The 56,813-nt window shown below is 53.4% G+C and overlaps 1 protein-coding gene across 2 annotated transcripts; it reads left to right on the top strand.

The window, feature by feature from the left end:
* Positions 1 to 22,517: 22,517 nt before the first annotated feature.
* CDH22 (cadherin 22) lies at positions 22,518 to 56,451 on the top strand. 2 transcript variants are annotated; one of them, XM_042884908.1, is made up of 12 exons: positions 22,518 to 22,826; positions 26,979 to 27,273; positions 30,909 to 31,028; positions 37,021 to 37,188; positions 37,718 to 37,905; positions 38,367 to 38,620; positions 43,169 to 43,305; positions 48,682 to 48,803; positions 48,981 to 49,098; positions 54,834 to 55,085; positions 55,922 to 56,071; positions 56,135 to 56,451. In XM_042884908.1, the coding sequence occupies exons 1-12, from the start codon at positions 22,602 to 22,604 to the stop codon at positions 56,449 to 56,451; spliced, it is 2,346 nt and encodes a 781-aa protein (XP_042740842.1). In that variant the 5' UTR covers positions 22,518 to 22,601. The 2 variants fall into 2 exon arrangements, with proteins under 2 accessions (XP_042740842.1, XP_042740841.1); XM_042884907.1 differs by having other exon boundaries at positions 55,922 to 56,451.
* The last annotated feature ends 362 nt before the right edge of the window (positions 56,452 to 56,813 follow it).

Below are 56,813 nucleotides of genomic sequence, written 5' to 3'. Positions count from 1 at the left end.
CATTTCCTTCTCTACTGTTCTGTCTTACTCTTTCCAGGGTCAGACTCCAAGGTCCATTACTAGATAGAAATCACTGTGAAAACAGTGGAGACTGGAAAACATCCCTCTGGAGAAGTTTGCCTGAGTTGTGGCTAAACCCTGGCACATATAACCAAATTTATCAGTCCTAAAATGATACTGCAGCCTCACCAACCTTGATCATCATTTCTTCCCTGCTTCCACTTTTCCTATGTCCTAATAATGGCCACAGCCATCTGTAAACTTGTCACCCCATTGTGGATCCCACAGGCACACGGCTCTCCACCGCAAGCACGGAGCTGCACAGCTGTCCCTGTGACTGCAGGGCACTGCTGGACCCGGATGGTGCCTACTGTACAGCCCTGGAGGAGGCACCTGAGACTTGAGCTGGAAGCTGAGGATGCTCCATGCACATATGGTGGGGGGTCTGTCAGCCTGCAAAGTCTGCCCGTTTTGAAGCCTCTGCCAAGCTTCCACTGGGCCATGGGGATGTGGGAGGGCAGGCTGGGGTCATCCCTCCCCATGGGCGCTTTAGCCCCTCAGCCCGGCGCCATGCTGCCATGCTCTGTATTTGTGTGTTCTCAGCCATGGGTGACTCCAGCCATCATCGGTGCTCCGTGGGGCCGGGCAGCGAGATGTGCCCCGTGCCCCCAGCGCCGCGACTCGCTCCATAACTCCGGGATGGCCCCAGACTCTCTCAGCGAATCCTAGGCGGCTTGGTACTGGATGCTGAGGGAATAAGAGGCGAGGGGGCGGCTGATCCGTAGGGCCGGGCTCGGGCCGCCCCGAGGGCAGGCGTGGGGCAGATCCCCGCAGCCGGTACCCGGAACGAGGTGCGCGCCGGACCCCGGGGCGGGACCCCAGGGCCGGTCCCGGGCGGGGACCCCGCGCTGCATTCTCAGAGTCTCCAGCAGAGGCTGGGCTGGGCAGGGCTGGCGGGGAAGGAGGGAAGGAAGGGAGCGAAGGAAGCGAGGGGGAGGAAGGCGGCTCTCGCCGCACATGCATCCCCAGCCACACACCCCGCCGCCCGCGCCCCGCCTCGCGCCGTGCCCGCCCGGTGCCAGCAGCCGCCGCGCTCCGCTCCGCGCGGGGCCGCCGGGAGCCGTTCGGTACCGGGGAGCGGCGCAGGATGCCGCGGGAGGCCGGGAGCCCCGCGCGGGGGGACCGCCGCGGTCGCCGCCCCAGGTAAGAGGCGCTGCGGGCGGCGGGGCGGGCGGAGCACCGCGGGGGGGAGCCCAACTTCCCCGTCCATCGCCGCGCCGCAAACTTTGGAGCCGCTCGGAGAGGCTGCGGCGGGCGCTCCCCGTGGGGCTGTGATGGTTCGGCCATGCCCCAACCGGCCCGGGACCGCCGCGGCTCCGCGCCCCGCCGCCCCTTCGACGCGCCGCGGCCGTAGCGTTGGGCGCTTCAGCTCCGCAGGGCGGGTGAGGACTTGGATTTATGCGCCGTTGGGCATCGCTGGTGGTACCCAGGGCTCCGGCAGCTGCGTGGTTCGGCGTATCCTTCAGTAAAAGGCTCGGGTTCTCACGGAGCTGCGGCTCTTTTTAAACCTGTGCTATCTTCTGGCTCCTTCCTACCCAAGAACGATCTCATTTTTCTTAGTGAGACTGGAGCCCTCCATGCCAGCTGCATGCTTAGGGGCGTGTGTGAACGTGCGTCTGAGCCTTCCGAGGAGTGCTGCCCAAGTCCCTTCAGCAGGCAGGGGTGCATCTCTCTGCGTGGAGCCACGTTTGTGGTGTTTGTTGTTGTTGGTTGTTGTTTTTTGGTTTTTTTTTTCTTTCTCCTAACAACAAACTATAAATAACCACGCCAAAAAAAAAAATAACGGTGCTAAAACTGGCACTTTCCTAATTGAAAACGTGGTTCCCCAATGGCTGTGCAGGGCCCTGCTGAGGGCAAGGGCTGCAGCTGCGTCTGCCCCTCCTGCGTGCACAGCCACAGCACTCACACCAGCACCGTGTGCTGAGTGCCCTGGGAGCTCATCCCGTGGCAGCCAGGCTCCCACTGCTGCTTGCCGTGCCAGCAGGGCAAGGAGGGATGTGGTTGATGCCTCCATTCTTCTTTTGTCTGATTTCCGATCGTTGTAACATTCGGTTGTTCTGTATGGGGAGATCCGCGCTGCCTTTTCTCCTAACCTCATTTTATACATGAGCAAGAACAGTGACAGGCGTGATGGTGCAGGTAGCAGCAGGGAGAGGCAGGCGCAGAGTTCAGGGATAACTTCCCAAGACAGCACAGTGCATTTCAGAGAAAGCTTTGCACCTGAGAGGGGTAAGAAGGACACGCCGCCAGAGCTCTGCTTCTCCAGAGCTTCCAGAGAATCAGGGAGATGTGCCTCTCCCTGTCTGCTGCTGGCTTGGTGCTGTGCTGTTGCAGCAGCAGCCAGTCCTGTAATCTTTCATGCCACCAAGGAAATCCCAGGTAAGGAAATCCCGGGTGATGACGATTTCTTTGGGACCTGTTCAGAGGACTTACGTTTCTGCTGAAGCCTGCAGAACGTGCTCCTGCACACCTGGTGCCCAGCTCAGAGCCCCGGCTGCACTCTGTTTTTCCTTATGAGACCAGTGGATGCTCTCCACCTTTCTCATGAGCACCGGTTAAGGAGTATGTGCAGCAAACACTTATCAGGGTTGGAGATTGTGATCCTGGCACATCAGTTTTCAAACGCTGGAAATAAATTGCTTGTCTGGCTTTGGGTATCGCATAGCAGGGGAAAATGGAAACAAGAGTCTGAAATGGTTTTGCTGTACTGATACTCCGTTTATTTGTGTTCAAGGCCAAAAGGTGGTTTTGCTGCTTATTGATGAAATCCCTGGAAATGTTGACAGGACTCTGAGAGTTGCATAGGGGAGAGCCCACTGAAATGGGATAAGATGGCCCAGAGCCTGTACCGACCTCAGTACTGCGTACAGCTCTGCTCCAGCTAAGTGGGGGTTGGAGCAGGTGAAACTTGGTCTCTGTATGAAATGGCGATGACACGACATTGAAACTGATGGGCTTGTGGAAGAAAAAAGTGAGTGCTGTTTCATAGGTAAAAAAGCAGCAGCTTTTTTCCTTAAAATGATAAAAGTCCTTTGCTTTTTGGTGCATTGCCTGTGATGTGACACGGTGGTTTCATACCTAGGACAGACAAGTGGCGACTGAAACCAATCATCCTGAGAGCCCATGTTTGAAAACTGAAGTAAAGCACGTTGAAGAAGAAGTAGCGTGGCAGTAGTTGTTTTCTTTTGCCGTCAGCTCACCGAACTGCATTTGTACATAGGAACACAACCATGCATGGGTTTGTGTGGAGATCTTTCAACCACGCTGTTATGCAACTGTGTTTGAGTTTACAAGGAGTGACACTTCTCTGTGGATTGGTCCACATGTCCCAAGGCATGGCCCGTTTGGAAGGATCTGATTTTTGATGGATTGCATGTAGAAATTGGGTTTGGCCAGCAAAATGCTGCCCGTCAGCTTTCCCTGCTCTCCTGCAGACCAAAGGCATGGGGAGCTCATTTTAGGGCTATGGATCTGTAGTTGGGTGCCCACGGGACATCTGTGCCTGCAGCCACATCCAGTTTGAGCATTGGTTTCCACTTCAGAGAACTGTGGAGGGACAGTGGGAGTTGCTCTGACCCCACCAGTAGCCACTGCAGAGACCCTTCCCCCAGTTCTTTTTGCATTCATTGCTGACATTCCATTATTTGCAAAGCTTGTAAAAGGAACACAGCACACCCCAGTTATTTTCAGCTTGATCTCTTGCAATGACCGGAGGGAAGAGCTGGGGCTGTGCAGCCCAGAAGGGAAGAAGAGGGCTGTGGGGAGAGCTGAGAGTGGTCTGTCAGTGCCTGAAGGGGCTGTCAGGGAGAGGGGATGGGATCTTGAGCAGGGTCTGTGTGATGGGACAAGGGAAACGGTTTCAAACTGAAAGAGGGGAGATTTGGTTTGAATTAAAGGAAGAAGGTTTTACAGTAAGGGCGGTGAGGCAGTGGCACAGAGATGAGGTGGGTGCCCCATCCCTGCAGGCACTCAGGTCAGGCTGGGGGGCTGTGAGCACTGATGGAGCTGCGGGTGTCCCTGCGCACTGCAGGGCATTGGGCCAGATGGCCTTTAAGTGTCCCTTCCAACTCAAACCATCCTATGACTCCATAACACTTTACCTTATGTTAGCCCTATATCTCTTTCACTTCTGTTTCTTTTTCTTTTTTTTTTCAAGTTTTATTTTGTGTTTATTCTATGCTTCGATTGAGAGTAGACAGTTTTGTGCCGTGCTGTTGGGGAAGCACTGTTGGTTGAGGCTGTGCTGCTGGTTCTGTGGTGCAATGTCTGCATAGCAAAAGCAGATGTCTTTTTCAGCACTTGCTGCCTTTCCCAACACTCGAGGTTGGCTGGCATGCCTGCAAGGGGTGTGGGGTCCTTCTTTTTCTATGGAAGCTGTAAGATCCCAAAGGACCTCTTTGAACAAAACATGAAGGACACAGAGGTTGAGGCTGCGCAGAAAGCAGCCAGCCCATCCGCCTGCAGCCCAAGGGTGAGGTTCTGGCTGGATCATTCCCTGCTGCCCCGAGAGCTGTGCTGAAAATCAAGGTGCTTTCCCGTGCTTTGGTTCACACGCTGCAGGACTGGTGCCTATTAACACTGTTGTGTGCAGGGTCTGCTGCACAGAGAATTGCCTCACCTCTGTCCTGTGCTGATTTTGGCACTGAGTGGCTGACAATGGAGGGAAGCTGTGGGTACGATGGAGGTGATGCTGGGCCTGGTGTTTGTCTGCAACAGTCACAAGTCTGCGGTTGCAGCATTTGGTCAGGTGCTCACTGAGCAGAGCTGAGAACATCCTGGCCTTCCTTTGGGAAGCAGCGTGCCAGGGCCAGCTATTGTACAGGGTAAGCATCCCTTTGCTGCAAGGGTACAGCTGTGTGAGCCTTGCTGAATGGAAAAGCCTTCCCACACAGGGAATCATCACAGCAGAACTCTGTTCAGTCCCCTTTTGCAGATGCCTCTACCCCTTTCCTGCTCTGCCATGCTACAGTACTTCAGAGGACAATGAGGGAAAAAGGCTGCAGGACCACTCCTTTTTACATTGCTTTACTCACCATCACCACTTCAAGTCGATTTTGCTAATTTTTTTTCCTAATTAACTGTGGCTGATGGCAATAAGAAATGCTGGTGATTTGCAGCTTGAAGCCCTCAACCCACCTGAAGATGCTGATGGCCAGAAGCCTTTTGCAGCCAATGATGGGAGTCTCCATAGAAACATCCTGGGCAATAAATAGAGCCTCAAAAGCACTGTATTTCTTTTGGCAGAAGCCCATGCACAAGTAGGGGCACAGAGACACAGCACTGTGTGCAGGAACGGGGGAAGGTGTGGTCTGGTAGACTGTGACTGATATAGGGTGAGCTGTGGGGGGCTGTGGCTCATTGGGAGCAGCACAGTGAGTTCTGTATGCGCCTGAGGATGCTGCGCTCCCTTTCCTGGTCCCGCTTCCTTCCCTCTCTGTCACACTGGGATTATCTCCCTCTGCTCCTACTGCCGCTGCTTCCTGGAATTTGCAATCCTCAGAATGCTGTTTCTCTGGTAATCCTTGCTGCTAACAGTGGCTCATAAACTCTGAGCACCTCCTCTCAGCGTCCTTTCAAGAGAGATGCAGTTTGAGATGGCCATGTGTGAGAAATCAGAGATGGGACACTGCCACCCCTCAACACCAGAGACCCCACTCTGGTGTTACCCCTGGCCGTGGGCTCTTCTGGATTTTCACTGTTCTGTTTCTGAACAGTACAGAAATACTCTCCTGCCTGCCATCACAGCCATGGCCAGTGGGGCTGCCAGAAGCTGTGCTGTGTGTGGGGGGCAGCTGCCTTCCCCTGCTGCTGAGTCTGGAAGGTGAAGGACATGAAGAGAGCAGTTCCTTGTGGAGCTGGGGGCTGCAGCATTCAGAGCTTGGCCGGTGGTAACACGGCAGAGCCTTTGGATAGCAGATGAGCATCAGCACAGCCCTTAGGAAGTGATGCCCCAGCTCAAACTTGTAAAAGTCAGCTGAGCACCCATTTCCAATGCCCCCCTGGCCAGTTCCCCAAGGATGTGCTCTTCTCCCCCGCAGAGCTGCAGCAGCGTGCCCAGGGGCAGGGTGTTTGCTCGGGAAGCCTTCCCTGGGTGGGACTCGGGCTGCGCCCCCCGAGGTGCTGCGGGCAGAGCAGCATTGGGGTCCCACTGTTTTTGGGGAGGAGAGGGCGTGGGGCTCCTCGGGCCGCGTGCCGGCAGAGGGAGCCATGCATCCTCCGTTTCTATGCGCAGCCTGACACGCCAATTAACGAATTAATTTGAAAGGTGCTCTGAGAGATGAGATTAGAAGCAGGATCCTCTAGCGGGCAATGGCTGAGGTAGGCTTGGCGGAGGCTGAGAAGCGACCCCACCCTTCCCAAATGTCTCTGTGTTGCTGCCTGAGTTTGGATCAGGCAAAGCCTCAGGTGGGTTTGATCTGACCAGGCTTTGGGCAGCTGTGCTGGGCACAGAGAGCTCTGAGCAGCTGCAGCTGGTGTAGGTGCTGTAGGCAAAGCATCCAGCAAACAGGGCTGCAGTGGCTGCTGCTGACCCTCACCCAGGGCTTGGTGATGGCTTAGGTGGGGCAGGCAGGAGCTCGTGGGTCAGGGCTGTGGAGTCTGACACTGTGAGACCTGCCTTGTCCTGCGTGCTGTGCTGGCAGCTGGTGCTGCTTCCTTCCTTCCTTGGTACTGCCACGCAATGGAGGTATGAATTACAAGCTATCCCTGGGTGGAGAAGCAACCACAGGTGAGTATTTACAGGCTTTGGAAAAGTTGTTGGCGTTTTTATGCAATGGAGGATTTGTGTTTGGAAGCACTGGGTTAGGCTACACCTGGCTGCCCGTACACTTCTGTGAGTTACAGATGGACTGTTGGTGCTGCTCTGGGAGGTGACCCCATCTGGATGAGCTGGTGGTTCTGGGCTGCTTGGTGACAGACATGAGCTCACAGCACTGAGAGGCTCGAAGGACTGTGCAAGCACTGTGGTGGCTTCTCACTGTGCTGCTTTCTGGTTAATGGACTGGGAAAAGGATTGATTTGTCTTCCTCCGCTCTGGCTGTGCGTGCGGCCAGTGGTGATGCTGCCATGTGCTTTGGGACTCCTAAACACTTCTTACTGCATGCCTCTTTGGAGTGCCTGCGCTGTGGGAAGATGCTTGGTGCCTTTTGTCAGGGGGCCCTTGTTAACCTGGTTAGAACAGTGGGACACTTTGCCTATGCTCTGTGAGTTTGATGGCAGAAGCTTGTCTGGGACTGCCTGTTATGCTGCCAATCACATATCTGTTTTGATAAGACAGGGAGAAACTGAGTGCCAAAAAACAAGCCTCGGAGCAGGGCAGTGAGCTATCTCAGCTGTTGCAAATTAGCCTCGGTTTATTGCTGTGGTTGAGCTGGACAGACAGGATCTGACCTGTGACTGCTCAGTCTGCTGAATGTCCCTCTTTGGTTCCTGGGTACAGACTTCAGTCCAGCTTGACGCTGCTGGGAAGGCCTTTTCTGAGCCCTTTGCTGTCCAAGAACCTGAAAATCTGCAGCTGGGTCTGTATTGCTCCTGCCAAGCGCTGTCCTGGTTGTGAAAAGCTGCCTGCTGCAAAATAGCAATGAGAGGGAGGGGTTGTGAAGCAGCAGGCTGGAAGGCCCTTGCTTTGAAGCACAGCTGAGCTGGTCTGAAGGCTGGGAGCATGCTGCCTGGTCCTGGCTGCCATAAGGCAGCACGTGTGTTTCCCTTGTGAGCACTCAAAGGATGGCACTGAGACTCATCTCTATCTTTATTTTTTTCCTATCTGCTCCATCGCTGTGCTATCTGGTGCCTCCCAAGTATATTTAGAAATAATAATGCCAGCTTTTCTTTCTCCTTTTGTATCTGGTGGGTGAGCTGGTTTTGTGTGTGTGAGGTCTGTCTGTGCACCAAGACCGGCAGCTGTCTCCTGAGCATTTGGTGTACCTGCCATGGGCTGAGGCCTGGACAGACCCAGTGCCTGGTTCATCCTGAGCTTCTTGAAGGTTCACTCTCAGCACCGCTCAAGGCAGCTGGGACTTGTTATTCTGGTTTTGAATCACATCATGTATTCAGGTGTGAGTTTTGGTGTCAATTCACCATGAGGCCGTGATAGGTTTTGGGCAGGAGGTGGATGCAGCTCCATGTGCACCGTGGGGGAGAAGGGCTTTTTGACTGCACGCTGCTCTGCTTTGTGTTCCCAAACTCTGCTGAGGCTGCTGCTAACCCAGCAACCTGGGAAGGTGATTATATGGAGGGTAGGAAGCAAAGAAACACATCTGCCTGTGTGGTATTGCTCCTGGTTGGCTTCAGCCATGTTTACAGAGCTCAGTGTTCACCTTCCTCAGTGTTAGGATTGATGGGGGTTTGCAGATTCCCTGTTGGTGAAGGAGGCATGCACGGCTGGAGCGGGGCATATCACACTTTTGGCTGGGAGAGAGTTAATTCTCTTTGTAGAGTCTTCTCTAATGCTGTGCTTTGGATTTTTGATGAAAATGATGTCGATAACACTGATGTTTTCAGTTGTTGCAGATTGATGCTTATGCCGAGTCAAGGACTTTTCTGCTTCTTGCACTGTCCTGCTGGTGAGGGGCTGAGGGAGCATGTGGGGATTCCTTTGGCACTGGGATGCTGGGCTCTGGGTGTCCCTGTCCCTGTTTAGGCACACACGAAGGACTCTGGGCTTTGTGCATGAATTCTGACATGATCATCATGAAAAAAAGCTAGAGAACTGAGGAGAAGGAGGGGGGAGTGAAGCAGCCCAGGGAATAAGGGGAGAAGGAGCAAAGGTCCGCGATGCAATGATAAAGACAGCAGGAAGCAAAGATGCAGTGTGTGAAGATGACAAAGCTGGGGAGAGCTGTGTTTGCATGTGGGCAATGGGAAGTGTCTGTGTGCTGCCAGTTCTCCTCATTTCCAGCATGGAGCTCTGGGGGGAGGGGGTGGAGGTGGGCTGGGGTTCAGCTCTGGCTTGGTTGTGAGGATTGTCACTGCCATGGGATGGCTGTGGGGGTCTGCGCTGGATGGAGTGAAGTGGGTCACAGCATTCTATGTGTGCAAGGGGCAGTGCTGCAAACCCACAGAGGGTCTGAGGGGCTCAGGGCTGTGCAGGACTGCACCTGCCTGTGTGGGATTCCGTGCCCCCTCCTGTGTGCGTTACACTCACGTGTTCCAACACGATCCTGCTTGCTCACGTGTATGCATATCTCTCCTTGGCTCTATTCTTTCACATGCACTTTGTCCATTTGCTTTTCTGTCTTCCCCGTTGCTACTGTAATCTCTCTCTCTGTCTCCCTTTGTTGCTGGGCTGCTTTGTTGCCTTTCACCTCACCATGTCCCTCTTCATTTCTTTTGATAATAATAACATTAGAACGTACATGCAAGGCCTCAAGGTCCCTGCTTTGTGCAGATACATCAGGATAGACCCTTCAAAGCTCGTGTGTTGGAGAGAGCAGACTCCCACAGTCTCCCTGTTGCCAGGACTGGCGGAGGCAAAGGGCTCAGTAGTGACATGCGACCTGTGCAAAGCCCTGCATGTGTCCTGTGTCCATCCTGGGATGCTGGAAGGGAAAATGTGTCTCCTGTTTGCTGGAGTTCAGCACCAAAGCCCTGAACTCTTAGGCCTGATCAATGGATGGGTCAATTCATCTCCTTTCATTACTTGTATTGAGCCCAGTTGCTTGTTCCCAGAGCTCCCAGTCTGTCCCATACTCAGCGTGACATTGGATTGGTAGTAACGCAGAACTGAAGCTACCTGTGGATGCCATTCAAACGTGCTGGGCTTTCAGAAACGTTCTGCTTTCCAACTGCACTTTGCATGTGGGGCCTCTGTGGAGAGCTGATGAACTTCAGTGGAATGCTGAAGGAGAAAAGCAGAGCTCCCAGTGACACGCTGTGCTCGCAATGCCCCTGCTGTGCTGGCAGCCCTGTGTGACTGCTGGGTGCTGGGCCACAGCCTGTAAGAACAGCACTGGAGATAGGGGAGGAGGAATCCAGTTTTTGTTTTTCACCTGACAAAGTGGTCAGAGTTCCTCGTGGAGAGAAGGTGGGTACTGTCTCCAGCTTGCCAAATCATATCCAGCAAGCCAAGGTATTCTTTTTGATTTGTCAGAGATGTGGCTCTGCCGTGGCAGTCATCGTGATGTGTCAATGATTCAGGTTTGAACTAGGAAAGGATTCTGAAGTCAGAAAACAGTTTTACACTCTTTCAGCCATCTGAGAAATGTGTATTCTGTCTGCAGTGGTCTCTTCCAGCTTTGTTCAGCTGCGCTTCACAGTTTTCAGGTGCTTCCTTCCATTCTGGCTCTGACAGAGGAGCCTTTTGCTGTGCCTGTGTCAGTTCTCGTGTCCTGAACCTCTTTGCTGAAACCTGGATCTGGGGAAGAGCAAGCAATAGGCAGTAAAACCAAGATCCCTCACCTGGCCCTGGGGTTTATGGTTGTCTGCAAAGGTTGCTGAAGCTGCAGGTCGCCTTGGCAGATTTGCTTACCCTCCACTTTCTCTAGGAGAAATTCTGCTCTCAGAACAGGTGGCCGAGGTCCCTCTTGGTGAGGTCTCATCCTGGGCTCAGCAGCCCAGGAGCAGGGCACGGTGGTGATTTGCCTTCCTCCAGTTGCTGACATTAGATCTGCCCATGGCAATTGGAGCTCCCATCTGCTCTGGGCTGCTGTGCACCTGCCTGCAGCTGTCAGAACAATTCCTCATTGCCAGAGGTGGAGGGGGGAGAGCGTTCCCCTCCTGAACAAGGCATGCTAGTGAAAAATACTGAATCTGGCCAGGTGAAGCTTTTGAGAAGCACATATAAGTATCAGCAGGGCTGTTCTGGATGGCTGCCTCCCGTTGGTTCTGTGTACCCTTGGTCTTGGCCAGGAGCTGAATGCAAGGAGTGCAGTGATGGGCATCGCTCTGTCTGGGGGAGCATATGAGAAGCGTGGTGGGGCAGGGGAAAGCTTTATCTGTCCACCTGCACAAGGCATGCTCCCTGGGCAGGTGGTCTGGGAATGGAGTGGGCTCTTGTGACCTGTTGTGGGGATTGCCTGTGTGTAGTATCTGCCTTTGCTTATGGGGAGGTGAAGGTGAGCACTTCTCCCTTTGTGCACGCATGGGAAGGCAGTGGGGCTGGTGTACCTGCCTTCAAACCATCCTCTTGCTCCCGCTCTGCAAAGCCTCCTCCTATTGCTAGTTAATATTAGTATTCAGTTTGTGGAATGGGCTGTGCAATTAACACAAAGGTACAGTCATTCATTCCGACTGGAGGACTCATGGGATCAGATGTACTGGGGATAGGAAGCGGAGGCTTTCTGCTGGGAAAGAATGTCACAGCACAGCGGACACAGAAATGAAAAGCTATTAATAATGATCCCGGAACTTCACTTCCATCAGCTGTTTATTTAAAGGTGCTCCGTATTCAAAGCCTCCTGATTTATGTGGGCAATAACACTCACAGTCCTGGGATCACTTTTTTAAGCAAGGCTAATGGGGTGAAACCATCATACTGCGACAGTAGAGATCAAGCTGGGAAAATGATACTGGAGAGAAAAATAAACTATTGCCTAGATTATCCAGGAGCTACGCCGGGCTGGGAGTCGGTGTGAGCTCCCTGCTCTTCCAGCATTTATTAAGGCTTTTACTACTTCTTTTTTTCTTCTTGTTCTTTGTGAACAGAATTTATTGGGCATGGAAGGATATAAAAATTTGATTCTGTCAGACAAGATGCCAAAAGCTTCTGATTTTGCGTTAGTATGAATTTTTTTTTTTTTGGTCTGTGGTAGGGCTGTGTTGCTTCCCTGACTCAGCCCCATATCTGAGGGACCTGTCCCCTCCAAGGAAAGGGCTTTCTGCCCTTTCTGCTCATTGCTTGGCTTTTACATGGACAGCAGCGTTTCTGGGGCATCTCTGCCTTCAGCTGCGTGCCTGCAGGGTGGAGATGAGAGGTGCGGTGGTAGCTCAACCCTGCTGTGCTCTTTCTGGAGAAGCCAGCTTTCAGGTAGACTTCTGCAGTCCTGATGGCTGACAAGTTCTTCCCAAGGAGGTGACTCAGCCACCAGGGATTCCTGCCAATTCTGGATTTTTCTGAGCAATGCCGCATCGTAACAAAACATATTTTCTTCCCCTTTGAGGAGTGAGGCTGCACGATGTTCACCTCCAGGTCCCAGACTGGTGCGGTGCTGAGATTCCTTTCCCCTCTGTGGTTGCTCAGTGGTTTCTGGAGAACAGAAAGGTTTGGTCCGAGCCCCTTCCCCATACCAACATACCCTGTCCTGAGGTGGTACAGTGCAGGTTGCAATGTGAATGTGGTGGCACCAGTCTGGACATTCCAGGGGCAGCCTGGGAGGCTGAGCAGCTGCAAAGCAGTGGATTTTGGCAGGTTTATTGTTGCAGAAATAATGTTCTTATCTGTTATACTATCTTGCTTCTAATTCTTATTTAATGAGCTCCTCTGAAAATAAGAAAAGCATTGGAACAGTTTTCTTAAGTGTGAAAGATCAGGCTGAAATTGGCGTTAAAGAGACTAATTACTCTCATTCTTCCATCTTCCTGACAGCTGTTTACTGCTGCAGAGCTTGTCCTGAGGTGCTGAGGAAGTCACTTGCATCTTCACAGGCTGCTTTCGGCCTGAGGTGCCAGCAACAAAGTCAGTGCCTGCTTCTGATCTGGGCTGCGTGCAGCTGATCATCCTATTACATGGGCGGAAAGCACTGTCAAAGCTGCGGGCGTGAGCCCTGTGGTGCAACTCCCCCAAGTCTTGTCCTGCTTTTCGCTGCTCTCTTTTTCTCCCTTATGTCCTCCTGGCTTCAATCCGTGTGACCCTGTGCTGCCTTTGGACTCACCATCTCGAAACGGCACCGTTTTGGATTGAGGGGAGACTTCCCTGGTGCCGTGTGTGCTGGAAGGAGGTGACGTGCATCCTACCATAGGACAGAGAGGTTTCCAGGGACAAAATTGCTAAGAGCATCAAAGAGATTCAAGGAATGGTTTGAGTTGGAAGGGACCCTAAAAGGCCGTGTAATCTATCCCCAGGCAGTGCGCAGGGACACCCACAGCTCCTTCAGTGCTCAGAGCCCCCCAGCCTGACCTGAGTGCCTGCAGGGATGGGGGACCCCACTCATCTCTGTGCCACTGCCTCACTGCCCTTGTTGTGGGGGAAAAAAAGAAAAAAATGCATGGAAGAGTTGGCAGCAGCAAGACCTTCCCAAGGATGTCGTGTTTCTGCCATAGCATTTATTTAACCTGAGGACTAAATCTGCCCTTGAACCCTGGGCAATAAACAGAAGGAGTCCTTCTGGCTCAGTAATGCCCACGTGTTGTTTCTGTAGGAATTTGGGCAACTTGCAGGGGAGGTAGGGAGTCGCAGGTAAGAAAGCTGTGAACATCTTCTGTTTAACCACACGATATTGAGTGATAAATAATTCACACATCTGCCAAACATTTGATTAAAAGTACCCAATTCCCTCCACATTTGTCAAAGTCTAAGAATTCCGTTTTGTGTCTTTTATTTTAATCTGTCCTTTAATTCCTATCCAGGTGCCCACTTGTCGGGGCTGTCAGCCTTGATTCCTCTCACCCTGCACTGGGCAGCCCAGCGCTGGGGCTGTTCCTTTCTTCTCTCTGCTGGTTTGCAGGGCATGGAGGGGCAGTGGGCAGGGAGGTGCTGGGTTAGTGCCCAGTGCTACTGGTAGGAACAGCAATGTCACCCTGTTTGCCTTCCCATCTACAGACGAGCATCTCCTTCATGTACTCTCTTTCAGCTTCACCTCTGCATTAAGGCCAATTTGACACCGCTTTTCAGTCGCAGTTTGGCCGGTCCCTTGGCTCAGTCCAACCCTTCAGAAGTTCCTGAGTGGGATAATCTCCTCTCCTTTATGGATTTTGCTACCTACGTGGGCCCCCTTGGCACTTTCTGGCAGGTCATGATTGAATTCACTGCTTGTTTTTTTCCCTTTCTTTGTCAGATTTGTCAGATCTTTGTCAGATTTGGACTTGTGGCAATGGGATGTGTCTTTTTCGGGTTTTTTCTTTCATTGTTTTTGCCTCCCATCTGCTGCTGAGAGCTTATTCTTCTGCTCCACAGCCTTTGGGGACCTGCAATGGGAGAAGAGGGAACAGCCTCAAGTTGTGCCAGGGGAGCTGCGGGTTGGATGTCAGGAAGAGTTTCTTCTCAAAAGAGCAGTGATGCATTGGACGGGCTGCCCAGGGAGTGGTGGGATCACCATCCCTGGGGTATTTAAGGAAAAGGTGGATGTGGGACTGAGGGATATGGATAGTGGACAGCACTGGTGGTAGGTGGATGGTTGGACTTGGCGGCCTTAGAGGTCTTTTCTATCCTTAATGGTTCTGTGGTTCTCCCTCTGCCAAAGCAGTTGGTGGGTCCTAGGGATGGTTTGCCTATGTGAAGGGAAGACTAGCCATGCCCTGCCCTGAGTGCACCAGTGCCTCGTTCTGCTTTTTTGTTAGCACTTCAGGCAATTGGTCAGATCCACAGGAAGGAGCAACCAGGGGCTACCAGAGCTGCGTCCAACAGCGCAGGCGCTTGCAGGAGCTGTGCTGAATGGGGAGAACAAGTCTGGATACGCACAGCAATCCTCGCTGGAGCCGTGGTTTCTCCCGTCCGATCCTTGGCAGTCAGTGCAGGGATGTCTGTGCTCAGCTGGGACAGCAGTTTGTGCAGGAGGTGCGTTGTTTGCCCAGCTGGGCAGTGCTGCTGCTGACTGCTCGCCTGCAGGGCGCTGGGGGGGGCACAGTGCAGCCAGCTGTGCTGCAGGCACAGAGCCTCTCTCCATGCTTTCCTCTCCCTCTGGCTTGGAGTCTGTTCCTCTCAGACGTGGGCAGAGGTTGTGTATGTAGTCAGGGCCGCGGGATGCTGCCTTTGCTTTCACCTCCTCTGAGTTTGTTTTTAAAGGCAAATTAAAAGTATTGTATTCACGTAGACAAGGCATGAAAATTCCGTTTTGGAAAAGAATTGCTGCAGAGCGAAACCGTTATGGCTGTAAAACTCTCTTCCCTAAGGCGGACTTTGAGATTTTCTTTGCAATTAAAATTTCTTTGAAACTTGGACCAAAGATGATTTGGAGGAAAAGAAAAATAGAAAAAATAAATCCAGAACTTTGAAAGTACGTTCTTCCAAACACTGCTTGTGTTAGTGCTTTAAGAAATAACTGTTCCTCCCAGTGTGTCTGATAGCAGAAAGTGGCTGAGCATGAGAAGCCAAGAGGTTGTGAATAGCTCCTGCTCTGACAGTTGCTGCACTCTTTTATTGGAATTTCTCAAGGCAGCATCAAAGGGGACAATAATTAAACCGAACTTAAAAAGGAGGGAGAAAATGGATGCTTAGTCACCCGGTCCCAGCCATTGTTGAAGTAGAACCTCCTTTGGAAAAACAGCTTTACCTGTGTGCAGATTCACCCGAGAAGAAAAGCAGAGGCTTGGGGCAGAAGATGTGCAGAAAGGCTTCTTGTCATCCAGCGTTGCTTTGCACAGTCCTGCCTTTGGGATCAGTTCATCTGCTTTACAAAGGCCTTTCACTGCGTAAGTGAAAAGGCTTCTATGGTTTTGAATCCCTTGGCCACTTATCTCCGGCATTTTTACGCACATTTATGCTGTGTGCCACCCAGATCAATATCTCCAACCTTTTCTCTATTACTTGATTGGTAAAATGCATTGAGATTCTGGAAGGGGCACCAGATTAGAGTGTGCCTCATGCATGAATGTATTCCAGCGGAAGGATGCTATGGGGCATTCCTGAGCTTGCAGTGCTAGCAGCCTCTCTAGCCTGCGGTTGCTTTCAGTGACACCACATCATTTAGATATATAATCTCCAGCTTTGTTTCACTGGAATGCTGGACCTTGAATGGGATCTGATGTGGAATGGGGACTTGCAGTACAGTGGTTATGACCATGGCCACTCTCGGCGTGGTTTGGCATCCCCCACCTTTGCTCATACCGTGATGATGTTCCTCATGGACTTTGCAATGCCAGTAATATATTCCAGCCAAAGACACTTGCTCGTTGTGGCAGTGGTGCTGTAGTGGTATGGAGGGAATGGTGGTCGCCATTATGCTCAGCGTGCAGAGCACTCGCTCCACATAGGGCTGAAGCTGATGGGTGCCCTGGCTGTGCTGTTGTCCGGCCCACAGAGATGCTCTTAAAATGCCTCTTGGAATCCTAGAAGGAACCATAGGAAGATGTGGGCATGTCAATGGGTGCTTGGGCCTGGCACATTTGTTATGGTTGGTGTGGCACTGAGGTGGATTGTCAGAGGCAGTGTGTGAGATGCTGGTATATGGGAGGTTCTTGCCTTCTGGCCTGCTCTGGAGTTGGCAATATCTCATATATGGTGAGGTTGCCTCCTCCCTCTTCTCTGGATTTTGAGAAGTTCATAAAAGGAAAAAAAAAAAAACAAAAAAAAAAAAGCCAACCCAAACACTATTTGCCTCATTTTGTCTTACAATATCCAGTAGAGAAAGTGAGCTCCAGAGAGCCTAAGTTCATATCTTAGCCCTAGGCCTGGAGATTATGAACCTTCTTAAAGCTTTGCAGCAAGCTTACCGCACTTGTGTTGCCTCCATATTCCAGACAGCAGTGCTAGCTGGTTCTGTGTCCCAGGAAGGGCAGTGTTAAGGGGCTTTGTATCCTGTGTAACAGGAGGAGCTGTGGTTGGCATGTGCAGAGCTGCAGGCAGTATGAGACAAGAATTTGCTGGTAAATAACTGCAGACTTTTTGCTGCTCCATCTCCCAGAGAAGTCTGGCTGGACCAGCATGCTGCCTGCTTGTGCTCAGGGATGCTGCCTTGCTCTGAGCTGGCACAAGTGTGGTCCCCAGAGCTGCTGTGCTTCTGCTTGCACGTGGCCTCAGCTATTCCCTTGTGACTGAAGCAGCTGGTGAGTGTAGGTGGTGCTGGGCCCCGTGCTGGGCTCCCGTTCCCTGTTGTCATTTCTGCATGCAAGAGATGGCAGAGCTGTCCCACCCAGCTCCTGGGTAAGGGCACGTTTGGGCAGAGAGTGGAGAGCTCTGCATGTTGCTGGAGCTTTGCCTGTTGTTTGGAGAGGACCTCCAGCCGTGCTCTACTGCTGCTGGAGTGCTGCTGCATGTCTGGCTGTGCACTGGGAGCCCTGCAGGAGCCTTCGTCTCTGCTGTCCTGAGCTGTATCCAGGGGCTGCAGATCTGCCTGCCAGGAGCAGCACTGTGAGCTGTGTCTGAGCTTTGCATCCATATGCAGCCACCTCTTGGTGCACCTTCCAGTGCTCTTCTCTCCACCTTCTATGTGTGGCAGCTATGTGTTGCCAAAGTTAATAAAGCCCCAGGGGCTGGGGCTGAGCTGAGCTTGTTGACTGGCTGCCTCTTGCTGAAGCTGCTGCTGTCTCATGTCCTCTGGGCTGTGGAGAGACAAAGAATGCCCAGGCTGCAGAGAGCTCCTTCCCTGTGCCTGGCAGCTCTGCTTTCCAAGGGTGGCACGAGCAGTGTCTGCCCATGCAGTGGAGCTGCAGCCATGGGCACAGCAGGTGCAGTGCTGGTGCGGTGGGTGATGCTCTGCCACATGGGGTGAGGAGCAGAGTGCTGCTGGGTATGCATCGCTCTGGCAGTGAGCTGGAGGAAGGGAGGCTTTCCTGCCTTGTTGCATCCTTTGTAGCTGATGGTCAACTCCGCGTTTTCTGCTGATCATAAGGGCTCATCTCGGGAGCGGTTCTGGTGTGCAGTCCTTCTGACGTGGTTGTGGGCAAAGGCAGTGCTTGGAGCTCCCTGTGTGTTTACCTGGTGCTAGCCGGGTCAGCATGCTCTGCACTGGCGTGGCACTGCTCCCCGGCTGCAGGGCTGTGATGGAGCAAGCAGTGCTGCCTCCGCCTGTTATTGTCTGCCCATGCCTTCCCCCTCCCCTGCCTGCTTTCCCTTGCACCAGGCTGCATTTGTAAAATGAAATAAATATTGACACGGACGGGATGCTATTCAATTTGTCCTGATCACTGGGCTGCGGTGAGTCCTGACAGAGCAGAGTGTAAAACATAAGCTCAGGATGTAATTTCTACTGTCAACATGATGTACAGTACGGCTGTGCCAAATATACACCGACAAACGGTGCAAGCTCTTGCAGGGAGGAGAAGGGGAGCTGTGCTGATATTTGGGGATGATGGAGCAGCAGTAGGAGAGGGGGCACGTTGGGGTGGTGTGAGAGCTTGCCTGTCAGAGCAGGACCTGGGCACGCAGCCATGTGAGTGCATGCATGCTGTGCAGCTGCAGGCTGCTCGGGGTGCTGTGCTGGGACTGAGTGGTTGCAGAAAGTAGCAGCTCCCACTTTGCTGTTTGTGGCAGGAAGGAGTGGCACCTCCAGCTTTGTGGCTGGATGCTCATCAGTGATGCGGGGAAATAAATGCTGTGCTGGTCATGGTCCCTGTGCGTGGGACCTTCTGCGTTGCTGTGGGGTACCTCAAATTCTGCTGTGGTACAGACATGAGCATGGGACAAGGGATGGCACACCTTCCTTACAAGCACAGGCTGAGAGCTGGGGCTGTGCAGCCTGGAGGGAAGAGGGCTGTAGGGAGAGCTGAGGGCAGCCTGTAGGTATCTATAGAGGCTATGAGGGAGGGGACAGACTCTTGAGCAGGGCCTGTGTGATAGGACAAGAGGAAATGGTTTCAAACTGAAAGAGGTAACCTTTGGATATAAGGAAGAAGATTTTTACAATGAGGGCTGTGAGGCAGTGGTACAGGTCCAGAGATGAGATGGATGCCCTGTCCCTGCACGCACTCAGGCTGCAGGGGTGTCCCTGATAACTGCAGAGGTCGGACCAGATGCCCTTTAAGGGTTCTTTCCAACTCAACCCATTCTATAACTCTGTAATGTGGGGCTCTCAGATACTTTGCCCCTGGAAGAGCTCTGTGGTGTGATAGCCAGAAGGAAAAATGTGCACTGACACAATGCTGGCCCTAGGCATGGCCTGGAGCTGTGAGAGAAGAGGAACAGATGAAAATTTTTGGGTAGAACGCAAAAATCTTGTCTGTGGCAATGAACTTTACCAGAGATATGTCTCTGGGTATGTATTCTTAGGTGGCTCTGGGTACCAAGATCATAGGATCACAGAATGGCTTAGGTTGAATAGGACCTTGAAGATCACACAGTTTCAATCCCTGCCGTGAGCTGGTTGCCCCCCACCACATCAGGCTGCCCAGGACCCCATCCAACCTGGCCTTGAATGCTCCAGGGATGGGGCATTCCATCTAGGGCTTCTCTGGGAAGCTGTGCCAGCTCCTCCCTGCCCTAAGGTCTGGAGCTCGAAGTGGGATGAATAGAATCTGGGATCTGAGTGTCTGGGAGGTGCATTGGGACTGGGACGTGCTCTGCAACCACGCACAGCCTGCAGATCGCTCAGCCGAATGGAGCTGAACTTTGTCAGTGTGAGGTAGCCAGTAGCAAACCACGTTAGTTCAGGCATAGATGTAAGACGAGAATTCTGTTAAATGTAAAACACAGCATAATGGCCGGGACTCAGAGCACAGTGTTGTGGTTCCCACAGCAACGGCAGCCCAGCCCATGCGCGCCCAGCAGGACTCTCCCTGCCGTGCCAGAGCTGCTCTATGGAGTGCTCAGATGCAACAGGGCTGAGCAAGTTGCCTTGGGAACTGTGGGCCAGCTCTGCTGGAGCCATGCTGGCCCACTGCAGCATCTCCTACCCTTGCATAATTTGCCTTGCTACAGTACGTGCATTTAGCTTGTTCTTTTACTGCTTTGTGGATGCTGTTTTGGATTTAGTGGCTGAGGAGCTCTTCAGAACTGTTATGTCTGTAGTGCTGTTGCTGCCTAGTAAGGCTTCTGCAGGGCGTTATGAATCCAGTGCAGCCTGGATGGCCTCAGGGCGCAGGGGGAGATGGCTGCAGCTGGGGATGGCCTCTCCCTAATGCTCTGCTTATGTGGCAGTCCTTGAGATCACGTACATACACAGTTAGTTCTGCTTCTAGCAGCGATGTTGATCAGGTACAATCCAATAGTAGGAGGATTCTGAGCACATCTGGAGGCATTACCTGGGGAGTAGCAAGAGCAGAGATGCTGGATTGGGTGTTCTTCCCATGCATATTGCATGTACTGGGTGCTGACCCAAAGCTCTCACTCCAGCACAACTTCAGTCTGCTGACATCTCTCACTGTCGGGGGAACTCGCTCAAAAATAACTACAGATTTCCCAGATATGAGAAATTGGAGAGATGCTGTTTGTGGCAGTGAAGCTCTGTGTCTTGTTATTTGTATCTTCTCTGTATCCACGCAGGAATGATAAAAACAGATTTGTAGGCATCCTGTTACTTGGTGAATCTCTGCTCTTGAAGCCTGCTGCAGGTGAGGCAGCTCCTTCACATCTGTGTTTGGCCCACGAAGGGAGCAGTCGCTTTATGCTGCCAGACTCGTAACAGTGGGAGGGAACGAGTCAGCCCATCACCCATCCACAGATCATCCTACTCCTCTAGATGCAGTCTGCCTTGTAAAATGCTTCGTGGTGTTTGTTTATAGGGATTCCTGCCCTTTACGTTGGCAGGAATAACCTGTCCTCGTGGGGCAACGGCTGCGAGAGGGGGCTTTGCCATCACTGGCGACCTCACGGGGCCACTGTGAATATGTCTGAATAACAAGCAGCCTGGCAGGAATGTTAGCGCTTCTGCACCGTGGCTCCTAACAAAAAAATGCACTGGGGACTCTGTGCTTCTTGGAGCATGAAGTGCACAGGGCTTGCACGTGTGAGAGCTGATATGTGCATGTGTGCGTGGAATGTGGCATGTGTACGTTGAGGGGAACCTGGCACGTGTAGACCCAAATGAGGCACAGACATGGATAGAAAGGAGCGATGGCGTGAGGACTCTTAGCCGTGTGCATGAAATATGAGTGAGCCCTTGTATGCAAATGTGTTTGTATACATTGCCTGACATGCTGTGCACAAACCAGGAGTAGGCAGCTCTGAATGATGCTTGGCATTCCTCGGGTCAGCAGCCCTGTGCTTCTCAGTGTTTGTCTGGACAGGGAACTGCAGAACTGACAGTTCTTGGATGCTGTAGGGAACCGACTTGCATTGTAGGTGCAGTCACAGGAGGGAAATGGCAAGGGCAAGGAAGGGCTATGGGGATATTTGCTGGCTGCCCCTTCTCTGTGCTGCTGGGGCTGTTTGGTGTCCTGCAGGGGGCTGTGCAGGGCATGGTCCAGGCAGCTGCTCAATGCCCATCGCTGGGAAGCAGATAGCTATACCTGGTGCCTCACACGTGTGATCCAGGACTGACCCCCCCTTTCTGTCCATCTACTTTCCCTCTGCTATTCAGAGTAACAGATGGCAAGAGATTAACTCCTCCAACCAGTGAAGATGAGCATGTTTTGTGCCTGGTGGGTGTTGTGGAGCTCTGGTGGAAGCTCAGGGTGTTGGTGGAGGGAGGTATGGGTGCTGCATGCCTATCCCTCATCCTTATTGAATTCCCTCTCACCGAATGCTCTCTTGTTTTCATCCTCACCACCTTATGAGTGGCTTGAAGCTTACTCCAGAGGTCTTTCTATTAAAAAAAAAAAAAAAAAAAGTTTGCTTTAAAGTCATCCAGGTGATGAGCCCTTGAACAGCTGCTTTTCTCCAAGCTCATTGGCAGAGAAGTGAGGCACTGGGAACACGGGACTGGTGGCAGGGGCTGGAGAGCCAGCAGCTCCTGCTGACAGAGCTCTGCCAGCCTCCCTCCTGCAGGACCAGTGTGGCCGGGCACTGCAGTGGGGCACCCCAAGGCAGGGTGGGGGGGGAGGTACCGACTGAGGGCGCAGGGGCAACGGGAAGCATGGAGCCCCACTCTTGCATCAGCACTGACACTTGGCCTTTTCCAGGCTCCCAGGAATGCTGCTGGCTGCCCTACACCTCTCTGTGTGAGCCAGCAGAGGATGGAAGCGACTGGCATCAGCTGGGCCAAGGATCCTTCGTCAGGTGCTGGGATATCACCCCCCTGAAGACGGGATTTACAAATGGGCTCATGAGCAGAGCGTGCAACACGGGCCCCTGTGCTGCTGGACCCCTCGTGCAGTGCTGTAGGGCCACCGTGGGACAAACAGAGGCTGCCTGCAGCACCTGGTCCACTTAACTCATCTGTGAACCTTTCCATGGAGAAGCTGTGCTGTGCTCCCTGCGGATGCTGGCCTGGGGCAGCGGTGTTCTGTGTGTGGCCGTGGAGCTGTCTGCCTGTGGGGTGGGCACTGAGCTGTGTGTGACCTCACTCCCAGGCACCGCTGCTGCAGCTGATCCTGGAGCCCTGCAACCCTGTCCCCAAGAGCAAATGCCAGCTGCCAGACTCTTCTCAGGAGATGCAGAAGCAGCCTGCAAGGCACCAGCGCTGACTGCTCTTGAATCAGCAGCAGGAGGCGGCCCAGAACTCCTGTAGTTGCAGACAAGACTGCATCCAGCTGGAACAGGAGGTGTCCAGCTGCAGGATGTGGCATGCTGCAGGGATGGGGACACTGCAGTGACCAGTGAATCCCACGCTGCCAATGTTGACTTTACTCCTACTCTCCCCATAAGGATGCCAATTGCCTGTCCAAAATCTGCAGCTCATGCAGCCTCCTAGAGTGCGATGGCAAAGGGTCTGCAGGGCTGCTGCTGGACCATGCTGCTGCTGCTCTGTGCCATCCAGGAGCTGGGGGCCTGGGCCGTGCACACTGCGGCAGAGGGTCCTGACCTGGGGCAGCCGGGGGATCCCACACTGCTGGCCAGCGGGCGAGTGAAGCGTGGCTGGGTCTGGAACCAGTTCTTTGTGGTGGAGGAGTACACAGGCACAGAGCCACTGTACGTGGGGAAGGTAAGGCAACCCTGCATCTCCCTGGGGCTGGCCGAGCCTGTGCAGAACGGGGCGTGCTGCAGCATGGCTGAGCCTGGTGAGGTGAAGGGACACTGTTAGAGCAGCAGCCAGGGGGTGGACTGGGATAGCATGAGCCTGGCTCTTTCCTGGGTGGGTTTAATGTTCTCCCATGGACCTGGGGAAGGAACACACCTAAATCCGTATCTGTCATCTCCCTCTTTTGTGCGAAGTTCCCACGAGTGTGAGGAGGGATGCAGTGCTGGGTGTCATGAAGGCAGCAGGGAAAGCTCAGCCTCATCTCTGGGAGGGCAGGCCAGTGGGGTGAGCACCTGCTTACTCTACTCTGCCTTATCTGCATGCTGCAGTGCTGATGGAGCACCCAGGGCCTTCCTGCCCCCAGAGGCTGCTGCATACAGCATAGCCTTGACCTGCTCAGGATGGTCAATTCCCTGTCCTGTAGCTCTTTCAGCATGGGGATGGTGTGCTGGGTGCATTTCCTTGTCCCTCCCTGAGTCTCCCTGCTGGCTCTGGAAGGACTGTGCTGTTGGACCTGTGAGCTGCAGCTGTTTCCATGCTAATCATCTGAGCAGACCGTAGCTGGCAAAGTGGGTGCCCTGCTGTGGTCATGGCGTGGAAATCCTGTGGCCAGGGTGAGGTTGGTGTGGGGCTGAGGCATCTGAGGCTGACCTGCACAGTGCGGTGCAGAAAGAGCTCAGTGCAGGCATGCAGGGGCTCCGAGGGCCAGCACTGGGTGCAGAGCTCACCAGAGGTGTGCCTGGCATGCAGGTGCTGTGCGGCACTGTCTGGGATCTGCACTGTGCCACCTCACTGACCCCAGTGCCTGAACTGCTGGGATGGGCACACGCAGTGGCCCTGGCTTCCTGAGGCTGCCTCCATTGGGGTTGCTGTGCTTTGTCCTTCTCTGATAGCTCTGCTGTAGGGTGTCCTGTGGCTCCCAGGTGCTGGAAGGATGTCATCTGTGTACTAATGAAAGAGCAGCGCTGGCTGCTGGGCCCAGCCCAGGGGAGAGCTGCTCCTATGGGGGCACAGACTCTCCCCGAAAGGAAAACACCCAAGCAAGAGCCCATGCAGCAGGGCTGTGTGATGGCTTCGGCTGTCTGGTTATGAGTCTGGAGGAGGCTCGAAAATGGGCTTTTTGGCTGGAGGCCAGGTGGAATTTCAGCCGTGATTTGTGTCCATTTCAGCAGACACTCGAAAGCCGCACTCCTCCGCCGCGACGCTCGATGCGGTTACAGTTAATTCACAGCTCCCCTGGGAGGTGACTCGAAGCATCAGGCCCTGTCAAACTCCAGAGGTAGCCTAGCAACAGCCTCATCTCCAAAATGAACCCGGGAACCTAAAACTAACCCATTTTACAGCCCCTTTCACATCATTCAATGCATCACCCACCCTGCTTAGAACAAGCAGCCGAGCTGTGCTGAAAACAATTCCCTTTTGGTGATGCTCCCTGGGGCTGAAGGCAGCCAGAACCCACGGATGGGAGACACTGATGCCAGGTGGGGAGGCAGTGCTGGGAGCTCACAGTGCCCATGGGATGCGCCCTCCATGGATGCTCCTCGCACACCTCGTGTGCTCTTCCAAAGGCTGATACCGTTTCCCTGAAATCTGGGTTCTCCAGCTAATCCTTCCTCTGAACTGTAATTTCCCCTGAGGCCGCTGTCAGTTTGATGTGGATTTCTTTGTTTTATTTTTTTTTTTTAAATAGAATTATGGGTCAGCACTAGTTACAAACTTCTGCATGTGGACAGATCTATTTTAGATAGAGGGGAGGATTAAAGGGGAAAAAGAGCAGATTTAATTAAGTTGCTAATATTTAAAGAAAATTGATGAACTCGGGCTTTATGAGTTGGAGCAAACAAAGTGTGCCTTTATTACGGGTTAGTTTTTATTTGATTTTCTTTCTTTTCCAGCCCCAGAGTCATTTTTTATTTGTGTATCTGTGCTTTCTGTTTAATCGCTTTTAATAAGGAATGTGCACCTCTGTTCACATTTAATTTCGATTTAATTATTAGCGAGTAATTAATGGCTCTGTGAAATTCCTGGGTTCGACTCTTTGGGACGAGGGAACTGTTTTCCCATAGAACAAATGGGTGCAATTGGACCTGTGGGTGTGCTGGCGGCTGTGGTGCTGCTGTCCCTGCAGTGAGCACAGGGGGGTCCCCCTTGGAGGGGTCCCATGGCACACAGCACAGCCCACAGCTCCCAGGAAAGGTGCAGCAATGCTGTGGGAGCGCCCTGGGATCCGCTCTGCAGCATTCCCCCTGATGTCTGCAGTCAGTTTTCCAGCCCTCCCCCATTAGTTGTTGTTTAGCCAAGCAGCACAGATTTAGGTCTTTTAATCTTCCCTTGTAAATCAATCTGTACGGCCCCTTGAGCCCAAGCTCCATTTTTCTTCCTTGCTCTCCAGTTTGCGGGGATGCTGGTGTCTGCTCCGAGCAGTCGGCGGTGAGCAAATATGTAAAGAGGATGTGCTGGGAGCTCAGCATGGTGCTGGGTGGTTGATCTCTGCCCTAATTATTAATCACCAGCCTGGCGTTCAGCAGGAAAGCGCAGCTTTCTGCTACCTGTGCTGAGCAGAACAGGTGCAACTTTGTCAGAAAAGCTCAGTTGCTGACGGGGTAGTCATGAACTTCAGGGATATTAATAACATGGTGGGGCTGGTGAGCGCCCCCCAGTCGGAGGGGTGTGTGGGTTTCTAGGGCAGGATGCTCTGCACACCATCCCCTACGGTGCTCTGATCCCCGTGGGACTGTGATTGGATGGCGTGGGGCTCCCACTGGTGCTGTGGGACCCCCATTGGCACTGGAAGACCCCTGTTGATGCTGTGGGACCTCCATTGGCACTGGAAGACCCTTATTGATGCTGTGGGACCTCCATTGGCACTGGAAGACCCCTATTGGTACTGTGGGTCCCCTATTGGTATTGTCGAACCCCCACTGGCACTGAACGACCCCTATTGGCACTGTGGGACCCCCAGTGGCACTGCAGAGCTCACAGCCATGCTCTAAGTGAAAGTCTGAGTGCTGGGGGGACCTGGGAAGCTGCTTCAGATGGGAAGTAATATGGTAATGTATGAGATGCATTGATTTGTCCGAAGTGCAGGCACCTCACTCATGAAATAAATATATAAACTGTATCTAACAAGACAAATATAATGAAGGCATCATATAAAAAAAGGGGGAAAGAAAAGAAAAAAGAGGCAGCTCCGGTATAAATTCTTGCTGGTAGAGCTGTGTGTCTGAAAGGTGGATTATAGAACTGCAGTTTGGAAGATTGAATGGCCCATAAACATTTTCATATTTCATTAGCCGATTAATGGACAGCTTTTTTTCTTCTTCTTTTTTTTTCCTTTTTTTTGAGTTGGTGGGAGAACTTTGCTGATTCTAAGCAGAAATTGCAGGGAGCAAATGAAGACAGCTGATGAAACCTTGCGGGTCCCTGTCCTGTTATGGATTGTCCCAATTAACGCCCGTTCTGCTCTCTGTCAAGATGCATTCTGCCTGTCCAGTTACTGTTAATAGATTTCTCATAAGTGGCTAGATTGTAAAAACCTCATAACTCAGCTTAATGCCACCAATAAAATTATCTCTGGACGTCTGGCCTGGATTCCAGTCAGCTCCCGGTCCAGGAGGAGCTTCTGTTTACCCTTTCTTTTCCTAATTTCAAACGTTGTCTTAATTAGAAAATGAAACGGAGACTGGCTACAAAAAGCACCTTCCCCAGGGCCTGTTTTTCATTCAGCACAGCCCGTCTCGCCTCATTTCACTGCAGGCTTTGCCCAGGAGCGATGTCTGGCAGCATCAGCTCTGCCATGGGCTCCATAACGCCAACCTGAGCTGCATTCCTACCCCGTTTGCTGCACAGCCTGGGAGAAACGGCCCCGCGTTGGATCTTGAGTCCTTGCAATGGGGTAACCTCTTTTTAGGGGGCTGTTGGTGAGTTGTCCTTCCCATACATCTCCTGGCCTCACTGTGGTGAGATCCGCAGCTTGGTTTGTCGTGTGAGTGGGTACTGGCAGCGTTTGGGAGCTGCCAAGCTCAGAGTGGCAAAGGCAGAACTGATGGTTCTGTGTGTCGTGCCCTCCTATGTGCAGCATCCCCTGCTGCTCCTACCTCTGCTCTTTCCTGGCAGATCCATTCGGACTCGGATGAGGGGGACGGCTCCATCAAGTACACCATCTCCGGGGAGGGCGCGGGGACCATCTTCCTCATCGACGAGATCACAGGTGACATCCACGCCACCGAACGCCTGGACCGGGAGCAGAAAACCTTCTACACACTGCGGGCTCAGGCCCGGGACAGGCAGACTGACCAGCTGCTGGAACCCGAGTCTGAGTTCATCATCAAAGTGCAGGACATCAACGACAGCGAGCCACGCTTCCTGGAGGGGCCCTACATCGGCAGCGTGGCTGAGCTGTCCCCCATTGGTAGGTGTCCTGGTGGGTGAGAAGCTTCCATCTCTGCCACTAAACCTTGAGCCTGCCGTACCCCACAAACCAGGCTATAAATCATAGGGATTCCCACTGAGAGCGGAGCTGAGGAGCCGAGAGGGATAAATAAATAAGGTAGCTTAAGGAAAAACAAGTGAATAAATCCTCTGAGCTGATTGCCAGCCCGTGGCTGTGTGCTCAGCCCCAGCCCTAAGCTGTGCCCTGGGGATGGGTCAGGGAGGTGCCAGATGCCCGCTGTGCCTCAGCCCTGGCTTTGTTCAGCTCTCAGCTCCCACGTGCTGAGGGTAGGGGTAGGAATGAGCCCTTATGTGCCAAGAAGCCTGTGGCTACCTGTGCTCTGGATTAACCCAAGCACTGTCTGTCCCCCTGTGTCTCAGTGCCTGCTCTCGCTGTCCCCTGCTGCCCTCAAAGCCCTGTGGCTGCCTCTCCATCCCCTTCAGCATCCCTGGGCAGTGTTGCTGCACCGTCTCGCCCACTTTCTGGCTTCCCTGCGAGAGGCCCAGTATTGCTGAGGTCATGCCTGTAATAGAAGTGGTTTCCTCCATGCTACCGCTGGCCTGCCCCCCCTTCAACACACCACTGTCAGCCTGGTGCAGTGCTGAGCTGCAGGTGGGATGTGTGCTATAAGATCCATTGCCAGGGATGGCAGCGGGCACTGAGCTGCACTCCCGAGTGCCGGCAGAAACACGGAGAGAGGATGCAGCACTGCTTGAGCTGGGGGTGGCTGCAGATGTGCAGGAGCTGCTGCCTGAGTTCCTGTTGGTGGATGGGGAGCAGATTCTCCCAAAGCACCCCAGGCTCTCCATCCTCTTCCATTTACCTGCACTAATCCTCTCCTGCGTCAGATGGTGACCCCTTGAACTGCAGCCACATGCTCCTGGAGCAATGAAAGGCAGCATGTGGACAGCAGAGCAGGAGGCATCCCATTCCCAAGGGGAAGAAATAAATTAATCTATTTTGCTTGAACTACTTTTAAAAAGCAAAGAATCTTCAACTCTGAGTATTAGACAAGGATCCCAATTCTTTAAAAAACGTTAACAATTATGGAGCTGCCTGATCACAGACTGATGTGAACAAGACATATCAAAGGAGACAGTTTCTATGCGAAATTGGAGATCAGAGCGAGAAAGAATCACGGTTTCACAACATGAAAGGAGGCGATTCCTGCAAATTAAAATACTCAGAAGTTAAAAGTAAAGAGAAGTGCTGTGAACGGCGTGGGATGTGCTTCCAAGCTGCATGCTCAGAGCGGGGGGAGCTGGAGCTGAGAGTTTACTGGGCTGAAGTCTGTCTGCCTGTGGCAGCCTCCAAGCCCTCTGCAGCCTGGCCAACCTGTGAGGTGGAGGGGCTCCTCCACAGCAGCCCAGCTAACAAGCAGAGATTGCTTCTCACAGCACCTTCACATGGTGTTGCTGCAAACTCCTCTGCTGGGCATGGAGCTTCAGAGAACACGCCTTACTGCCATTTCGGGTGTGGATGAAGGCAACCCCCCTGTAGTGGCAAAGCAGGGAAGGCTGGAAGGCTGGGCAGCTGGAATTGGTTGTGACATCAAGGTCAAAGGCTGGGGACCTGCTGGCAGTGCTTGTCCATTGCTCCATTTTCCTGGATGACCAATGTCCCTGATTCAGCTGTGCTCTTCTGGGATGGGTCACTCGGGGAGCAGGGCTGCTCTCCATCTCAGGTGTGGTTTGCAGGAAGCTGCTCTTCATTCCCCATCTCTGCCACTCTGCAACCTGAGCTGAGAAGTGAAGGGTGACCCCTTCTTGCTCTCCCGGACCCCCGTAGGGCTCATGCTGAAGGCTGGCCACGTGGGTGGCTTTGCTCTCTCCGGTGGCAGCAATCAGCTGCAGCTCCCTGCCAGAAGCACAGTTCCAGCTCCCGGAGGTGGGTCCCTTCCTGGAGCATAAAGAGAAGTAAAACAAATACGGTCAGATCCGCTCTGTGACAGCAGGAACAGATCAAAAGACATTATTTGCATAATGAAGGAGTACTAATTGGGAGGGAAAGTCATTTGACTTCCCGGTGCCTAAGAGGGAATAACAAATAATGAGGGAATTGCACAAACTCCCGCACAGGGGCTGGGAGTGCTCCACATTGGCCCCGTGCTCTGTTCCTGCACAGAGCTCAGCCCTGAGGCTACAGCCCTTGCTGGGTGCCCACCCTGCTGCCCATCACCCCCAAAGGGCTGAGCTGAGCCAAGTCAGTCTTGAAGGAGAAGACCCAGAGCTGCAGAGAAGGTAGGATGGGCCCAACCGACTGCTGGGGAACGGCAGGAGTTTCACCTTGTAACAGGAGATGCTAAAATTAGCTGTGTTCTCCCTCAGCTCCCTGGGGTCTGCTTAACAGCTGTCTGCCGCACACAGGCATGAGCCCAAATCCACACTGCCTCCTGCAAAACATCTCTGCTGCACAGAGCAGGTTGCATAGCCCAGAGCTGGCTTTTGGGCTGGGGAGCACGCAGAGCGACTGGTAGCTGGCATGATGGTAAATGTGGATCTTTCTGTCAGAACAGCTCTTCTCCCTCGGTGCATTTTGCTTTCATTTCTCTGTGTAGCACCAAGATTAGAGATGATTTGGCTGTGCAGACAGGAACTCAGGGTCAAACTCTGGCTCCATCGCAAAGCTGGCTGAATGCAAAACTGATTACTGTGAAGAGAAATTGTTTAATCTCCACACTAGAAGCAGAGGAAAAGACTTTGTTTAACGTGCAGCCAGAACACTTGCAGGCAGTCTGATGGGTTTTTCTTAATAGAAAATGCTCAAAATGCTCTTGTGTGCATCTGGCAGCAGCTGGGGCAGCAAGTGGGCATGTGCTGAGGATTGCACTGCCCTGGGAGCTGTGAATGGTATTGTTGGTACAGTCGGGTTTTCCCCTTCTGTAGCCTCCAGGTCACTCAGATGGAACTGCTGCCCTCTGGCATCCATCCAGGGTACACGGCTCTGCAGGATGAGGTGCTTCTCATGGGGTCAGGAAACTGATATCATATGCTGTGCTGTGCCTGGAGAGCAGGGCTGGGAGCAGCATCCATGGGTCTGGCCCCTCAGGAGGCTGCTGCTGGAGGTGGACCCTCATAGATCTTCTCCTTTCTCAGGGCTGTCTGTAGGTGGGATTAACAGCTTCTTCCTTATTTCTGTCGCCTTTGAGGACCTCAGCTCTTTTGTTCCTGAGGCCGTTCTCATGTCCTGGGTCCTGCTTCAGTCAAATTGAACATGATGTCAAATTAAAGCCATCTCAGGGACAGCTGGAGTGAAGCACCCAGTTTAGTGAGGCAGTGTTGGAAATCGATAACTTAATTGCAGACATTTGATGGACTTTTATCCAATTTATGGTCCTTCTGCCCTGCTACGTGTGGAGCATGACGACACGGTGCAGTGCCTGGCTCTGGACAGGCAATAGCTCTTCCTCCCCTGCAGCTGCCCTAAAATGTGAGATGACTGCTGGGAGCAAAGCTACCTGCTGATGTGGAGAGCATGCCCTGCTCTGAGGTGGCCCACAGTCCCATCCTCCTGTCACTCCGTGGGACAAAAGGGGCCGTATTTCTGGATGTCCTCTGGACACCTCCTAAGAGATCCACGTCTCTCTCCTGTTTTTGTTCTCATCCCTGCTGCAGGCACCTCTGTGATGCAGGTGATGGCCTCCGATGCCGACGACCCCACATACGGGAGCAGCGCCCGCATTGTCTACAGCGTGCTGGAGGGCGAGCAGCACTTCACCGTGGACAGCAAAACGGGTGAGCAGCACCCAGGGAGCTGCAGGGCACCTCATCCTGGGGGTGCAACGCGTGTCTGCGCTGTGAGCAGCAGGCGGAGCGTTGGGATGGGCAGCAGGGCTGGGGGGAAACTGCAGCCGCCAGACCTGCACCCCTCACCTGCACCAACTGCAGAGTGAGCGCAGCTGTGGGCACGTAAAATCTGGGGAAGGTTGAAGTGCTACCAGAGGGGCTTTACCAAAGGCCACGTTGTTATCGCCAGGGCTTTGATTAAAGGTAACACTTCAAATTAAGGAGCGGTTTATAAATGCTCTATTAATATTTAATGAAAGAACAGTGGAAGCTGCTCCATTCCTTAATAACGTATAATAGAGCCCGTTGTAAAATGCATCTCTAATAAATCCCTAGCAGATGATGCTCTGACATACTGGTTAGAGTAGACCATAACCGGGAGATGTTGGGGTATATATTCTCCTTGCCTCCCAGGAGTGTGACTCTCATTACCCTTAATGGGAACCTTGTAAGCTTTCTAAGGAGGGAAGACACTCAAATGCTAATAAGAGATATTTAAGGTACAAAGCATGCAGTAAAGTACCTTCAGTTTAATGAAAAATTGTCGAAAGACAAGAGCACCGAGCAGCAGCAGCTTTGGTTGGAAAGCTGGGCTGCAAAGTGCCCCCACCCTATTGCTGAACCAAAGGGAACCTTGGGGAGATCTGCCCCTGGCTGCCTTCTCTCCCACATTTGCTTGGTTTTCCTTTTATTTGCGAGGAGACAACGAGCTAAATACTGAAAACTCAAGTGTGTGTGGGATCCTGCTAGTCTGAGACAGCGTTGTGTGAGTGGAGGCTGAGAACGGGGCTGCTGGAATGGAGAGGGACCACTGGGAGCAAAATGCACAAGCCGGGACGTGCAGAGGCTCAGCTCCCTGCAACAACATTAATGCTGCCGTATTAAGGCATAAAGTAAAATGCGCCCTGTGGGACTGTGGTGAGAATTAATGTCACTCCAGGAGACCAAGCTTCTGGATTCCTTGACTTTTTGTGTCTTAATTCTCAAGCTGGCTGTTCATACACTGGCTGTTTCATACACCGCCAGGGTTGATTTACGGTTCTGCTTGCGATTCATAAGAGCAAAACTGCTGACAGTCTGCAGCAGCCATCCTCAGCTCCAGGCAGTGCAGCTGTATGCCCCTCTGCCAGCAGTGCCGTGTGTGGCTGTGCTGCTGGAGGAGGCAGGGACAGGGCTGGCCGTGCTGAGCAGGCTGTGATCTCTGTGTCTGCCTTTGGCACCAGTCAGGAGCTGGAGCATCCCGCTGCTGAACCCCATCCTCCTCCCCCTCCAAACCTGGAAAGGTTTTATTGTTCCAATGGGAGTCCTGCCCTGCCCGCTATGGGTGGCCGGTCTTCTTCCCTGAGCATAAGATTTAATTATCCGTAGCAGAAGCATCACTCTTCAAAGCCACCATTGTTATTAATGGCCATAAAAAGAACCATAAAAACCTGGAATGTTACATTTCTCATAATATACGATAATGAAGAGCAATTTGTTTTCCCTGTTTGGTTTCGACCTCCCCCTCCACTTTTCCTTGCAGGTCCACACACTCCTATGCTCCCTCATGCCCTGCCTAAGCCTATGGTGCAGGCACTGCTGCCTGGACAGCAATGGGTGATCCAGGGGACAGAGGGCAACCAGCCCACAGCAGGGGGTTGGAGCTGGGTCTTTCTATGACTCCTTCCAGCTCCAGTTCTCCTTTTCTTTGTCTTTGCCTGTACTTCATACTGAGGTTGTTGTGTGTATGGGTGTGATTTGCACACTTGGATGCAGGATGCACACTGTGTGTACGTTGCTCAGTTTGTCTCTCATTCCTGGCTGTTACCAGCGTTAGCATTCAGCAGGTGTGTTGGATTTGACAGAGCTTTCAAAGTCAGGTCCTAACCTGCCAGTATACCAGCAGAGCATGCTATGCTCAGTCCTACAGCTCAGTAAGGCCTGAAATCCCGTGTCTTGTCTTGGAAGGCTTTTTGGAGGGAGATGAGCAGGACCCTGCAGGCATCTGTTCTATTTAGGCTTTGTGCTGCCTTCCCTATTCACTCTCAGTGTGCCAGTAGGGTGCAGCTGATCTTCACGTGCTCTTTGTCACTCAGAGCTGCATTGCACTGCTCTGTGGCAGCAGCCACAGGGTGCCTCCTTCCTCTTGGAGGAGGCTGCAGTCAGTGCACACACGGTGCTTTGCTGCTGCTGTTGGGACGTGGTCACTTCTGCTGTTACACTGGGGAGGCTGCCTCTCAGCATGCTGCAGTCTTTGCGGGGATATTGGCTGTCACAGAATGATGCTCTGGGTGACATCCCCAGCCTCGTTGTGTTTGTTGCTTCCCTAAAAGCTCAGCTTAGGAGATTGTATGTGCATCTTGTTCTTTACTGGAAATAAGAAAGCCGTTCTTAAAATCTGTCATTCTGCTGCATGCAGAGAAAAAACAGAAGGACTCTGAAGGCTAATTGGAATGCAGTCTGGCATTTCTTATTACTTAAAACAACTCCTGAGTTAGAGCCTGTCTCCTGATTTGGAGGCTCAGCCAGCAAGGGCTCAGAGGTCCTCGAGCCAGGGAGAGCAGGACGAGAAATACTGTCCTGCTGGGAGGAAGTTTGTTTTATTGCATGTAGTCATGAGTTGTTTCATCCTTAGCTGCCAGCACTGTTGCTTGGAGACCTCTGGAGACCATAGGCTCAGTCCTGGGGTAGTGCTGGTGGGGTGGGAGCTGAGCTGCTGGGAGCGTGGAGAGCTGTTCTGATGAGCTGTCACTGTGATGCAGTGGTGGGAGGCAGAATGTGTTTCTCTGCTGCTCTTGCCAGTTTGTTAACAATGCTTCTTGGTGCCTGGGAACACGGATACCAGGATAGACCTGTCTCTGTGCTCTCATGGGTTTTAGCAGGTTCATGCCTCACCCCAGAAGATTATACACCACAGCTCTGCACAGGGACAAAGAACAGGTTTTTATGATAGAAGTGGTGAGGCAGTGGAACAGAGATGAGGTGGGTGCCCCATCCCTGCAGGCACTCGGGTCAGGCTGGGGGTCTTTGAGCACTGATGGAGCTGTGGGTGCCCCTGCTCACTGCAGGGGGTTGGGCTGGGTGGCCTTTAAGTGTCTCTTCCAACTCAAACCATCCTATGACTCTGGTGGTGTGTCTGCAGAAGAGCCACCTGTGGGCTTAGTTGAGGCAATTGCTGCCATCAGTGAGACTGAATGTTGGCAGTCCCTGTCCAAAACTGGTGCTTCAAAGAACTTCTCTTGGTTTGGGACAAATGGTATGTTTGGTCTCAGGGAAACCAGGGTGTATTTACTAACGTGCAATGGGAATGAATGTTAAATGACCAGGGGGATTTAGCTGCTAAAGGAAGAGTGAGAGTGCTGAGCCCATCCTCCAGAGCTCTCCATGGGGCCTCACTGATGTGAGCAAACTGAGCTAGTGGAAGGTATCCCTGCCCATGGCAGGGGATTGGCAATGGAAGACACTTAACCTGCTGAGTGCTTTGTCCTGCTTTATTTCTATCACCCAAATAGTGTCTGCTATTGAGCAGATTTGGTGCAATTTATGCGATGCTGCAAGTGTCCCCTTGCTTGGTAATTACACTGATTAATCTGGATCATGCTGGAAAGCCACATGTGCCTTGTACCGGAGGGTATGCCACCATGTGTCTGTATTGTTCAACTATAACAGATGCTGACAAGAACTGGGGAGATGAAGCGAGCTGGAGGTTGTTCTTGCTGTGTTGGCAGAGTTTGGGAAGGAGAATGTTTGGCAGTTTCTCTGGCTGGAAAGAAGGTGAATTTGTGGATCTTAGGAGATGACAATGAGGTTTTCCATGTTCTGTCTGCAGCACCAGAGGTCCCTCTCTCTTCTGTCTGTGCACCCAGAGAAGGGCTCTGTTCCGTCTCTTAGTGCTGCTCTGTGCATGGCAGACAGCCCCGACTTGTTCCCCACTGGAACGAGCGACCTTGGTGGTGTTCTGGGAAGCCTGAGCTCTTCCCTCCCGTCTTACACGGGGTACTCTGGGCTGTGTCATTACAAGCAGCTCAGTTAAGTCATTACCGCCTTGGTGAATACATGAGCTTTTTCTCTCATCCCAATTCATCACCTCTGCGCTGACATGAATCATTTTCATTATAAAATGCTTCAGACCCCGTTAATTAACAGAATTGCTTAAATTTCAGTGAGATAGCGCTTGCCCAGAAATAACGGCTTTATATTCATAGCAGAGACATGGGAGGCCCATAAACGTGACCAGCTGAGGCCAGCCCTGTGCAGAAGGTTTGGGATGTGCCCTGCCAGGAGCTGTGCTCCGTGCTTCTGACCCGTGTGCTGGCGTGGAGAGTGGGCTTTGGTGAGCAAGCGCCAGGAGGGCTGAGACTTTCTCCTGTGTGTTAGTAGGCAGAAGCTGGAAGTGCCCAAGGAATAGGGGACAAGCCTCCATGGGGCTGAAGATGGTGACAGTTCAAGTAATGATAGAACTGAAATGACAAACTGGAGAGAACTGGGTGAGATTGTGTCTGTCCGTGAGAGCCGGGAAGCTGCAAGCATCTGAAATGGCAGTGATGCCTTTATAATAAATCCCAACAACGATAATTGTTGGAATAATTGCTAGTTTGAGAAAGCAAGGAGAGAGAAACATCTACAGAGCAGCGTTGCCAGCTACTGCTGCACCCGTCATGTCGTGCAGAGGAGGAAAAAAGATCCTTTCTTCCTTTCAGCTCAGTGACATTTGACTGCTATTGTGCCACACCACCAGCAGCTCCTTCTTGTCACCTGTCCACTGCTGCCAGGAGGTCAGGCCCCATAGCTGCAGGCTGCACAGGGCATGGCGGGGCGTCTGCCATTTGGGCTTCGGTAAACCCGAGCAAAGGAGGATGTGCAAGGCTCGCAGTAATGGGAGGTAAAGCCAATAGTTAATCAGAAAAGCCTGGAAGAGAGCAATTACAAAAACAGAAAGCAGTGGCTAAATCTGTGGAATGTTACGAAACTGAGCTGGAGGGGATTTTAAGCTGCTCTGGGCTGCTGCTGGGATAGTGGGGCTGGGAATGCACCACTAATGACCTTGTACTCATGTACACGTGCTTGTGTGCCCCTGGTGCCACCCCAGGGCAGAGTCGGTTCTTTCTTGCTTTCATTCTCAAAATGTTTCTCTGTGCTTTGTTTCCATGTAAATGAAACATCTTGGCTGACATACAAAGTCGTAACTTCTGCTTTCACAATGTTTTTTGGGCTTCCTTACTCTTTCCTTCTTGTTTTGCATTGCTGTATATTTTAGTCCTGGTCATTTCTCCTTGCTCAGATGAATGAAAACCTGAAAAGACTTTTTACACAGTGAAATCTAGAAGGAAAAAAGAAGCACCAACATACCATGCATTTTGTTTGGCTTTGTCTCAAGTGCATTCTCAGCCCCAGGACACTGACAGCTTCCCTGGTCTCCTAACTTAGAGACACATTTTAAAGACACGTTTGAAAATGAGGGGGTCTGTGCACCAATGGGAACACCCACTGGGATGGCAGAGGTCGGGTGAGTGGGCAGCTCTGCCCCACATCCCTCCTGCACTGCTCTGCAGCAGCCAGTCCTCCCATGGCTGCAAGCTGTGCTCATCCTTCTGTGGCTCCTGTCTGAGCAGATAAGGATAAGTGGACTGCTGCAGATTGCTGCCAAAGGGGCTTCGTGACTCAGCAGGGGCTCTTACATAGCATTCCTCCACACGGCGTGCAGCTAGCTCCCACCAACCCTTTACCCTGCTCCTGGCTTCCCTGGAGGAAAACACAGACCTCCTCCAAATTTGGGACTATGAGGGTTAATTAAGTGTTAGAGTGCCTGCTGTATGAGCAGAGGCTGGGAGATCTAGCTGGCCCCCTTTGGAGCTCCAGCTTGCTCTAGGTACCCCCCAGCCAACTCTCTCAGCCTCACCTGTTCTGTGACTCTGCAGATGCTCTGCCATGTGCCTGCACTCACTCCACTGCCCACTTCCAGGTGTGATCCGGACAGCTGTGGCTGACCTGGACCGTGAGACACAGGACCGGTACGAGGTGGTGATCCGTGCCACGGACATGGCGGGACAGCTGGGCGGGCTGTCCGGCTCCACCACCGTCACCATCGTGGTCACTGATGTCAATGACAACCCACCACGCTTCCCACAGAGTAAGTTCTGCTCGTGTTGTTGGACTCCTGGCACAGCCTGGTGTGTGGCTGCAGGCTGAGCCAGCCCTGCTGCTCGGGATGTTTGCGGGGCAGCAGCACAGCACTGCAGAACGCGCAGTGGTGTGCCTGGGTCTGAGTGTGTCCTTGCCCAGCAGCCCCATGGGGGGGACTCCCTCAGCTGAGGATGCTACAGCTGAAGGTGTCTCAGCTCTTTAGTTGCTTCTCCTAGAAATTACAATTGGTGAAGTTGGCCAAGAATTGGACAACACTGCTGTGTTGTGTCTGTGTAGAAAAATCATCCCTTTCTCTACCTGGCTCTTTAAAGCATTAGCTCTCCCCGGTTCCCTTCTTGCAGCCCCTGTTTTTGGCTGGGGTTTGTTTTTCTCAGGACATTCTGAACTACAGACATTGGCAGAGTTTGGACAGTACTTGTGGCCCAAGAGCTGTCCCAAGGAGGTACACAAAGATGTGCATCAGGCTGGGGACGGTGCAGGCAGAGCCGTGACCTTGGTGCTTTTCTCTCCTCTAGAGATGTATCAGTTCAGCATCGTAGAAACTGCCCCTGTAGGCACTGCCATTGGGAGAGTCAAGGCAGAGGACTCTGATGTCGGGGAGAACACCGACATGACCTATCAGATGAAGGATGAGGAAGGGGTGGAGATGTTCAAAGTCACCACAGACAGCAATACCCAGGAGGCTGTCATCACCGTTCAGAAGGTGAGGAGAAAAGCTGGCTGTGGGGAGGGCAGGCATCTCCAGGAGGGCCCTTTCCTTTGTGGGCTTCTACTGCGTCTGAGTTGAAATAAACACTCCTCTGAGCGCAGCTCTAGCAGTAGCATTTCTGTGCCTGCAGATGCAGGAAGAGACCTGTTCTGCCTGGATGGCACAGCACAGACCTGTTTCTGGGAGGGAAAACTAAAAAGGAGCAGCAGTGCAGTGCCTTCTGCTGCCTGCATGGCTCCTGGGAGAGAGCAGTGTACAGATGGAGAGGTGCACAAAGTGATGGAGAGCAGTGCTTACAGCTCTTGCTGATAGCACCTGTTAGGAGCAGAAACATGCCCACTTAATTCCCACACCTGATCAGCAACACCAGGTGTGGCTAATGGGGGTCCTGGGGCAGGATGTGGCTAATGGGGGTACTTGGGCCAGTAGTGACTAATTCTCTCCTATTGTCTCAGCCTCTGGACTACGAGTCAAAAAAAGTGCACACCGTGGTGGTGGAGGCCCTGAACAAGTTTGTGGACCCACGGTTTGTAGACCTGGGCACCTTTCGGGACCAGACCATCGTGCGGGTGTCTGTGCTGGACGTCGATGAGCCTCCTGAGTTCTGGCCCCCCTCCAACACAATGGAGGTCCAGGAGGATGCTCACGTTGGCTCTATCGTGGGGGTGGTCACCGCCCTCGATCCGGACACAGCGAACCATCCTGTGCGGTAAAGCACTGCTCCAACTCTGTATCCCCTTCCCTTTTGGCAGCGGGGGTCACAGTGTGGGGTTCTCACGGCCACCACGTGTGGCAGAGTGGGAGTGGAGAGGTGGTGCAGGTGATGAGTGCTTCATGTGTGTGCTGCAGAGCAGGCAGCGAGCAGCAGTCTGTGCATGGGTATTGGCAAGCTAGAGCCACCATCTCACAGGTGACAGACGTGTCGTGGGCAAGTGACAGGCTTCTGAGTGGCAGGGAGTGCCGGGGAAGGTGTCTGGGTGACGCCTGTGTGTCCTTGTGCTGACAGCCAGGCAGCCGCAGTGGAGCCTGACACGGGCCAGGCGAGCGAGCAGGAGTGACAAGCGGGCAGCGATGGGGAATGATAAATGAGGTGAGGCTTGGGAAGTGCGGAGCCAGAGCTCAGCTGTGTGTGCGCATGCGTGCGTGCAGGGGGATCAAAGATCAGAGGAGTTATATTTGGGCAGGGGACATAATCCAGGCAGCGGCTTATCGGCACAGGACATTTCCCGTTTCCATTTAATTTGTAGCTAAAGAGATTGTTACCTTGTTAAATTGTTATTACCTAAGGCACAAAGCAGCCTTCTGGCTCTGCCAACTGGCCTGAGTCATGAGCAGTCGGGATGAAAAGCTGGTGTTCTGAAAACATCCTCAGCATGTGGAGAATTTCCTTGAAATGTGTGTTCTTGTGCCAGGTGACAGCGGGGCTGCAGGCACCTTCCACACAGCCTCACTTCAAGTGAGCAGCATTGGCTCTGCATTGAGGGCTCTCTACGGAGCCCATCCCTGCCTGCAGTAAACTGGGGCAGAGCCTTGGGATGGCGGGTAGAGACCTCAGTGTGTGCATACACCAGTACCTGTGCTTTGCACTGACACGTTTCCAGCAGTGCTACGGAACGGAGATTCTATTTTGTGATCTGCAGCTGTGGGGAAGGTGTCTTGGGGACAGAAGTCTCCTCCTTATTTACTCTTGTTCTCCGTGCCCTTCCCCATGGAGCTTGTTGCAATATTTGCAGACAGAACAAAAAGAGGCAGAGGAGAGGCTTCCTACTGCTGTGCAGAATGCTGAGGACTTGGAGCAGAGAGGAGCAGATCCAAAGGAACAGCAGGAGGGTTAGAGCCCAAACGTTACCATACAGCAAGCTCGGTGCCAGGTGTGGCAATGCCATGTGCTCAGGGACAGGGCACAGCCAACAGGACTCCAGGCAGGGAATTGCAGTGTGGTTTAATAAAAGGCTTTGCTACGCCTGCAGCTTCAAAGCAGCACCCAAAGATGAAGGCGAGCATCCTGCCAGGGCGTGCCACCAGCCCATCAGTGAGAGACAGCAGCACATCACCTCGCATCTCAAGTGTGCAGCTCAAAGCACAGTCACGAGGAGCCAGCACTTGTACTTCACCTCTGGTACATGAGAGAGCAGCCGGTCCTGACAGCGTGACCAGCATTTGATCCTCAGCCCCTTGAAGTCAGTGTGAAGCCTTTCAAGTTGGTGCAGTTCAGTGGATCCCTTTAAGTTCCTGATCCTTGTCTGCTGGAGGTGGGAGCTGGAATGCGGGCTCGTGAGCTCTGCTCCATCGGCTCTGCCGTGTACAGAGAAGGCCAACACCTTCTGCTGTGCCGAGATGTGCTGTCCCCTCGAGGCAGGAAAGAAGAAGGACCGCCGGAGACAGCCCAGCAAAAATCAGCACCGTCAGCGCTTCAACCCTGCTGACACCGGGCTGCTGGTAACGAGGTTTGGGAAGTATTTTAAGCCAAGTGGGACAGGAGGTGCCCTTGTCTCTCTGCATCCATCCCCAGGTGACACAGAAGGCTGTGCCACATCCCAGCTGCACGAGGATCCCGCTGCAGCTCTCCCTGGGTGCCCACAGAGCACCAACGTCTCTGGGGGAGCAGCCCCCAATTGCAGCTGCGCAGAAGGGCCACAGTGCTGCCAGGTGGATCTGGAGCTCAGCATGGGCTGTGTGTCCTGTGGGGAGCGCAGGGACCCAGCAGGGGCAGCGCTGTGTGAGAGAACGGTGCTCTTTTTTTTTCTTCCATCCTTATTTGTTGCCTGACAAAAGCTAGAAGCACTCTTTTTCAGAAAGCATTCAGTTCCCATTTGCCTTTTTGACGCTAGCTGTGTATTTCCTGAACGTAGCACTGTTTCTCATCCAAACCATTGTATTAGGCAATACGGTGATGTGCTGTGTGTGTGTGAGGCTGTTTGGATGGAAGCCTTTTGTTTTTCTCTCTGCAGTGAGCCTGTGCTCTGATTGCGTGCATCCCAGGCTTTATCAGCACTGGGAAAATGTTGCTTGGGATTTAAGGTTCTCAGAGATATTCTCGTCTGGCATTCAGCAAATCCAGAGGCACGTGTTGGACATGGGCATTTCTCAGAGTCCAGCAGCACAGCGAGAACTGCAACCCGCTTCAATACAAAAGGGAGAGGAGGAAAAAACAAACATAACAAAAAGCTTTTCACCCAGTGGTTGAAAAGCTCGCTATTAACAAAACACATGGCATAAAATGTGCTCCTCGTTGCGTTCAGAGGGAGAAGTGAAACAAACTGCTCGAGAAATGCATTCACGAGAAAGATGAGCACCGAGAAAGCTGTCTAAATTAAACAGTCGCTTGTAACATCCAGACCAACAGGCAGTGCCAGCAGGAGGAGAAGAAAATGGTTTACAAGGTCTGCATCCCAATCAGAGCTGGGCACTGCAGTTCCAGATATGGAGCAGCAGCAGCTGAGCAAGGAATATAGTGGCATCCTCCCCCTGAGCACAGGGAAGACATGGGAATGATGGTGTCCCTCCCTGGGCAGAACATCAGTGGGACAACGAAGGGGAAATGGGACTGCTGGAGGGCAGCACAGACTTTGGTTGATAAAGATCCTACTACGCAATATGGCATCAATTGAGCAGAACTGGATTCCTTCCCACTGGAAGCCCTGGTCTCCGTGGGGGTGGCCATAACTCCTTGGGAAGGGAAGGCCACGTGGAGCAGATGAAGGGCTGTAGGTCCACTTGGACTGGCCACATTCAAATCTCAGCCCCACATCAGTGATGAACACAGGCAGCACCCAGAGCTCTGTCTCCTGACAGCATTGCACTGAGGAGTGCAGCAGCAATGACAAAGGGATCAGATTTTCTGCTCCAGTTTGTGTCCTGCTGTAGGATGTGGGCAGTCAGTCCTTCCCAGCCAGCTCTGAAATGACAGAAGACAAGCTCAGCAGTGAAGCAATCAGAAGCACAAGAAGTGCTTACCGGTGACACGACGGTGCTCCCTGTACCCTCTGGCCGTGCAGGCAGCTGCTGCCAGATGTGATCACGGAACAGGACGTGTTAGGGGTCAGCAGCTGTGGGAGAACAATCGGAGCAATTACACAAATGTATCAGTTGTGCTATTGGAAGGATAGCAGATTTTGTCATCCCGATTTCTGTTCCTCCTTCTAGCACAATGTTGGATCTGCAAGGGTTGCCAGACCCCTCCTGTCCCTTCACAGTGGGTGAGTGTGGAGTGGATGAGAGGCTGCAGTACGTGCCAGTGTCACTGTCCCTTGGCTCTATGTTCATAGATGCTCCATTTCCAGGTTGGAGATGGGGCAGGAAATGCAGGAGGGCTGGGAATTCCCTGGGATGTGGTTTGGTGATGCCTGGGCTTTGTGTGACAGATCCCCGTCACCTCCAAGGGAAGACCGACATGCAGGTGTGGAACGTGATCATTTGTGCACGTGCACCAGTGAGATTTAGACAGCAATTTTCCCTTAACTACAAGCAAATGCTGTTGTACATTCTCACCCCCGTCTGCCTGAGAAGGAGGGAGCTGAGGAATGCAATCTGGTGCTGTGTAACAGTGAGGGCTTGTAGGCACAGAGCCATTGGTGTGCCTTTTGGGTCCCTGAATCAGGTAGGGATGCTCAGCTGTGTGGATGGGTGACCTGGGAGGTGACCTGCCCCCCAGCTGGCTCCCTCCTGGACCTGGATATGGGAGGTAGGAGGCTGTCCATGGCTCTGTGCAGCATGGCCATGCCTGGAGTGCCAGGCACATGGGCTGCACACCATGAGCTGCACACTGTGAGCCACAGGCACTTGGAGCAGCCGCCACGCAGCGTGCCTGTGTCACCCCTGAGCACGCTGCCAGCCTGGGGTTGCCCTGAGCCCTGCCCTGTCTGTCAGCTCTCCAGCTTGCTTTGTCCCTACATTCATCTTCCTCCTGTTGTTGGACATGTGACCGAAGGCTTTAATTTATTCCCAGCTCTCCTCTCGGTAATTTATCCTTTGTGCTCTTTGCTGTCTTGTATTATTTAATTCTGTAAAGCGCTCTGGGATGCAGCGCGTATGAAAGATGCCGTACACAATGGCATTATGCTGCATTGTTGTGATTTGTAGGCCTTCTGGATTTCTAATTCCGATCGCGGCGGCGGCGGTGGTTATTTGTGTTACGGCTGCACCTGATGGCCGTGGTTGGGTTGGGCTTCCCTTCCAGCCCTGCCTCCAAACAGGGCGCCAAGGCTCCCTTTGGCATGTCCCATTTTTCACATTTTCCCCTCTTGCCTGCACCCAGGTACGCCATTGACCGCAGCACGGACACAGAGAGGATCTTTGACATTGATGCCAACACGGGTGCCATTGTGACAGGAAAGGTCCTGGACCGGGAGACAGCGGGATGGCACAACATCACCATCCTGGCAATGGAAGCAGGTGAGCAGAGGAGCAGCCGTCTGGGCTGGACCACAGTTTGATGGTCATTTCCTATGGCCATCTTCCCTATGGCTGTGCCACCATAGGGCCTGCACTTGCAGTAAGCACAGGATCTGCTCACACCAGGCTGGGAGAGGCAGGAGGGAGCTGAGCGGCTGCGAGGGTTTTGTTGGTTGATCTTCCCTCTGTCTGCGTGATCCTGAGGTGATAGAGCCCAGCTTGGATGTTTCCAGCAGAAGTTCTGTTTGCCGTTTCTATTCCGGTAAAGAAAGAAAAGAACAAACCTGGTCCTGCTGCTCAAAGAAGCTTTGAATAAACTCCTCTTGAGGAATGAAAAGAAAATAATAGAAGCAAAGGGAAGGCTTTGATTCCCTGCAGGTGCTGTGCTGAGGGTAGGAAGATGGTGGGGTTGCCCTGGGCATCCTGCTGCCCTGTAATGTTTGCACAGGGCTTTGGTGCAGGGTCTGTGTTGGGTCCCCAAGGACCTTAGGGAACACTCAGATTCTCCGTGTGTTCCTTTTTCTGAGCCTTAAGATGGAGACTGACTTCCATCCAAGGCACTGTGCTGGGAAGCAGAAAGGCATTGCCAGGTTTTGTGCTTTGGCTGTACAACACCTCCCAGTTCCCGCGGACATTTGCCAAAGCCTGCTCACGGGATGAAGCCTTTCCTGGGCACACCCCACAGGGTTCCTGGTTCCCTTTTCTTTGCTCATTCTGAATAGGAAGGTGCCATTCAGATTCAATGTGCCAGGGCTTTGGCTGAGGGCCCAGCAGTTCCTTGTGGCTGCAGAATGGTCATCGTGGCAATGATCCACTCATTTAGGGCTGCCCCAGCAAGGGCAGTCAGTGACCTGGCAGACCCCACTGCCCCGGGCTGGGACCTCTGTGGCTCTGTCACCCCACGGGATGCTCTGTGCCCAGGGGTGGGTGAGCTCTGCACGGCACTGCCCCGCTGCCAGGGGAGGAGAGCTGATGGTGCTCAGCATCCAGAGGAAACGTGAGGTGACAAGAATCAGAAGGAAAATATTTATACGCGGCATCTAAGATTTCAGAGCAAGTCAGTAAATGCTGCAGCTCCCCTCAGGCAGGAGCGCCTGTCAGGCTGCATCGCTTCAAAGCCAGGGAGACTCCAGCGCTTCGACTTCTCCCATCAGCGGGCTCTGACTCATCCATTTTAACTGCCCAGACATTCCTCCCCGTGACATTATCCTTAACGTTTTGTAATCATGAAATATTAATGACTGATATTGAATTTAAAGCACAATTTATGTCTGAATCCTCAGGCAGAAAGGGCAGTTGTAAAGGTAAGGCCTTCAGAGTGACGGGGGGGGGGACTTGGGAGCGGGGCGTCGCAGCAATGCCTGGGGCAGCTGGGGGCCCTGTGCTGGCAGTGTGTGCCCCACAGCTTTGCAGCACTGCCCTGGGGCAGCTGGGGGCTCTGTGCTGGCAGTGTGTGCCCCACAGCTTTGCAGCAGTGCTGTCTGGCGTGTGCTCAGTGGCACACATGTGAATGCACATGCTGAGGCTGGCATGGCACTGCCCAGGGGTGTGTAGCCATTCTCCGCAGCAGGTATTCATCCATAACTGAGGTACAGTGTCGGCTTTGGTGGAGATGTGAGCCTTATAGAGCCATGTGCCCAGCTCTGAATCTGGTTGGGGCTGGAGGGAAGCTGTGCCCTGGTGAGCAGCTGGGGTGCAGTGTCCTGAATCTTGCCTTTCCATCCCTGGCAGCACTGCCCTGCGGGGGTTTAACAAGCAGCAGCTGCTGGGAACGTGCCAGCTGGCAAAATGTGCTCCTGTGGCCAGGCTGGCTGCTTAGATTTGCACAAGACCTAGCAGCAGGTGCTCCTGCTACAGAGACCACATCCAGGGGGGTATGCCCCACCTGTAGATAACTTGAGAGACTGTTTGCATCCGAGGAGCAGTAAGAGAAGCAGCAGAAGGCTCCTGATGTGCCCCTGCAGGCTGCTGCTGAGCGCAGTATTTGGCCTTGCAGCAGTGCAGCCAGCGGGAAACATGGGAACCATTCAGCAAATCTGGGCTGGGACCAGGCCAAGCACTCCCAGAAATAAATCTTCATCTCACTCACAAGCTGTTTACCTTCCTTGGGCTAATATTAGTGATTCTCTTCCTGTTTTCCTCTTTGCTCATGTAAAATGATGAGGCCTTGACTGCTGTGTCCACTGCTGGTAATTGAGATGATAAATCTTCCTGCTGGAGACTGGCTTTAATCAGAGCATTGTGTTTGGATGCGATTTAATGACTCTCATGCTGCTGAGTCTGGGCAGGGCTCAGGAGAGGTGAGAGCCATTTGTATGTTACTTGGCTGCTCTGTTGTTTCCACTTTGCTTCCCTGGAGCTGCGTCGTCAGCCCCAGCTGCTGGTGTTGGCCCTGTGTCTGAGGAGCTGTGCCCCAGCCAAGCCCCTGCAGTGTCCCTGCTATCTGTGCTCTGTTCCACAGTCCGCAGCTCTGCTGATAGCTGTAGAGCTGCCCTGTGCTTCACAGCTGGAAAGCAGCGGTCCGTCCCAGTCTGCATTTTATTCTCCCAATTTGCTGAGACGGTGAGGATTAAAATTCCACTCCTGGCACTTCTGACTTCTCCACCGATGTAAAAATTCTGAATTCAGTATTGTACCAATTCGGTCTTGATGTGGAAGAGAGCGGCTTGTGTGCTGTGCCCAGTGCAGAGGAGTGCTGCAGCCACAATCGCAGCCCGTGGGGCTTTCCTGGAGCTGGGCTTTGGGCTCCAGGAATGCTGCAGAGCAGCTTTCTGTCTGTGATGTGGCCACACAGCAGGGCAGTGCAAATGGTACAGCTGCTTCAGCACAGCTGGGTTTGGGTTTGCACAACAGAGGTTTGGTTGTGAAAGTCCAAAGCACTTCATCGTGAATTTGCATGAGGGTCTGAAGAGGCACCAGCTGGATCCCAGCACAGTGCAACTGTCACTGCCCTCCTTTCCTGCTGCAGAGGGGATGGTCGAGCATCTCCACAGCCTCTTCCCATCATTGCTATCTTCATCCACACAGCTCCCAGTGCTTGTGGAGCAGTGGGGCATCCTGCTGGCAGCTGTCTGGGAGCCTCTGCCTAGGGCAGAGCCCGGGTCCCTTGCATGATTGCACTCCTGGCTAACTGAATTAAAGAAGCCACTTGGGGCTGTAAGTTCAGCCAGGGCATTGGTCTCAGCCTCGGTGTGACTGTGCAGTGGAGCCCTTGGATGACACCCAGCCCAGGGAGTGCTCTCATGGCAGCACAGGGAGCGGAGCTGTTGGGGAGGTGCTGCAGCATGGAGCTGCATGGCACAGCTCGTGATGCAGCATCTCCCACACCATCAGGCCTAGGTTGGCAGAGGCAGCTGCCAGCCATTCACCCGCTGCGTTCCCAGCATCTCCCCTGTGTTCCGCGTGTTTTCCATGTCTCTTTCCTCAGTCTTTTCAGATTAATAGCATTCCAACTCCTGGAGGAAATGCAGGAACCCGACATGTTTAATTTTAATTTAGGGAACCGTTTAGGTAGCAGCCTGGTTTCCTCGCTGCTGTCAATCAGGTTTTCTCAAGGCTGACATCAATTAGTTTAAAAATATTGAATGTAATTTTGCCTGACACAACATATTGCAGCCACTGCAAAATATAATTTATTTTAGAAGAAGAAATAATTAAACTAATTTGCATGTCAGTCAGCTGAGCTGGGAGAGACATTGCCACGGAAAATGACTTTTTTCCTCCGCGGTCGCGCTCAGTCCCTCCGCGGCACACAGTGCCCTGTTGTGCTCTGCCTGGTGGTGGTGAAGAGAGCATTCATGTGAGGGGTGGGAGCGTTTCTGTGCACGTGGAGGTGCTGCACAGTTGTGCTTTGGGGATGCAGCAGTGATGCTGGCAGTACTGCGGCGTGCTGTGCGCCTTCCATCACCGCCACGCGCTCCTCATCGCGCTTCTGACCGTCATAAATCCACTTAACGCTCCGCCAGCCGCAGGAAGGCTGTTTCAAAGATGGTTTGGAGATAGTTTTATCAAACTCATCCAAATATTTTTCGTATGTTACGCCTGTAAATTCAGGTGCTGGCTGAAAGGAAGGGGAGGTTTATAAGGAAAGCGACTGAGGAGCCTTCACATAGATCATGGGACCGCTGGAATACAGAGGAGCGGATTGCGCTGCTGAGCTCGGTACTCCTGGAGATGGCTGCATCAAAGGGGGTCTGGGAGCACTTGGCTGTGCTGGGATCTGCTCCTGCACTGGGGGAATGTGATTGGGAAGGGGAGGAGGGGGACCTGGGCTGCTCCTTCTGCGCTCTGCCTCCTCTTTTCTCTTTCTGTCTCCTCTCCTTCTCTCAGCGGGGCAGTGCCAGATTCCTTGCACCATAGCACTGAAGTAAGGATCTCCATCTTCCTACAGTGAGCTGAGGATGGTGAAGCAGTGCTGTCACCCTTCTCCTTGCAGGAGCTGAACTGATTTCCCCTCAGATTCTTTGCAGCCCCAGTGGGTACAGAGCACTGCCCCCGGGTCCCCACTCCCTCCTGCTCCACTGCCTCCCACTGTCTCTCCCCCTGGAAGTGATGGCAGTTTGTTTCATTGCACCAACATGCTTTTTAAAATAACACGGTGTTCCAGGCTTTTAGTCACGACTTCTGCCTCCCTCCCCCAAAAGCAACCATCTAATCACCAGAGCAGCTGCTCTGGGTGAGAGGTAGTGATAATGCACGGGTGAGGTGAAGGCAGCTCCAGGAGGGGGCTCAGGTTCCTGGCTAATTATGGAGCAGTGTTAAATCTCCCCTCCCTTGGCTCCTCCTCTACTGATACGTGGGGGACAGTATTAATTTTGTAGACAAACAGACAGCAGAGCTCCTGCCTGTGAGAGGAGAGGCACTGAGTCTGTCTGAGCTGTAACCTCTGGGTGGAACAAAGGAGATGGAGAGTGAGGAATTCCTCATTCCTGGAAGCATGTGAAGAGCTTCAGGAAACATCAGGCCCTCCACAGTGATTTGCTGGTAGAGAGGGCACCCTGGGGCACATGCTGTGATCAGAGCTGTGCGTGTGGCTCCAGGCTCTGCGCGTGTGCCCCACAGCAGCTGCGGTACCCACAGCTCTGACCTGACCGTGGGGCCTTGCTCCCAGCTGGGCAGAATGGGCTAACAGCAGATTGCTGGGAGTCCTGGGCACACAGCCCAGCCGTTGGGCTCACTTACTGGGAGACATGGGCAGTGAGGCCAAGCGGTGCTCTGCAGGAGCAGCCGACCTGCAGAGGTCACCCAGCATGACCTCAGCACTGGCAGCAGCTGCCTGACCCACCACAGCCATAGGCAGATGGGATGAGGAGGGCTTGCTCCCTATCAGCAGCAGATGGCACCTCCTACTGCAGCTTTGGTTCTCCTTTGTTTCAGATAATCATTCGCAGGTGTCGAGAGCCTCTCTGCGCATCCGCATCCTGGATGTGAATGACAACCCTCCCGAGCTCGCCACCCCCTATGAGGCTGCGGTGTGTGAGGACGCCAAGCCAGGCCAGGTAGTGAGCAGCCCCCGGCCCTTCTCCCAGGGCTCTGCCAGCTCTGTGCCACCAGCAGTGCATGCAGGGCAGGGGCTGGTTTGGTCCCTGTGGTGCTCTACTGTTTCACACCCTCAAACGTGACCCCATTGAGGCTGTGGGGTGGCTCTGGTGCTCACCTCTGCTCTCTCCCCACAGCTGATCCAGACAATCAGCGTTGTGGACCGTGATGAGCCTCAGGGTGGTCATCGTTTCTACTTCACGCTGGCACCTGAAGCCACCAACAACCACCACTTTTCTCTGCTGGATGTTAAGGGTAAGCCCTGCTGGTGGATGTGAGGGGCTGTGGCTGTGCTGGGTGCAGCTCAGGAGCCCATAGGTATCCCTACAGCTCCTGGTTCTGAGATAGGCCCATTGAGTGCATTTTCTTATAGTGGGTCCATCAGATTCCTCCTTTGTTGCAGAGCGCAGTCTGCTTAGCTCACTGTGTTTTCAGGGCTTGTGGTCCCTTCTTTGGTGTGAAATCTCCAACCTGCCTGCAGGCAAGGAGATGAACATGTGCCTGTTTGCAGCATTACCATTCATCCCTCTGCAAAGCATGCCCTAGAGTGTGGGTCAGCCCCAGACTGCCATGAGGGTAACTGGGCAGCGCCCTGCGGATGGGCAGTGGCCATGGGAGCAGCCCCAGGGATGCTGGAGGGAGCAGCAGTCAGGCTGTGTTTGTGTGGGTGGTGGCAGTCCTGGAGGGCAGTTATCATGCTGTTCCCTGTCTTTAGTGGGTGTTCTTGGTGAGTTTAGGTGCTGATTTCAGGTAAGGACAGCAAGGCCCCTTGCAGCTAGTGGGGTCTTCTCCAGCCAGATGTGTGTTTGCCACAGGGACCAACCCAGGTGGGGGCCAGCAGACTGTGCAGCAAGGCTTTCTCCCTGTTTGGCGTTATTAGGGTTGTTCAAACAGAGCTTGCAGCAGAACTTCCAACAAAATTGTGGGAGAACCGATATCGTTCTGTGTCCTGAAAAGCACAGCTGTCTCTGACCCACGACCCCCCCTGCACTCATAGGGCAGCTGGTCACCAGACTTTTGCTTCTTAGCATGTAAGCAAGCTTTAATCCTCCATAAGATTTTGCCCCACGCCCAGCGATTAACTTCCTTCCCTGACCTCAGGAAAACATATGGGAGCTCTGTTCCATGCTGGTCCATCCCTTCCTGCACCCTAATGTCAGCTCTGGGGCTGCAGTGCCTGCTCTGAACCGGGCTGTGCTGGACCCAGGCTGGGGTGCTGCTGGGATCGCTGCTGGAGGGTCCTGGGACTCGGCAGGGGCTGCTCCACTGCCAGCAGCATTGGGGTCAGCCCTGCTCGTGCAGTGGGGCTCATGGGCAGGGACCCCAGAGCCAGTGCTGCAGGGCAGAGCTGCAGGAGGGCCCAGGATGTGCCCCCCCCCCCCCCGAGCTGCTGCTCTCATGAGTGGGACGACGCGCTCATCACGCGGGGTAATCCTCCGTGCTAAATGATCCCACAAACCTGCATGTGGTGCAACACTGCATAAAATGAGTAAAAGCTGGCGTCACCTCCCGCCTTCTGCTCTCGGTAAACAAATGCTGTTGCTGCAGGGTTATTCCCAGGGTGTTTGGAGACCCTCCCAGTTGCCAAGCGGTGCTTTCTGCCACAGCAGGAGGCGGTGGCTGCCTGTGCAGATGGAGGCATTCCTCACTTCTGCTGTGTGTGTGCTTTGCTGTCATCTCCCTTTGGTTTCCCCCTGCCCTGACTCCTCCGATCCATAGCAAGCCCTGGTTGTGCCCCTCCTCTCCCCGGTTCCCCCACTGCTCTCTGCATTGCCCCCCACCCTTGCCTCGCCCCTCTTCCACTTATCTCTCCTCCTCCATATAAATATCAGTGGTGACAAACTGCTACCACCAGCCCATCTGTTTCTTTGTACAAATTTGTAGCCAGTTTTGAAACGTGATTTATAAATATTGCTTTTGCAGCCAAAGAGTGACACTGATGGATGTCAGCACAGATGGATCCGCTAAGCTCTCGCTTAAATCCTTCTCATTTTTTGCTTTGCACCTTCTTCCCTCGGCTCCCACCAGGCAGCAGAAAGCCGTCTCGGGAGGGTGGTGTCCCCAGGGACCAGCATCCCCTTGGGAACACTCTTGTTGCAATCCGTTCTGCAAAGTGCCTGCAGTTACTGCCTGCAGCCCCGCTCATCAGTGCCTGGTGGCACGCATTGCTGCCTGCACTGCCAAGAGCTGCCTTGGTGCCAGGTCAGGGATGTAAGAGCGAAAGGTGACCCTGCAGGACGTTCTGCATTAGCTGAATTACCGCTGGAGCCGCATGGAGGACTCAGGCTTTTAGAAACAGTGCTGTTTCCTATTGGCATCTCTCGCTTTCTGCTCTCGACCTGTCCAAGTGAGTGCTCGAGCACTTGCTAATTCGTTAGATGTGAATGAAAAGTCGTTTGTGATAGCTGTGAGCCCAATCTGGAATGCAGATGCTTTAGCAAATAAAGTGTCCAAAAGGGGAGATAGTGCTGGGGAAGCTGGCCTTGCCCAGGTTCAACCGGTGCCTTTCCAAAGCCATTCACCATGCTGTGACTCCTAACTCACCTTTTGCTGGGCCTTTCTAGCCATAGAATATTGATTACAAAAGGATTAAAGGCAATTAAATACTGAAATCATGTTCTCCAAGAAATGCTAATTGTGTTGGAAGAGACAGTAGAGAGCATCTAAGCCCAGCAACCTGGAAGGGTGGTAGATAATATGGAGCGACACATGGAGCTATTGACTCCGGAGCTCAAGGGCTAGGCAAGCAGATGTCAGAACTCTCTGCAGGTCTCATTAAGAGCTTGTAATGGCTGATAGAAGATCTAAAAATCATTGCAATCAAAAGCAAAATGTTAGGATTTGGGGATTGCCTCAGGATAGACAAAGCCTCCTCCAGCCCTGTAGGGATGCCTCTCTCAGCATGAGCAGCGCAGATGCTGATCGGATTTGGGGTGAAAAAGAGCATCAAACCTCTGCGAGGGCTGAGCCAAAGGCAAGGGAGCAGCAGTGGTGCTGTGGCCTGGCATTCAGAGAACTGGAGAGCAGAAACAGGCAAAGGGGAAAAAGGGATTCTTCTCATAGCAGCTGCACCCTCTGGGACTGGAAGGGGTCCCAGCAGGGACTCTGCATCCCCTGGGAATGGGACACGGAGGCTGCAGAGCAGAAGCAGAGAAGGGAAAGGTGGGCACCCACTGAGATGTGGGAGAGGGCACAGATAGCAGCACCCAGGTCAGAGGTGGTCACTGTCTTCTGCTGTGCTGGTGCTGATCAAGATTGAGTTATGAGAAGGATTTATTAGCTCTGTCTTTGAAGCTGCCAAGAGCCTCTTTGGAGAGGGAGTCTGAGAGACATAATTATTTCATTATTCCTAGTCGTGTTATGCTCCCGCCAGTGTATATTACATTCCTCTCCGTGCACTGACTGGTCCCTGTGCTCTGCTCACGTTGGTTTCTGCCTTTTTTGATTGCTCCTCTAGCAGGTAGAGGTGCTGCTTCCTGACCATTGCATCAGGTGATACCGTGTGGCATGGAGTAAAATCTCTGCGTGTTCCTGGACCCTGCGCTGCCTTTCTCCTGTCAGCAGCTGTTGTGCAAGGAACAGGGATCCAGAAGGTGCTGGGAGGGGCATGAGGGTGACAGCAGGTGGAGGAGTTGGATGCAGGCACTGCTGGGGCTTCACGGGGGTCTGCCCATGGTGAGCAACATCCCTGGTGTGAACATGCAATTTCTATGGCTCTTCCTCCAGTAGGACGTGCTCACGTCTCCCCATGAGAAAAGAAAAATGTTGCTTTGTGATGACTGAAATAGTTTGGTGCTTGTAGTTTTTTTGTCTCTCCCATGCACCATTTTGAGTTGCACAGCCCCTTCCTGAGCAGAGGTTTCTCACACGGAGCTGGCTGCTCTGCTGCTTTATTTTTACTTTGTGGGTTCAGCAGTGAGGATATTTCTCCCTCCCGCACTGGGCGGTGCGGAGCTCGGTGGTGCAGCGCTGTCAGAGCGAGCTGAGGGTGGCAGCTGCCTCTGCAACTTGCATGTCTATTTCCCCTTCGTTGCCACAGACCATTTCTAAGCACACAGCATGCAGTGCTGCGCGGCAGGCCCTGCTCTCAGCAGGCTGCAGACTGAAGGGGATTCCTCGGCCCCCCGCTATGAGATTTGGAGATGCACGCTGGGGCTGCTCCCTCGGTCCCATGGGGTGGATATGGTGCAGGGGACTGGTGGGCCAGATCTGGGAGTGGTGCCTTGTCTGAGCTGCCGTGACCACATCTCCACCATCTGTGGGTGCCCAGTGCTTGCAATCAGCATGGACAGCTGGGAGCTGGTCCTGGCCTCTCGCTGAGATAGCACCATTAATGTTATTTATATCTCCCTGCTACGCTGCAGCAAGCTGAGGGAGCGGCACCGAATGAGATCGTGTTACCTTTGTGCAAACGATTAGCATAACAATTCAATTTTTCCCAGCTTAGCCTTGGTAGGGAATAGGAATCTGCTCTGCTCCTCCCTCCCACTCATTTCTGCACTGGGCTGTGCTGTGCCTGGAGTCACAGCTGTGCTGCAGCCCGAGGGCAGGGACCCCAGACAGCCTGCGGGCATAGAAGCAGCACACTCCTCTGCAGGCAGTCCCCTGGCCTGTGCAGGCTGCCCACACTGCAGCACTTGGATCTTTTCTGGTTTGGGAAGCGTGAGCCAGCGCTGCGTGCTGCAGCCCTGCAATATCTGAGTGCAATATCACCTTATTGCTGCCTTGTGATCTGGGCTCTGGGGTGGTTGCCTTTCTGAAACGTGCTTTGTGGGCAGGGAGGAATGAGGTTACCTGGAAAATTCCGTTGGTGGATGAAAGGTGCTACATCCAAAGGAAGAATTCTGCTAGTGAAAACCACAGCACAGCTCTGCATGGAGGGACAAGGTTTGGTTTTGAATCCTGGCTGTGTGCCATTCAGTGCAGCTCTGAACGTTGGTTGGTGTGGTCCTCTGCCCAGCGTCCACGCCTCTCCCCAGCTGGAAAGCGAGCTGAGCTCTTCAGGGCAGACCTGCATTCTCACGTGAACTGGAAGAGAAATGATGTTTTCCTGCCTCCTTTATGCCCATATCCCAGCCATCCCCAGCAACACAGCCATGCCAGCTGAGCTCCATGCTATGCTCTGCCCTGGCTGCAGCGCGGTGCCCTGTGACCTGCCCGCATCCTGCCCGCCCCGCTGCCCTACGTGTGGCTCCTGTCCCTCTGTGCCCCGGTGCTCCCAGGCTGCACCGATCCATACAGCAATTTCCGTGGTGGCAGTCGGCCCAAGAGCCACGATTAAAATAGATGTCTTTTCCGATAGAATTGCTGATTGATACAGAAAGGGGCCAGTCCAACATAAATCAGGAGCAATGAGGAGAGAGGCTGCAGACAGCAGCACCTTGCTGCAAACAGGCCGATCTACGTTTTATTAGATAAAGTCTGCAGACAGTCGGCAGCACCTTCTGACATCTGGCCGCAATTGTTCAGCCACTGTTCAGTCCTTTGCTGTCCATCTGGTTCTTCTGCTGGCCGGCTGTGAGTGGCACACACACAGGTGAGCAGGGAGCAGAGCTGATCCCAGGCCCTTCTCCTATCCTCCATGCTCTGGGTGGTGCATGGCTGCCCAGGCTCACCCCTGGCCCCGGAGCCCTGGTGTGTCACACAGTGGCTGTGTTATGGTACTGAGTGGTGCTGCTGAGCCCTTGAAGCAGCCACATTTGAACAGATGGAGCTGCTGGCTCAGAGGAGCTCAGCCTGCTCCTGCACAAGTTAAAAAGGACCCAGAGAGTGCTGGGCTGGGCTCCTCCCCTCTGCCTCTTGGGCCTGGGGACGATTAGAGGTGCACAGCCCCTGCTTGGCTGAGCTGTGAGCACTGGAGTTGGTGTCTGGACAATAATTTGTGCCTCTCTGCACCCCGAGGTTTCATCCTATGAGCAGAGCAGCTCATACTGACCCTGCTGTTTCTATGATGGAAATGACTTTGCTGTGGCTTTACTTCTTCCCTGCAGACAACACAGCTGCGGTGCACACGCAGAGAGTGGGCTTCAATCGCCAGGAGCAGGACGTGTACCTGCTGCCCATTTTGGTGGTGGACAGCGGCCCCCCGGCCCTCAGCAGCACAGGAACGCTGACCATCCGGGTCTGTGGCTGTGACAGCACCGGGGCCATCCAGTCCTGCAACAGCACTGCCTACGCCATGTCAGCAACGCTGAGCCCCGGCGCCCTCATCGCACTGCTGGTGTGCATCCTCATCCTGGTCGGTGAGTGCTGCCCAGGATGCTGCATCGGCTCTGGCACTGCGTGTGCTGGAGCACCGGGGCACAGTGTGGAGAAGCAGAGCAGTGTGGACTTGTCTGTGTGTGGGAATGCGATGGGGATGGAGAGATGATGCTGCAGTGCCCTCCGGTTCAGCGCAGGGCAGCTGGAAAGCTGAGAGCTCTTCAGCAGTGGGGCTGGCCTGCAGCTGGCTGCTGAGGGCTGCCAGGACTCAGGGGAGTCCCCTCTCCTTGGCATGGCATGGATCCCCATCTCCTGTCACATCTCCATTTAGAAAACCCTTTCTCATAAGGGGCACTTTACACTGGTTTCATTTTCCAGTGCAGTGCAAACAAATTTCTGCCTAATTGCCCAAAAGAATAAAGTGCACGTCGGTGCTTAAAAGGTGATGGGCTGAATGGATGATGATCCAGGACACATCTGTGGCTTGCTGCTCATGCTCCATGCCATCTGCTCCACAATTGCCCTCACAACATTTGGCTGCCGCCGTGATTCATCCCCCCCTTTTCCAATGCATCTTCCCCAGACTCCATCCGTTTGTCTGTCCAGCCGTGTGCTCATCCATCTGTCCCTCCCGTCTCAGTGGCTGTGCAGCATGTAAGAGGGATCTCCCGATCTGCACTGAGCCAGCACTTCTCACAGGTGCTGATGTGGCACAACTGTTGCCCTCCGGCTGGTGGGAGCCGCCGGGGCTGTGCTCTGTGCTGCCGGTGCGCCCTGTGCCAGAGGGGTTCTGCCTTTGTGCCCTGGTGCAGGTTGAGCGTGCTGCTGCTGCACAGCACGTTGCCTGTTCCGACAGTCTCTGTGCTTCCTCCCCCAGTGCTGGTGCTTCTGATCCTCACGCTGAAGCGACACCACAAGAGCCACCTGACATCCGAGGACGACGAGGACATGAGGGACAATGTCATCAAATACAACGACGAAGGAGGGGGCGAGCAGGACACGGAGGCTTACGACATGTCCGCCCTGCGCAGCCTCTACGACTTCAGTGAGATCAAAGGCGGGGACGGGGGCGGGGGGCCGGGAGAGGGAGGAAACCCGGCCTCTGAGCGCCATGCCCTCCCGCAGTGGGTGCAGAGCCCGGACCTGGACTTCTCCGTGTTCAGAGACTACATCTGCAGGAAGGTGGAGCAGGCGGACGAGGACCTCTCCGTGCCGCCCTATGACTCGTTCCAGACCTACGCCTTCGAGGGCTCCGACTCTCCGGTTCCCTCGCTCAGCTCCATCAACACGTGGTCCAGCGGCTCGGAGCAGGACTTCTCCTACCTGGGGGGCTGGGGGCCGCGGTTCCGGCAGTTGGCAGCGCTCTACGCGGGGCGCCGGGGCGAGGAGGACAGCGAGGAGTCCTAACGGCACCGCCGGACCCGCCGGGGGCAGTGGGTCGGGGGGCTGCGGCGGTGCCGGAGGGGCTGTGCCCTGGGATCGGGGGTCGGTGTGGGCGCTCCTTCGCGGTGCTCCCAGTCGGAGCTGTGCCACAACAACCGCGCCGGGCGCCCGCGGGAGCGCTGTGACCGTCATAATCTCCTTAATGCTGATCTCCGTTAAAGCACTGCACATTAATTTAAGAAAGGGAAAAAAATCTAATTCGAGAGCATTTGGAGGGGGGTTGTCCCCCACAAATTGTCATTTAAATAGATCCGTTCAGTGAGGCCCATTCAAGAGGAGAAGAGCAAACCGGGAGCCTTTTGTTGTTTAAATTGTTTTTGTCACTT

Source organism: Lagopus leucura, unplaced genomic scaffold (assembly GCF_019238085.1).
Source record: "Lagopus leucura isolate 7727_CA_CO unplaced genomic scaffold, USGS_WTPT01 Super-Scaffold_100047, whole genome shotgun sequence".
Lineage (NCBI taxonomy): Eukaryota > Metazoa > Chordata > Aves > Galliformes > Phasianidae > Lagopus > Lagopus leucura.
Note: the sequence above shows the minus strand (reverse complement) of the source record. Positions and strands in the feature narration are given on the sequence as shown.

Coding starts and splice junctions, on each gene's coding strand:
- CDH22 (XM_042884907.1), top strand. CDS start 22,602: ATGGCAAAGGGTCTGCAGGGCTGCTGCTGGACCATGCTGCTGCTGCTC. Junction 27,274..30,908: donor GGCTGAGCTGTCCCCCATTG/GTAGGTGTCCTG, acceptor TCCCTGCTGCAG/GCACCTCTGTGATGCAGGTG. Junction 55,086..55,921: donor GTGCATCCTCATCCTGGTCG/GTGAGTGCTGCC, acceptor TTCCTCCCCCAG/TGCTGGTGCTTCTGATCCTC.